Source organism: Hordeum vulgare, chromosome 2H (assembly GCF_904849725.1).
Source record: "Hordeum vulgare subsp. vulgare chromosome 2H, MorexV3_pseudomolecules_assembly, whole genome shotgun sequence".
NCBI classification, from domain to species: domain Eukaryota; kingdom Viridiplantae; phylum Streptophyta; class Magnoliopsida; order Poales; family Poaceae; genus Hordeum; species Hordeum vulgare.
This window is the reverse complement of record NC_058519.1, coordinates 13,570,835-13,642,923: the sequence shown is the minus strand read 5'-3', so window position 1 is coordinate 13,642,923 and position 72,089 is coordinate 13,570,835. Positions and strand designations below refer to the sequence as shown.

Here is a 72,089-nt window from a genome sequence, read left to right as displayed (position 1 = left end):
ACAATTATACTACTATTATGCAGCTAGATGGGCCATAACTCATGCATCTCGAAAATTATGAGCGGTCTGGAATCTATCGGTAGGTAGCATCACCGCCCAAAATGACTTTCGCTTTTCTTCTCCCGTACGTCTACCCAGCCCTATCCACCTGCATCCTCCTCGTATTTGGCGCACATCGCCTCGCCCTCCAGCTCCAGCTTGTACATAGCTCGGTCCCGTCGTCCCCTCCTTCGGGCTAGGATCAAAGGGGAAAAAACTAGTCATCAGTTCAAAAGAAAAGGTAGAATCCGTGGTACAAAGTTCATGTCAAGGGACGGCAAGTGGCCGACACCTTTGCCGCAAAGTATTGGAGCCAAGTTCCTGAACGCAGGCTGGCTGGTAGCCACTCGTTCGATATCTGGGCCGCTGGCGTCGCCGTCGCACGTCGGGGCGACGGGGACGGATTTGGCATATAGCGTCCCGGCCGGATTAGGCATACGGCATCCCTGTACAGGTGCACGCTCCAATTGGAAACCACACCCTTGCCCTCCGTGGCCCAGCCAAGCCAAGTTGCAGCCGCGCCTTCACGTGCGCACAGATGACGCGGAGCATTATTGCCTGCTTCACGGCTATATATTCTTCAATCACGCATGTGGGTAGACAGAGGCAAAGGAAGCAAGATCATCCAGATCCATGGCGGGGGGAGGCGTGTGGGTGTTCCGGAAGGACGGGGTGATGGAGCTGATGAGCGCCGGGGTGCAGCCGTCGGCGGCGGCGGCGCCGAGCAAGAAGGCGCTGGTGTACGTGCCGGCGAACGAGACGATGCGGTCACTGGAGGCGCTGGAGCAGCGGCTGGGGTCGCTGGGCTGGGAGCGCTACTACGAGAACCGAGACATCGTGCAGCTCCACCGGCGCGACGGCGGCGTCGACCTCATCGCGCTCCCGCGAGACTTTGCGAAGTTCCGGTCCACACACATGTACGACATCGTCGTCAAGAACAGGCACCACTTCAAGGTTGTCGACATCTAGACATGCATCATACATTTACCTAGTTATTACTTTCCCCGGCCAAGGTTGCAAGTATGTTTTGCAAATAAGCGCACGTGGACAATGGTGTGCGTGTCGTTCTATATGAGTGTATGTTTGTACTAGTACTACTAATAGTTTCTGTGTAACATATGATGATGTTTTTGTACGTTTGTGAATTTTTCCTGGTTAGCTAGTGTCGGCTGTAGTAGTATTTGATTGACTCTCGATTGTGTTTTGTCAGTTTTGTTGGGTATGGTTGTACATTTCGGTTAACTAAAAGCAGACAGCTTCATATTTTCTACCATCCTTGTATCTAAATAATTATAGTTGAAGAGAAAGAGAGATTAATTGTGCACGCATGTCTACGAGTAAGCGTACGTGGCCGACCTGCATCCACACATTGGTGCATGCAGCTGCGTGCAAATGCCTGAAACGAGCGAGGGTGTTTGGAGCAACGCAATTACGCAAAGCCCTTGTTCCTCGGCTCTCCGGCAGCGCAATCGAACCTAGACCCACCACGTCAGAAATCGGGGACGGAACCAGAGCGGCTAACACAGCATTGACCACAGGACACAGCCAGGTGCAGAAGGGGGACGGCCCACGGATGGCCGAATTAGGCCTATGCAGCTGTTGGTGAGGCCGGCCATCCATCGGTCTTGGACTGGGTTGCTGCGAGCGATGATGTGGTGAGGGGGCGACGCGGTGGCGGACGTGTCATCAGAGAAGAGCATCAGGTTTTTTTTTTTAAGATCGAGCAGCTGGCTGGCTTATATTGAACAAAGCAGGTAGAAATGCGGGCTACAACAAGGTGGGATTGATCCTAAGGATCAAGGAAAAAAAAAGAAGAAGAGAAAAAAAGGGAACAACATCCTAGAAAAGGCCTACGAACTTCTCCCGGTGATTCCCTGAATGGGTGCTCGAGCCAGGCCGCTCCCGCCTGCCTCCAGAACTCTATGGCAGGCAGCTCCGACTCTGAAGGAAAGATTCAAAGGAGAACTATGCCAGGCTGGCGCCGTGGAAGACCACCGAACGGACCAGCTGCTGCCTGTCATCGTTGCCACAGGGGCCCCGCCGCCGCAGCTCCGACTTCACCGCAACAAACAAAACCGAGGTAATCTCACGGACACGTCGGAGAAGAGCCGACTACCGCAACCACCGCAACGCCTCCGACTTCACTCGCGCCATCATCGTTGCCACAGCAGCCTCGACGCCACAACAACGCTTTCCATCACCTAACCTTCCAACACACCCCTTGGTCCCTCTAACCGGATTAACCTCCAAAATCAATGCCCTCAAGAGGGGAACGACGTCAAATGCCGCCAACGACCGACCCTCGGGTCTGGAGTTTCCTCCGGAGTTGTCCCTCGCAGAGGAAGAGAGAGCGTCCCGTCGACGCCTTCAGGAAGGTCACGGCGTCCACGGACGCCGCCGTCATAGGCTCCAGCCATGGCCAGAAACGGGTTTTCACCCAAACCCCCAAAATCTTCTGGTCGACAGCCAATCCGTCAGCCACCTTCGGACCTCCTCTACGCTGCATCTCCACGCATCAGCCACCCAGGCAGCCAAATCTTGCATCCCCATCGCCGCAGCACGATGGGATACTCTCTCTTGGCCCGCAACCAAACACCACCGCGCCGCCCAGCAGGAACGACGCCCGAGCTCCGGGGCCGCCCCGGTGTCCAGCCTCAGCCCCCCTGCAGCACCGCATCCGCACAGCCTCCAGCAGCCGCCGCCGCGTAGATCTGGCGCCGCCACAGCAGCCCCCTCACGCCCCGCCACCAGTTGTGCCGCCGAAGCCCGACCGGAGCACCGGATCCCAAAGCCCCAGGCACCGGAACCCTGACCTGGAAGGGAGAGGGGTCGGTCGGGGGCCTTCACTTGCCTATCCCTGTGAGGGGTCATCCGCCGCCGCGCAGATCTGGCGCCGCCACAGCAGCCCCCTCACGCCCAGCCACCAGCTGTGCCGCCAAAGCCCGATCGGAGCACCGGATCCCCAAGCCCCAGGCACCCCCGCGCCGCGACGCCCGGCGCCCGCGCCGTCCCCAGGGCGGAGGGGTCGCTCCGCGCCGCCCCCGACCACCATGAGAACGCGAAGGCCCCGCCGCCGCCGGCTCCGGTCGGGCTTTGCCCGACCGAGCCCTGGGGCGGCGGCAGGGGAGACAGGCGAGGGAGGGGAGGGGGCTGGGCGACGGATCTGGGATCCCCCCGGTCGCCGCGCGGGGCGACCTGGGAGGGAGAGCAAGTATACTGGAGCACATATTTGGAACAAGGTGAAGGACTTGGAGACGAGAAATCGTGTGTGTAGCCTTTGATTTAGCACCAGGATTTGATGAAGAGAGTGAGAGAGAGCGGTGGAAATGGAGAATGGAAGGTGATTGGAGAGAGGGAGGGGACGTGTCATCCATGTCATGCATAAAAAAGGTATCATGCGAGGGTCTGAAGGTTCTCGAATGTCATCTCCACTTGCCACATGGCTGGCCGGTGGTCAACTTCAATTCTGGCACATGCAATTGCCAGCACAACTACTTCTTCAACCACCTTGCCGTCTTCTTCCACAACCTAAGAATCTAGAAGATGAACCTGCTAGTGAAGCGGGTGAAATATGCGACGAGGATTTCCTCCTCGGATGACCGATAGGAGCATGGTTTTTTTCCTAGTGAGAAGCTCCATGAGGAGGACGCCGAAACTGTAAACGTCGCTCTTCTCGGTGAGCTATCCCGAGTAGAAGTACAAAGGGTACCCAGATGTCCCTTCGATGGCGGTTGTTGTCTCTGTTTGATCGACTGGAATGCACCTTGAAGCTCCAAAGTCTGATACCTTTGCTATGAGAGTGACATCCAACAGAATATTTTGGGACTTGATATCCCAGTGGACTATAGGAAACAACACCGCCGAGTGAAGGTAGGGAAGACATCTTGCATTTTCTGTTGCGATCCTTAGCCGATTTTCCAATGTTAGGGATACGGCATGGGTTCTTGGACATGAAGATGATGGAGAAGGATCCCGTTGGAGATGAACTCATACACCAACAGTGGCACCTCCGTCTCGAGGCAACACCCAAAGAGCTTCACTACATTAAGGTGGTTGATCTGTGAGGGGATGGCTACCTAATTTCTGAACCCGTCAATCCCCCTCAGGATTGCGATCTTGGACTTCTTGATCGCGACGACATGCAGGTCTGACATCATGCCTTTGTAAACCGTGCCATCCCTCCTACACCGATCTCACGAGCTTTGTCGAAATTCTTGGTGGCCTTTTCTAGCTCCACCAAGGTGAAGATCATCCTCTCGGCAATATCAGCTTTTTGAGACATCAATTACTGCAACAGATGCCCTGGATTTTGCTTGAAGAATCTCTTCTTGAGCATTTTTTTCCTCCATTGCTTCATCTTCCGGGGTCACCAAAATAGCACCAAGTACCATGAGTAGAAGGTCGGGTCCACTTCTAACGCCTATGCCGACGCTTAAACCTGAAAAATGTGCACAAATAATGCATCTCTGTTGTTAAGGAAGAATCTTTCAGACATACAAGTAAAACAGAGCATGAACTATTGCAATCTCTGATGTGTAATCCGCTTGATTTTGTGCTCACCTAGACAAGATTTGATGCAACCATTTCTTATGTGTGGGTCACCTTGGGCACCACGCGGGCACCGACATAAGTGCCCTCCCGCTGTGTTGGTGCACTCGTCGAATCAAATGCGGGGCCCCGCGCACTCGTTGATGTCCTGGCATCTGTTTGGTGTTTGCGATGTATGGGTTTCCCTCGTACCCGTCCAGGCACCGGCACACATAGCCACCACGGTAGTTGCCGGAGACGCTACGAGAGGAGGCATTGCTGCTCTGGCATGCGCTCCACCATGCATCAACGGGGCAGCCGGACGTCGCAACTCCCGGCAGTACCACTGGCTTGGAATCAATCGCGATGTCGAGGACGACGGGCATGGCCAGCCGGGCGCGTGGGCGAGTACCCAGTCGAGTCGTTGAGCAGCACGATGGAGGCCCCGTCAAACCACACTCTCTCAGCAATGCGCACGGTGATGGGCAGCCGGTCGGCGTACTCGTTGCTGGAGTCCAGCGACTTGATCTCCACACGGTAGGATGGCCGGCCGATGGGTATGAGCGTCTTGCAACAACCGACGCCGGAGCACCTGGCTGCTCCATCGTCGGTGGAACTCGAGTTGGTCACGTCACCCGTCCACTTGTCGTTGACGGAGAAGAAGGAGGAGCATCAGCTGATAACGTTGCCGCTGCTGCCGTCCCCGAGCAGTCCGACTTATTGCCAGGTCGGTGTATCATCGAGAATTTTGCACTGGCAGCCGAAAGGGTGCAACGTTACAGGCAAAGAAGAGGAAGACCCCCATGATAGCTCTAAAGCATGATTTTCACAAGGCCTTTGACAGTGTCAGTTGGGATACCCTACGGGATATTCTTTTGGCAAGAGGATTTGGCACAATGTGGGTGAGATGGATTTCTGATATTCTATCTACAAATTCCTCCAAGATTCTCATCATTGGTACGGTAGTAAAAGCAATTATTTCAAAATGCGGCTTGCGGCAAGGTGATGCTCTGCCCCCCTACCTTTTCATTCTAATAGCGGACACACTGAAGCAACTACAGTATGCAAACATGAGTACACTGTTGGGAATCTCAAACGTCTGCTAGGTACCGACAACAATTTCCCGGTCCTACAATATGCGGATGACGCGCTAATCCTGGTGCAAGGGAACTTGAAGCAAGTGGGGATAATCAAAATGATTTTAGATGGTTTCTCTGGTTACACTGGGTTAAAAATAAACTACCGTAAGAGTTCGTTTGTCCCCATTTTTCTAGATCAACAGACTTGCATGGATATTACAGACCTCCTACAATGCCAGATCACAGCTTTTCCATGTACATACTTGGGCTTACCCCCTTGCACTTCACAAGATTACACATGGTGTACTAATGCCCATGACTCCGTGAGTCAAAAGGTGGACAAGAGACTATCTTTCTGGATGGCTGCACTGACCCTGATTAGCGCAGTACTGGCATCTATTACGAGTTATTTCCTGGGATGCTTTATATGACCCAAGCAATCCATAGATAAGGTGAAGCAGATTCTAAGTGGTTTCTTATGACAGCGCAAGAACCAAGCTAAAGGGAGTCAATGCCTTGTGGCTTGGGAAGTGGTAAAACTACCAAGAGCAAATGGAGGACTGGGGGCAAGGGACCTCCGGGTACATAGCCTGGCCATGTTTTGCAAGTTCATGAGTAAGGTTCTCCAAACTAATGAGGTACCCTGTTACAGATGGTTCGCTCTGAACCACTGTCACAGGGAAATTTCATGGGTTGATTATGCGAGAGACACCGCCATTTAGCGTTGTTTTAAGTCCTCTTTGCAGTTAGTCGTGGAAACTACCAAATGCAAATTGGGAAACGGCCTTGGAATATCTTTCTGGTATGATAACTGGTTCGAATGCGGACGGCTAATGCTATCCTTCCACACGCTATTCTCTTTCTCCACATAAAATTCTGCACAGTGGCCTCTCAGTTTAGAGATGGTCAGTGGGAAGTACAACTACACCCCAATTTGTGACTAAGGGCATCACAAGAACTGAAAGCACTACAGGAAATTCTACATGCTGGGACGTCCTTACATGAGGATAGGCCAGATGCCAGGTCACGTATTGCCACGGATAAAAATCACCCTGCTGCATATTTCTAGAAGCTACTCACTTTGAAGGGAAGCAACCACAACCTTGCACTATATGGGACAAGATCATCCCGACCAAGCATCGTATCTTTCTATGGATTGCGTTCCGTGACAGACACAACACAAGAGATAATTATGGATAAGGAACAGTGGACCAAAATAGTGACCCACAATGGATGTGATCTCTATCCGGCTGCGGAAACTATGCATCACACCTTGCTACATTGCAAGCTTGCACAAGCAACATGGACATAATTGGGAATCAATGAGATAGCAACTTCCTCGTCGAGAACACAAGAATTCTTCAGTTCACCACAACCATGGGCCTTGCATTGAAAGATGTGGCATGTACTCTTTGCAACTTGTGCGGTTACTTTATGGAAGGCCCGGAACGCGCAAATGTTTCATGAGGAATACTGGCAGAACAGACGCGCTTACTTTAAGATTGCAGAACTGCTAAAGCTTTGGTCATTACAGGCCAAAGGAGACAACGCCTGGAAGGGGATGCTAACATGGGCTCATAACCTATCCCATGTTTAGCTAGGGAGACGACATTACAACCCTCCACCTCCAACCCCCCTACTATCCCATTATATCTATGTTCTATACTTTGGTTTGATGATGGCTTGCTGCACACGCCGTGCAGCGCTCACATCATCTTCATGTAAAATACTTCGGTCATCCAGGCAACTGCGTGTTTTGAATGCATAAGGTAGATAATGATCTACCTTTTTAGTAAAAAAAATGATGGATTTCACGCGAGGGATTGAATCAAATAACTGAAGATGCCAGTACTTGGTTCTTGATTGTAGTTACCTCGTGGTGAATTTACACGTGTACAAGTGATGAGCAATAAAGAGGGATGGTGTTTTTTTCCTTTCACATTTTTTATGTACATTCTCGCATTCCTTTTTCGATTAGATGAGTTTTATATGCGATTCAAAAATGTATCTGTATCTCTATCTCTACTGCTTTATATGTACTTATTATATAAAACTAAAAAAGAAGGGAAATGATTAATCCCGAACGTTCCGATTTCAAGCATGGCAACCTGAATATCTTTTATGGCAACTTTAGTTCAGCGAGGTTGGCAAACGTGACAAAAATAATTAGACAAAAAACAAACTGGTATAATGTTTTCATGTTTTAACAACTAAAGCTGTCACCCCGTGTCAACTAAAATTGTCATAAGATAGTTTGGGGTGACCTGCTTAAGATCCGAACAATGGGGATTTACCAGCGTCCAACAAGAATAACGTTCCTTTTTCTACCAGGCGGAGTGCTTCGTCCAAACTTCCATACTTTTGATAAGCATCATTTCATGAAAATTGTCTTAATTGTCCCACATTTAATTGACTTACTCCCTCCGTCACGGTTTAGAAGGCACAGTTAGACTTGCGTGCGTTTTCAAAATAGACAAAGATTAAGACACGTTGCATTTACTCCTAGCAGTTAATTAGTACTCCGTTGTACTACTTCTATATGCATGTGTAGTGTGAATGCTATTTTTAACTCATTTTACAGCCAATCAATAACCACCTAGGTCCTAGAGAATTTGCATGCACGCCTTCTAAACCGTGACGGAGGGAGTACCAAATAAACTTATATTTTATTGGAAGCCAGTAACTAATTGGAAAATAAAATTTTAAAATGTATTTAGATATGTATATCACGGCAGAATTTGGTAAATATTTATTTACAGGGTAACACACTGAAATATTTATATCCCATGGCAATGATGGGAAATTATCTAGTCAGATTAAAAAGGTCATCATATCATTGGGGCAAACAATGCAAAAGTTTGGATGACAGCAAAGCATAGAGCATCTCCAACAACCTTTATATATTTGCACTCATTTGCTATTTTACAAATCTTGGTCAAAAAACCTTCTCCAACAGCCTTTGTATAAGTGGTCCTACACCTTTTTTTTACAAAATTTGCTATATTTGCACCCACACTTTGCATATTTGCCAAGTCAAAGGCCACTTTATAAATTTTTAGCAAACCTCCTAAAGCCTCACTTTGTCTCAATGACAGACAGGCCTGATGACAGATGGGTCCATGTACTAGTGTGTGTATTGTGCGTGCGCTGTGTGTGTGTGTGTGTGTACGTGTATGTGTTTTTTGTGTACGTGTACGCGTGTGTGTTATATGTGTACGTGTGTGTATGTGTGTGTACGTGTGTGTGATGCATGTGTGTAAGTGTATGCGTGTGTGCATGTCTACGTGGACGCGAGTTGTGCTATTATACATATACATGTACATATGCTAGTGTGCAATGTGTCTATGACAAACTATTCCCACATGTCATTGTGTGTTTTGTGCAAATATAGCAATCCTATAAAGGCTACCAAAGCAAAAAAACATCTTGGCTTTGTAAACCTTCTTTCTTCTCTTGCTATAACAAGTTTTTAACAATCCAATATACAAAGGTTGTTGGAGATGCTCTAAAGTAGAGAAAAGCACTTCTACCGCGCCGTACATGGATCAACCGTTGATTCGGTTTGAGATTAGGATGCATGCAAATTTGCCAGTAGTATTTGTTATCATATAAGTAATATAGTCCTATATTCTGACAATCAATCAATCAACTTTATGTCTTCTCTCTCCTCATTTTCCTCTCAGGCTGCTTATAGTGGAGAGTAACATATAGTAATATCATGCATATGTTACTATAGTATGATACTACATTCATAGTGCATAGTATCATAGACTAGTATCATAGGTGATCTCATTTATTGACATGCATGACACATAGTAGCATAACATTTAACATGATACGGTATCTACTTATGTTACTCTAACTCTCTCTCTCTCTTATTTAATTACTTGCCACATCAGCATGTTTGCTAGTCCTAAGATTATGATACTAGCTATGATACCTCCACTATGGCCAGCCTTACACCACACGCACACACAGAGTGAGTTCTCTCTCCTACTCATAAGTATACATGCATTTATTTTTCCAATCTTAAAATGGAACAACTATATATGTTCAAACAAATTCCATAAATATATTCCGTTTGAACATGTGTTTTTCTTTTAGTTTTATCTTCAAAACAAGCCCAATATCAAATATGCTTTGACAGAGTTCAAATTTCAAATTTAAACTAAAACCATGACAAAACAGAATGGTACAAATGGAGGGTGTAAAATTTTGATCGACCACCTTAATAGGAGAGCTAACCTTTTATATTTTGTGGTAACATGAGAGGTATCCTTGCTCACAAGCATATCATCACCAATCCACAAATCCCAAGATGTAGGTGCAACCCGGAGGATGCCTCCCACCTCCCCATCTCATGCTCACAAACTAATGCTAGCCCCGTTCGGCCCTGAACCGGGGTTAATAGTCCTCCACGTGTCGAGGTTGGGGCGAGGGGTATTGTAGATATTTTTTTTAATTTTTTCAAATTTTATTTTTGAATATTTTTTGATTTCTTTTATATTTTATTCCAATTTTCAAATCTTTGAATTACTCATCCTCATCCTCACTGCTCCAGCGTGGATCACTCATTCTCATACTCATCCTCGTCCGTAAAGGGAGTATTTGACAATTTAATCTCTAATCACCCATCCTCACTGCTCCAGCGTCGGTCACCCATCCTGTCTCTGCTTTGGCCCGAGCACGCTTAACTTCCTGGTTCTATCGCCCATAGTTTCCAAGTCTCCACTTGTTGTTTTCCTGACAACAGTAAGCTATCAATCCTATTAACCCTTAGGTTTTGATGTCACATGATTTAATTTTTTGAAATCGAAATAATTATTAAAATAAACAAAATACGTAATAATAATATTGAATTTGAATGAAAATAAAATAAGTAATAATATTGTTTTATTCGTTTTGTTGCTATTTATTCATTTAATATGGCATAGTCAATATCTTTAAATATGTAAATCGAATTTCGACAAATAATTTATCCATTATTATCAGAAACTTGTGACGAATCCAAATATGATATATATTTTTTTAAATAAAACTATTTTTTATTTTTCTGAAAAAAATCTTCTTTCTGAAATAACTTTTTTTTATATTTGGAATTTTGAGCATGTGAGTAACCTTCACCGGGCAAGTATCTGTTAGCACCGTTTTTACCAACTAGGTGAAATTGAGTCCCAATTTTACTCTAGTTTTTTATATATTAAACTTTTTTCGACGTTGTATGCAAAAGTTATGGACGTTTTACATTTTTTTCCTTTTTTTTTTGCAAAAACGATCAAAATTCATAATTCAAAATATCTATACCAACTAGGCAATAAAACCTAACTACATCTCAAAGGATTTTATTTTTTGAAGATGTTATCATTTTTGTTTATTTTCTTAAAAAACTAGAAAAGGCGGTCCAGGGGGTAGAGTTTGAAAATTTCATAATCCCCCTTTAGCCAAGAGTCCAATCATACCGTTGACAACATCTGCTAGCACCGTCCCCGCCAGAGTCACAACTATGGTTAACCAAGCCAGACTAACCCTTTCTAACTTCATTTGCTATTTTTCATGCATTTGAAAGTACTAAACTTGGCATGGTATGGTATCATCATGAACTCTGAAAATGTTAAAACTTGGCATGGTATCATCATTTGACCCACATAGCTTGTGCTAAAAAGTCGAGAGGGCTACGACGAAAACTGGATGCACTTCGTGTACAAACTGGACCATCTCCTTCGAAGTATCAAGGTTTCAGACTTTTTGTGCATCTTGTGCATTCAATATGCACCATTCAGAACCACATCAACCCTATATAACTTCATTTGCCATTTTTCATGCAATTAATGATTTTTTGAGCTAAATGACCCTAAAATTGAAAGGCCCAACAAATGAACTAGAAAGGTTGAAACTTGGCATGGTATCATCATTTCACCTACATAGCATGTGCTACAAAGTTGAGAGGGTTACGTCAAAAATTGAATGCACTTCGTGTATAAACTGGACAATCTGTTTCGAAGTATCAGGGTTCCGGACGAATACTCATCTCTTAGAAAGGCATTTCATTTTTTAAATCTTACTTCAACTCTAGACTTTTTGTGCCCTCAATATGCATCATTCAAAGCAACCTCATAATTTTTCAACCCATTCTCACCTCATATTCTATTTTCCACGCATTTAATGATTTTTTGAGCTAAATGACCCTGAAATTCAAAAGTGCAACAAATTAACTCTAAAAAGGATGAAACTTGGCATGGTATCATCATTTCACCCACAAGGCATGTGCTAAAAAGTTGGGAGGGTTACGAAAAAAACAGGATGCACTTTGTGTACAAACTGGATCATCTCCTTCGAAGTATGAAGGTTTTGGTCGAAAACTCGTCTGTTACAAAGGCATTTTTGTTAAATTATTTCAACTCCAGACTTTTTGAGCATTCAATATGCACCATACTACAACATGTTAAAATCTACAGAAAGAACTAACTAAAAATAATAAAAAACAACAATTCAATGACTAAAATAACTATATAAGCAAAACAATATTGTTTTAATTAAAATCCTAATTGAAATTATTCTAAAAATAACCAAAAATAATTAAAATCCTAATTGACAACAATCTAACACATGACTAGGAGCAAAAAGAATTAAATTAAAGACTATTTGTAAATTCAAGTTATTCACAATCTCGGTTTGAAGCAAATTTGAACAAATTCATATGTAAACCTTTCAAATTTGAAAACTAATGGCACAAACAGAAACTAGAATTTTTTTTGAATCTAATGCAAAAAGAATCACTCAAAAACATCAAATATCCTAAAATATATAAGCAATTTAAAACAAAAACTACAAATAGAAAACAAATTTAAAAACAAAAAAAAACATTCAGAACCCCTTTAGTCCCGGTTCGAGACACGAACCGGGACTAAATCCTCCGAACCCTTTAGTACCGGTTCGAGAGACGAACCGAGACTAAAGGTCTCATTTGAACCGGGACTGATGTCCGACCGGCGCCCTTGCCGCTCGAACCGGGACTAACGTGTAAATCGAGCTGGGACGAAAGCCCTGTTTTCTACTAGTGAATGCAGTCAGGTTGGGAACTCCTAAAAAAACAAAGAGAAAAAAAGGGCTACAAAAAATTGTAAAGCTATGTGGTGGTTTTGCTACGGGAACAAGACTTCTTTTTGCATATATTTTTTGAAACAGAGGCTAAAAGTGTTGCCTCATTCACTAATTAAGGAAGAATTTAAAGTACATAGAACTAGCTCCACAACCTAGCCCGTTACTTAAAAAATAGATATAGGGATTACTCAAGTGCGCGTAGCCCCCGCGGTTACCTAAACTCTGTATCGTCATGGATAAGTCTGAGGATGTAGAAAGCTGGTGTCAATTTTTGTCATGAAAACTCTAGTGTTTCTCTCGTTCCAGATTACCAAGTAGACAAGACTACTCAGAGTAGCCATTGGCTTCTGATTTGAAGTATTGTGTTTTGAAATGTCAGTCCACCATCCTTGATGTTTTGCGTATTATTCTCCAAACATGTAAAGAACAGGTGTGAGGTTGTTCGTTGGCCCTCTTGCAAAAGAGGCGAATGCCGTAATTTTTTCATAATGTCTTTTGTAATCTATCTGTTGTTCAAAATATACTTTAAAGTGCCAACCCCCGAGAAGAACTTGAACTTGGGAGAGCCCAAAACTTTTCAAACATTTTTTTATGGTGGTTGACGTGGATCCCAAGAAACTGAATCATATAAGCCAAAGCCACAGTGTATCTCTATTTGTCTCAAGCTTGCAAAAGATGTTGATAATGTGATCAACCATGAGTTTGGAAAAAAGGTCAATCTTATAAACCCAAGCATTGTACCACATGGCGTCACCCACCACCCACTTTTTGCTCTTGGAGATCGCAAAGATTAGTGGAGGGATATGTCTTTCGTACTTTTACTTCGCAACCATGGTGTATCTAAAAAGGGCATCTTTCCACCGTTTCTGACGGTAATGCCCATCCGTTATTTTCCCAAATGAGAAGTGTTACAGGTGTGGTATGAAGTATTCTGGTTCTGATGTTTTTTACAATAAAGTTGTCATAAAAAAACAAAAGAAAAGAAAAGAAAACCGAAACTTGCCATCCCAAAAGAAGCTGTAATGCTTGTCATTCTCATGTCAATATTTTTTTCATAACCAAACATTATTCTTATCGAATTGTTGCGGCCGAACCTACAACAGGATGCCAGGATTCATGAGGTAGATAAGAATAAAGATCTGGTTGTCCACTTCACAGAACCTTCACAACCCATCTTGTGATGATACGATTGCACAAATTCTAAAGTTGGGACAGTCCAACGCGTGCCACTTATGTCGGAAATGAAGACAAGTTCCGTCGTCCGAGCAGAAGGCGACAACAGCGGCGGCCATGTCCTCCTCCTCGCCTTCCGAGGGGCGCAGGGCCACCTCAACCCCATGCCATGCTGCAGCTACGCCGCCGCCTTGCCTACCACGGCCGCCGCCCCATGCTCGTCACCACGCGTCACCTCTTCGCCATCATCCCGCCCCCTTTGCCCTGCGCGGTGGACGTCATCTATGGGGAGGTCTACGCCTGGAAGTGTTGGTCAGGCCACTTCTGTCAAATATCCTTTTGGTATTATATATAGCGTATTTTACTGTTACGAACCTTGTATTTGGAAAAAATGGCCAATTAATAGCTGGCAGATAAAATCAATTAATCGAACGATTTATGATTTATCTCTAATACCCAGCTGACCAACATGCTAACGATAAGCGATATTCTCAACATTGCTCTAGAGTTTGTAATAATTCGATCCTCGAAGAGCATAGTTCCATGACTCCTACTATCTAGTTCTGCACTACGTCATAGATTAACGGGAGTACTGTTTCCATAAGTTCAAAACTTATATTTATTGTCTTCCTTCAATGATCCTTTCTTAGGGCCAAAGCACTGATAATTATATTTTTGCTATTAATGGAATCACATTCTCAATGAATAAACTATAAAACAGGTGTTCATCCTGCATATTATATACTGTACATATTAAAAGGGTCCATTCCAAGTTTTTAAGCTGCTGGTAGATTCTAATATATCAATCGTTAATAGGTCGTTTGTTCACTCACTGTGGATGGAACTCGACAACAGAATCAATTGTTACATGCGTACCACTTTTGGCAATGCCTTAGTGGACAGATCAACCAACTACAACAAAATACATTGAGAGTGCATGGGGGCATCGGTGTGCGTGTGCATCATGATAAAGAAGGTATAGTGTGGAAGGAAGAGGTAGAGAAGTGCATTAGAGAAGTCTTAGATGGTGAGAGGAAGCAGGAGTACATAAAGAATTCTGATATGTGGATGAGAAAGGCTAAGGAGGCAATGCAGGAAGGAGGAAGCTTGGACAAGAATATTGGTGCCTTATCCATGACATGAGGAAATCGAGTGTATTATTAAGTGTCTAGGTTTGTCTGTGTATAATATACGTATCTTGGGAGTGAACATTTGTCGAATAGCATTATGTATGAGTAGCATGTATCGAAGTTGCACCTGTATACTGTCACAATAAATGCAAGTTTTCTACTTTATCACACCAGCGAGAAAACATATGAGTACATTGAAAGTACGCCATTCCATAGGATATAGACACAAATACAATGTCAGACATGGGCAGAAGAAAACTGTGCAGTGAAGCGCACAAAACACTTCTAGTTTCAATAAGATCTGGACTTCTTGTTCTTCATCTAGGATGCACTTATATTAGATATTTGCTTTTAGGATTATGCATCTATATTTGATGAACACATTGCAAGAGGTACCAGTAGGAACATACCCATTAGTCAATTCGAAATTAGAAGCTTCCAATGTCCTAGAATATAAATTTAAATTTCTCAAAATAGCAAGAATACTAATTGAAAATTCTTTTATCCTCACAGTTAATTGAAGTATTGAACGATGCCCTCAAGTAGAGTTTTCCTTTAATTATAAGCAACAAAAAAAGAGCGTGCTATCTAAAATAGCGCGGCCCTTCTCCAAATTCTATACAAGTTCAGCGTGCTATATTAAGGATTTCAACATCTATTTTTTTCCAGGAGCTATGAATGCATAAGTTGTTAAGATGAACAACAACAACAATAAAACATAGAAGTTTTCTAAAATGAACTAGATGGAGAAACATAGCAATACAATAGGCCATAGGGCCACATATATTAGTACTTGTACAAAAGTGAACAACAACAGCTATCAAGACAACAATAATACAACATAGCAGTTTGGTGATGAACTAGCCAACATGGCAACATGCCAACAGGTCAGCAGTACAACATAGAGGCAACATAGGAATCAGTCTGAATGACTCTCGTTGGATGAATCAGATGGTGAGTGCATGTCATCACCTTCCGATGAAGAAGAAGAAGAAACTGATTCCAACCCATCTTCAAGAAAAATAGGGAGCAATTTCTTCTTCTTCCTGGGGCGAGATTGGGATGCTCTCTTCTTTTTTGATGGGAAACTACACATATCATTATTAAACATCAATATAAAACTCTGAGAACACATATTATATAACTTTGCAACGGTCGTGCTTTTTAGTCATAAGGAGATTCCCAAACATGACAACAGAAAAAACAGGACTACAATGTCATTGCAACCTTAAATCGGGCCAACATATCTGTGTTGCCGTCTGATTGATAATTCATATGAAAACAATTGAAATATTCTATAAAGTTGAGTCGAAGGAAAGACGTCCTCGCCGGTGCCTTCGTCGACAAGTGTCGGACTTAACCCGACCGGTAGTAGGTAGCAACAGCGAAGGGAAGGGAGGATTGAGATATAGGAGACGATGGCTTAGATTTCTGTGGCGGCTGCTATTGGGAAGCTAAGATAAGGTTCTGGATGCCTTTGATAGTTGGTACTGGGATTGGGCCTCTTACAATAAAATGAGTTGGTACTTGGATTGGGCCTCTTACAATAAAATACATGTGATTTGCAACTCATCTTCACAGATACGTGAACCTATGCCCCCCGGGTCTATTCTTCTAGCTGATTGAGAAAAACTAAGGAGCAATACAGGCAAGACGAAGCTCGGACAAGAATATTGCTCAGTTTGAGGCCAAGAATTTTCCAACTACTAGTTGATATAAAAAAGAATAACTTATGTGTTATTTTTGAATATCATTGAGGAGAATGCCTGGTTTTCTTGTGTTTGGTGAAAACTAGGGTTTGTAGGCGAATATATTGTAAAATGTGACATGTTCTAATGTTCAGTGTGACTTTTGGCTTATCGTCAAAACTCTAGCATTGTCCTTTTGGTTTGTACTTTCAAAACCTCGGTGTATTATTTGTAAAAAGAAACATGTTGGATGTACCACCATCTATCTCCATTATCCAACTTAAATATGGATTTGCGCTACCTCACCATCCTCATTTCGTAGAAACTTCTCATTTTGTTTTGTCTCAAACAAGATAATATATAAACTTAAAAATTTGATTTCAACAAAACAATAGGACTACAATGTAATATATAAAATAACATTTCTCCGGATAACAAATATCATTTTTTGTATTTATTTTTCAACATTTTTTATTGACATATTGTAGTTTTCATGTATTTATGACTTGTTTAAAGTCAAAGTAATGTTTTATTTGCAAAATAAAAAAAGAAAGTTGTGCAAGATGGGGTGTAGGTACTCTCAGGTTCAGGTTCACCCACACCTTTTCCTATTCCGTAGCTTTGCATAATGCATGTATCTTTTCCTCGGCTTGGGTACTTGAGAATACTCCTAAACTTCATTCTTAGAACATTCTAAACATCTGGCGAATACATATAACAATATCAGAGTAACCGCCAAGAGACATAATTGGCAGTTCTCTTGGCTAGGACTATTTTGGATCACATTGCTTCTGTTCTTCGGATTGGAACAAAAATCCTTAAGTCCAACATCTTCACATTCATTTTTTTCCGCCACTGATTTGGATGAGGTTCTCACTTGAAAGTTAAAGAGGCCTACAAACGGGTTGCATATTTGTTCGAGAATTTTATCTCATATTATGTAACCATTCATGCTACAAATGTCTTAATATAATCTTTTCCTATGACATTCTAGAAGAACACAATCTTTTTCTATGGCACTCTGCAAGAATACATGCAACTCTTAATTTGATTGTAAATCCTAAGGTTACAAACATATTCTATGAGAAACAGTACATATATATGATTAATAAATATCCATTAAGCAGACATAATAGATAACTTTGTAAAGGTCTTGCCCTTTAGATATAGAGAGATACCCAAACCAATATACTCGTTTATCCAATGAAATTAATGCCACGTCAATTCCAATACATCTTTATGGCCGTTTCACTGATCATATGAAAATGATAGGAAGTACTATACTCCCTCCGTCCAAAAATAAGTATATACTAACACTTATTTCCAAAAAAAAGGAGTATGAAGTTGGATCAAATAAAATTTCTCATAAGAAGCAAAAAAAATCACATCGAGTGTGAATCCTACGTATAAAATGGGGCATTCCACACGCGGTATAATTAAATAATAAGGATTACTTATATTATGCTAAAAAAGGATTTAGTTGTCCATATTATCAATTTCTACCCAGTTAACATGGATTGCATTCCTGAAAAAATAACATGGATGACACGCTATCTAGGTTAAGAGTGGATAATATAATAGTTCATCCATCTGAAATCTTCTATTCGTACTAGCTCAGCGTGGTTGTAGATTCACGAAATCTTGAGAAATTGATAAATAAACTAAAAAATTTACACGGTTTGGAATCGAAAATGCTAAACATACGGACACTTACATGAGTTTTACGGAGACCTTCCCTCTAATACTCTCCACATCCCCCCTGATTTTCAGGTGGGTGGGCCCCTCCTTCACCTTAATACAGTGCTAATTTGACACGTCAAACCCAGTCCGTAAAACCCCGTATGGGTCCGTCGATGTAGCATTACTGGTTTGGAATAGCAACTGCCGAAACAAAATTGTTCAGCAGCAGGCGATAGCCATATCTATATGAGTAATGCTACATCTACAAAGACTTACTTAAAGATTTTACATACAAACTGATGTGTAGATTGTGATTGGTAATTGAGGGATGAGGGGCCCCACCCCCACTGAAAATCAGGGGGGGAGAAGAATTAGTTTGGAAGGTTAAGTAAACCTTTGTAAGTTTTTGTAGGTCTAGCATTATTGATATCTATATTCGTCAAAAACGAAGTATCATTGTCATGTGAGTACTCTTTAATTTCCCTTCACTGCATGCCCATTGTCAACCACCGGCGAAAAATGCTCCGATTGCCAATGTCCTTGTGGTCCTGCAGTAGGGTAAGGGTGCACCCTGTAGGTTCATCTGGAACACATGGGAAGTGGCTCGGAGCTAAGCACCAGCAGCATCACTACTGCGTCGACGAACGGCACCAGGTAGGAGGACCTCGGGCGTAACTGACTGCTTGCTCCTCCGTGTAAGCGCGAAAATGGAATCGCCGCGAGACAGCGATCACCGGATACAAGGTCGAAGGGGAGGAGGATGAACACAGAGAGTTTGCGTGCGCTCGAACACCCTGCCACGCTGCCACGCGCACGGCCTTTTTCTGTATTCCTTGAGAATGAACTGAAAATGCCTCGACCGGGGGTTCAGGGGTTTTATACACGCGCATAGATGCGCGCGCCGTGCTCCCGACACACCTTTCCTCCTACGAACTTCACGCCCCGCACTTTGCAGCTCGCGCGCCCGCCGCGCACGCACGCATCCGTCACGACTGGGTCCAGCACCCTTACGCGGTCACACCTGCGCCAATTGCGCCAACTAATTCATGCACGCACGCACGCACACCCCCTAGGACACGCACACACACCCTAGGACACACACACGCACCCTAGTTCGCCACGGGCCGGACCCGTCACTCTCCCGACGCGCGCGCACACACGCGCCCGTCACGACCAAAAGAGCGCACGCACGCCCGCTGCATCCAGCTGCGGCTTATTGACCCAACACTCCGCACCATGTGGCTAACTTGTGCGTGTCATCCATGTTATTTTTTCAAAGCTCGCACTCACGCCTTTTAGACATAGGGATATTCCTAATTCATGATAACATAGCACTACAATGTCATTGCTACTTTAAATCCAACAGATCTTTGTGGCGGCGTTCGAATGATAGTAACATGAAAATGAACGAAAATATTCTAGCTATGACGTTAGTTCTCATGAAATTTCTCATATGAAGTGAGGCGCAAAGGAAATCTTTGGAATCATATAAGATAGATTGCAAATTCTACAAACCAGACATTCCATACACATGATAAACCATAAGGATTACAAATCTTGCACTAAAAACAATGGATTTAGTCATTTAGTTGTACATATATTATCAATTTCTCCACGACCGCAAGATATATAAAATTATTGATATTGCATTCCTGCTGAGGAAATATCATGTGAATTGGACAAGCTATGTTATAGATAGGTGAAGACAAAATAGAATAGTCCATCCAGCAGAAATTCGAGGCACACTCAATAGCAGACCACAGACCACAGTACATATATAGCCAAAAATATTGTCCTCATCGGGGTTCACTTTTCGGTCCGCCGATCACAGCACTCTCTTCACTGCCCGCCGAGCGTCAACCACCGGTGGAAAATGCTTCCCTTGCCAATGTCCTTGTGGTCCTGCAGTAGGGTGAGGGTGCCCTCTGTGAGGTTGACCTGGAAAACATGGCACGCGGCTACGTCGCCGGCATGGTTGTCGAAGCTACGCACCAGCAGCATCCCTGCGTCGACGGACGGCAGCAGGTAGGAGGACCTCAGGCGTAACTGACTGCTTGCTACTTGGTACCTGTGGCTGGCTTGCTGCCTGGCCGCGTACACTAAGGTCACAAAGAGAGGATGCGGCTGGAGCTCCAGCTTGAGCACGTCCCCTGTGAGGGACGGGACGTAGAAGCGGCCGCCCAGGGAGAGGCCTCCCTCGCCGTCGAACAACGGAAAGTCTCCGTTCTCCTCGTTTGGTGCGAAGAATCGCCACTGCCACACCGTGTCGCCGGGCCTGGCGTACTTGACCATATCAATGGAAAACACCGCCACCAGGAGCACTACCGTGGGAGTGGGAACACCTTCGCCGTCGCCCTCGCCCTCACCGTCGTAGATGATTCCTGCGGCCTTGATATCCTGTGCTATGGTAATGTCGTTCGCCCTAATCCAGAAGGATGGAGTGGGCAAGTCGGCGGCGGCTCCGGTCACCGGGTTGAACAGACACAGCTTGTGCGTGTCCGAGGCTAAAAGCAGGCAGCCCTCGGCGCTGGCAATGACTTGGCCGTGCTCCTGAGGGATCAGGACCCTGATGGAGGCGCCTGTGAGGACGTTCATGAACCTGGTTTTCTCACCTTGGGCTTGGGCTTGGTCGAGCATCTTCCAATGGCGCGGGAAGAAACGCGGATTCATGCCCATGAGCTTCGGGTCCGTGACGGCGTCCCTCCATGGCTTGACGGTTCTCAGGCGGACGAAGTCCGTGACGTCGCAGCGCAGAAGCAACTCGGCCACCTTGGATACGAGCTCGTGCGGGAGCTCGTCCCAGTTCCCCTCACCAGTCATCGGGATGATACTGCAAATGGATTCGGCGGATCTACGCTTAGCTTAAATGAGTAATTTGAAACAAAACACGCATGCATACATATAAGAAACTGCAATCAGGCCAGGCGAATTATATATCAACAAGTCAACTAGAAAATAGATCCACAGGCAAGAACATCTAATTCAATAACGGACCTTTCATGGTCGCCATGGTCGGCGCCGGGAATGAAACCATAGAATGGCCGGCCAATCGCTGGTTCCATGGAGGAGGCGGCGGGAGCTTGTCGCTGAAGCCAATGGAGGAGGTGCCTTGGATGGTTGCGGCTAGGGTTTGGGGCTGGCGGCTTGGAGCGGAGCAGAGGTGGATTGGATCCTTTATACGGGTCGGCCATGAAGAAATGGAAAGGAGGAATGAGCTCGTCACCAGACGCGGAGGTATGACTACGAACAGCACACCGCCAGATGCGAGACTTAATTGCTCGTCATAATTGCTTCCTCGTCAACCGTTAGATTCCCATCCTATGGCCTGTCAAGTTTCTAGGGATGATTAGGTAGAGATTAGGAGTATTGTCTCACACGCCAAGGAAAACCGATCGAAGGAGAGACAGGTCGGAGCATGCTGTACAAGTGATAGGTGTTCGTTAGAAAAGATTCACACGAGAAACCTCAAGCGAAGGCTATTGGAAAAATCAGCACCTCCTGAAATCAGCACCTCAAGTGCAGGCACCCGTTCAATGAAAGTTGTAGTATCCCGCGACCGCTACTTCCACCGGAGTATTCGACCACACTCCTACGCAACCGACTTGTCGCATATCAAGCAACACCTTTAAAAAGGACTGCAATGACGATGATGCTGGTGCAAGGACGAGTCCTACGATTTTTCCCAGTATGCGGAGGGCAGTGGGGGAGAGGTATAACTAACACCTTTCAATAAGGGTGGTAGCGCCCACAGGCGTCACCGCGTGGGTGACGGTGAGACCCAGCAGAGATTTCTTCCCACCCCTCACACCCACAACCCAGGATCAACCGTCGGCTCCACCATGCCTATCTCCCACCAACATGTGCCACCACAGTCCCGAGGACACTATAGTCGTCAATCCGTAGCAAATGTCGTGAGGCCGGCCAGGCCAAAACAAAGCCACCGTAGACAGGGGCCGGTAGCACCATAGCCACCTGGGAGGGGACAACCTCCACACGCTCATTCGGTAGTAGATCGGACGCATGAGCAGGACCACGCACGCCCCGTGGGCATAGGAGACGCCGCCCCATGGCCGTAGCTCGCCAGTCCAGCCGCAGCGACGCGCCGAACTCAGTACCAGCCTGCCCTGACCATGATAGGCCCAAAGGGCCCAGATCTGTGCTCGCGGGGCGCCTCCGGCTAACCCCCGCCACTAGCCGCCACCACCTTCCAGGGGCAGTGCCATTGCCTCACAACCGCCGGATCTGCACCGGAGCGCCGCCCACCGAAGCTCACCGCTGCCGGAGAACGCCCGCCGGAGCTGGGTTCCGCAACGAGAAGAGGAATGCGGCCGCCACCGCGGGCCTCGCAATGACGCCGCATGGGCAACGCCTGGCCTCGCAATGACGCCGCACGTGCAACGCCTGGCCATGCAAACCAGCGCTAGACGGCGAGGGGAGGAAGGGCCGCACCGGTCGTCCCGCGGGTGGTAAGTGGGAGCGCTGGGGTGTTGGCACCTGTGGAACGGCAGCTAACCGTTGCTCCCTTTATTCCTTTTGCACGGCTCAAACTTCTGCAACTTTTTCTGTTTTCTTTCTTCTCCATTTATTTGTTTACAGAACAAAAATGTTGGCCCGTGGCGTGACCTGTGTGCTGCCATGATTCCCACCATTCGTGCCATCCCACAAACATATCAAGGAGGCGCGAGAGTTGTTCGAAGCAATTATATCTGCTAGATAAACCAGCACCCGCACACAACCGACACGTACGGTACTCAGTTGTCTAATTGGCATGACTAATATAACTGAACAAAGAACATTGCCGTCGATACAAGGGTTGTTGCTAACAATTATTTTCTTATAAAAAACATAAAATTCTTTTGGGTCCCTTGTATTTGCTACTGAATGTTCCAACTTGATCTAGTTTTTGGGTGCTAAATGTGATCAACAATTGTCTAGTTTTTTCAGATACGTATATGAACTCGAGTATATTATCAATCATGTTCTGGATACATAATAAGCACGATGCCCTCAATTTCCGGTAAAGGATGCTAGCATATTTTCTACTACGAACTAACAAAACCACATTATGAATTTAGACATTAAAGTCAGTCTCACGGTATCATACTTGCCTAGTTGTCTTGAAACCATTTACTTGTAATGAATGAGTTATCTTATACTTTTCCTAATGAAGCCTGCCATACAATAATATCTTTGGTACTCCCATGTGTTCGTCGTAGATCTAATACCTACGTACTCCTCATCAGCAGCGTAAAAAAATGTACTCATAACTGACTGGTGGTATTAGATCATTCAAAGTGAAGGTTGGTGCGGGTATACTATTGGACGTAGTAAGTATTGTTTAGATTACTCATAACTGGACATTGCTACATGTATGGAATAACAAGAATAACAATCTGCATGATTTCTTGGTTTGACTTTGTGTTATCAAAAATTTGGGGCTGCTTTTAGTTTGTTTGGTGTGCAAACTAACCTCTTAACTTGAGTTCGATGTTATTTTCTATTTTGTCGAGATGGAAAGCATGCTATTTGTGAAGGAATGAGCAGGTGGAACTATTGAATTTAAGCTCAGTTTAGGTAGTCGTGTGTGTGTGGGGGAACGTAAATGGTTTCGGGGGTCAAGGAAGAGGTATCACCAGGAGCAACAAGTTGTCCACGAGAAGAGATATGGTACATGGATCTGCCCATGACAATGTATGCTTGACATTCAACGTGAGATACATTCTTGCGTCGACAAAAAGCAAAGTTCTTCTAAATTAAGCTTACTGAGTGTGCTCTAGGATGTCGATCCGAATTTGTAGCAAGGGCAGATACTTATTTTTGTTTATATTGTAGTGGGTAAAGCATCGTTTGTAATGCAAAACAAATGATTGTAGTCATGCATTTATTCCTCATGCGTTATGCTGCCGAAATTGCTAGCAAGGATTCACAAGACTTGTCAAAAAAATGTCATTATTTGTAAGAAAAAATGGTGTTGACTGCAACATGCTAGGATCTTCGTTGCAAGATTATGTTATTTGTGGGGGTGGAAAAATAAAAAATTGAGTTGTTTGTTCTAAACATAGCTATGATTGCGGGCCTTTCAAGGATTACGTTCTGCCTCCTCCATGAGGTTCGTGCGATTCGGCTCCGTCCTCAAACCTCGTTGTCAATTTTCTTCCGCCTCAATGGCGTACCGGATCGTCGAGTTCGGTGAAGTTGCCCTTTGTTGAATTTCTTCGTTACAATGGAGATAATCCCAAGTTGTTCACTATGCCATTTCCCTCGTTGTTCACTATGCCAGTTTTCTTAATGTTCACTATGCCAATTGCCTCATTGTCAATTGTTCATGGCAGTTTGGGCAAGTTTCCCTTCATTATTTATCTTCATTCCAATGGATATAATCCCGAGTCGCCCTTTGTTTTGCATGGAACCAGAGAGTGGGGATTTGATGTTTTTTTGTGGCGATATCGATTCTCCATAATGTCGTGCCATTCTCATAATGGTAGTGGAATCCGATTCAATTTTGGATCGTATGGTAAAAAACAGCCCATTTATGAACACAATGTTGGATCCAATGGAAGGATGATGAAGTCCTCGCACTGGACACAATTCCGAGGAGATGGTGGTGACACAAACAAAGGAGGAGGACGCAAGAGGGACGACTGTAATTTTCTAGCCAATATCTCTATTTTCCTCTATATTTTTCTTTTAGTATATGATCGATGAGAGTGATGCGATATTAAAGCATGTAATTCTAACCATAAAAAAGAGAGGAAGAAATTCTAGCACCGGAAGATATGAGATTTATTTGACATTAAAGGATGTAACTAATGTGCCCGCCAACTTCACATGGTCAGCACTTACATATAATACACTACCCCTCAGGGGCCAACCATAGCTCGAGATATAATAGATTCATTAGCTGTTGTGTGTGCCTATCTAATTTCCTTGTTCCGAAGTTTATAAAAACGACTGGCTTTAGTGATTTGGTAGCAAGACAGAGTGACAACAATTAACAAATCTGATATATGCAACATGTTGTGACTGTGAGGAATCTGATTGCACATCCCCTATTACATGAGAGAACGCCGCTGCACAATCATGCCCTCTAGCTCAAGCCGTCGTCCATAGATTGTATCTCAACACCAAAGGCCGTTGGAGGAAATATGCACCCACCACTGCCTTCACTGACCATTGTTGGGACTTAACCCGACCACTAGTCTATAGCAGAAGCGAATGGAAGGGAGGATGGAGAGGTACTATATGATGTCTTAGGTTTGCGTGGTGGGTGCTATTAGGAGGAGAGGTTAAGGCTGTGGATGCCTTTCATAGTTGGTAGTGAGATTGAGCCTCTTACAGTAAAATACATGTGATGTGCAACTCACCTTCATAGAGATATGAACCTATGTCCCCCGGGTCTATTCTGCTAGGTGCATGAGAAAAAGTAAGGAGGCAATGCAGGCTCCTCGGACAAGAATATTGCTGAATTTGTGGTCAAGTATTCTCAACCTACTAGTTGATATATCTGAACTCAGGTGTTATGAAGGGGGGGGGGGCGCTGGGGTGTTGGCACCTATGGAACGGCACCTAACTACAGCCTTTATTCCTTTTGTGCCGCTCAAACTTCTGCAACTTTTTCTCTTTTCTCTCTTCCGCATTTATTTGTTTACAGTAGAAAAACGTTGGCCCGTGGTGTGACCTGTGTGCTGCCATGATACCCACTATTTGTGCCATCCCACAAACATATCAAGGAAGCGCGAGAATTGTTCGAAGCAATTCCATCTGCTAGATAAACCAGCACCTGCACGGAACTGACACCGTACTCAGTTGTCTAATTGGCATGACTAATATAAATATATAATTGAAGAAAGAACATTAGTCACGATACAAGGGTTGTTGCTAACAATTATTTTCTTCCTCGGAGATGGTCTAGTTTCTAGGCGATATTACATCATAACTTTTGCTTAACCTTTTAATTTATTTACCAGAACATGTAAGTGGCATCCGAGGGAACCTCACCATCATACATTTCATAGTTAGTTTAAGTTTTTCGGAATTTGTAAACTACATGTTTGGGTTCAAGTCTTGGCACCCTCATGTTTAGAGTTTTTCTTGTGGATGGCCTAAACATAGATTCAAGAACACAAATATGATTCTTCAAGCCATCCATGCAAGCTTTTCATTATATTCATCGAAGACTCCTTTTATTTTAACAATAATGTTTAATGACTAGAAAATTCACATAATGCTTATAAAATAAAATAGATTGACGGGGGAGGAAATTGATTTTTTTTAAATAAATGACGTACAAAAGAACAAAGCATAAAAGGGGAAGAGAAAACAAATATAATATACATTAGAACAGAAATAAAAGTAAGCAGAAGAAAACAACAAACAAAAACAATTGTGCTCCGTGTGCAATAAAAAAATACTTGGCAAATAGCATGGTCAAGAAAATGTAAACAGAAAAAAGAAATGCTTCCCTAGTGCAAAAGGAGGTAATCATCAAAGATTTTTTGCCCAGTGCAAAAGAAAAATCTCAACAAAGATTTGTTTGCCTAGTACAAAAAAAGGAAATCGACAAAGATTTATTTTCCTAGTTGCCCGAAAAAATGCACCTGGCAAACATTTGAAACTAGGCGAAATCCTAGATTCTAGTAGTGCTAGTGGAAACAACACATTACAAGTGTTCTAATTTTTTGCCACTCACTCAGTGTGACAGATTACTTGCAAGGTTGAACCTATCTATCATACACAACCCCCTCTTGAAGATTAGACTGAACTTGGCCACAGAAAACAGAATAGATCAAATAGCATATATGAATACGAATTATGCAACAAATAGACAAAATAGATCCAAAAAATGTTAATCGATAAATCTGATCATAAAGTGTCAATTTAGTATATCCCGACAAATAACACCATAATATTACAACAGTTGGATCACAATCATGGGGTAGCTCATATGATCTTTCTATTGAGAGGTTAGGGAGATAAAACAATCTAGCTACTGTTATGGATCCATAGTCCAAACAAACTTACTCACAGGTGATCATGGTGACCTTCAATTTGATGGAAATGGGCCACTTAGGAAACTTCCCTTCTGCAAGAAGTTTGAAAATGGCATCCAAACTGGATTATCACAAAACATATGTGTGCATGCAGCAGCAAAAAATAATTTTTTTTGAGGGTGCGGCAAAAAATAATTAGGGTGTAAAAATTCTTGAGGTTTTGAGAAGTATATGAAGGCACAAGGACCGAGAGGCGAGAAATAGAGCATGGGGGCCATGTGGCACCACCACAAGCCCCCTTATGGGTGGGGCATGTGGGTGTTACCCCAACCTATGTGGTTTCCCGTGGATGCTTGTGGATGCCAAACTTTTGCTGATTTTTTCATGGATTTTTTCGAGCCCGATAAAGCTGATTTTCTTGAAAATCCTAGAACATGCGAGACTAGGCATTAAGTTAACAGGTTAGTCTATAAATTGATGCAAGAATCATGTCAAAATGATAACATGACATAGGTACTAAAAAAATTATAGATACATTTGAGAAGTATCATACAAAGAAACGGCTGGCCAACTGCTTGTGCCAACCAGAAAACGACCAACATACTTGGCTCCCCGCAGCTAAGGATGGGATCCAGGAAAAGGTGCCTCGATGCCATTGTCCTTGGTGGACGTGAGGTCTTGCCCGAGGCAACCTTGGCTGCGGCAAGGAGGAGGACGGTTGGGGGCGGTGGGGAGCTCGTGGTTTGGGTTTCTCCATTGGGGGTTGCAGGTCAGGAGTCTAGACAAACCTTATGTCAACTCTAGTTCAACTTTTAGCCAGTTGGCCAAATAATGAGGACCCAAATGCTTAACCAGTATATTGGCTAGCCAGATATTTGGTAGGCCAAACTTGGCTCTAAACCAAATGTACCCAGCATGAAGAAACTGTACTAACAGATATTTCCAATCCTAGTGAATTTTATTATAGAAAATTATCATAAAGAATTAAAGAATATAAATAATATTCCAGGATTTTAGTGTACATTTCATTTCATGATGAACATGCATTCTCTATCATGATGTTGGCCATCCATCCATGCGAGGCCATTTTAGTGCCTCGAATTACTACTATAGTCTCAACATGATGAGGGCTTAACAAACTATCGACCTTTGTATCACTTGATCGGAATAGTGGCTTAGCCAAACGTCGTTACATACATACAACTGCAAACGTACTTCATCCAGCTGACAGGATGTCAAACGAGAATCAAATGTTTTGCCGCTGTTAAAAGCTTTAAAACTCTAAATCTTCAATTTTGTACCTTCTCACTTTTTGCGGGGAAACGAAAATTCTTCACGACTTGTTCATCAAGCAAAGTTGAAGTTATTTTTTTCATTTTTGTGAGTAAAACAAGATTTAACCTTGATGCCCCAGGAAATCGATTCAACATTTTAAACAGTTAGCTACATTTGGAGAGCAACTTTGAAATAAAATAGAAACTACATCCTGAGATTTCCTGAAGTTGGACTCTCTGGTAGAAATTCTTAAACATACAAACGCAGAAATCCAATTTGGCTCTGGGGTATAGGTGCTCTTATGCATGCTAATTATTTCTAAAATGTAAAAAAAAACTTAAAGAAATTATATGTGTTCATAGTCACGTCCAAATGCTATCTATAATATTTTAGCCAAAGATGTTAAGAATTTTTTCTTGTGCAAAAAAAAATTGAACACCAATACGGCACTAATACGAACATCTAGAAAAAAGTTAAGATTTTTTTGATTATATTTAGTATTTTTATGGTTACTGTTCACACGGCAGCATGTCCTCGTAGGAGCCGGAAACACCTCCCCCAATAATAGGGTCCTTTCAATGGGCTCGCTGCTTATACAAATGTGTCTGAAATCGTCCTAGAATTGATTTTGCGCGCCCAAAAGAGAGAATTAATGTATTTTTTGGGAGAAAGAAATAATGTATTTTTGAATGAAAAGAAGAAAGAAAACCTATAGATTGTTACTTTAGGAAAGTTTCTATCGCTTGCGCAGCATGCTCACACCTGTCTCGGGTTCGATCGGGTTTTCTGGCACGTGACACAATACTCCCAGTCTCTAGCTAATCTTCCATGGAACCTTGATAGGCCGTAGGATGGGCATCAAACGGTTGAGGCCGAAGCAGTTATGACGAGAAATTAAGTCCCATACCAGGTGGTGGTGTGCTGTTCGTACCACCTTCCTTTTTCGGCGTTTTGCCAGCCATTGCTCCTTTCCATTTCAACATGGCCGCCACCGTATAAGTTGATCCAATCCACCCCGGCCATCTCCAAGCCACCAGCCCAAAACCCTAGCCGCCACGCCATCCATGGGACTGGTTGATGAGAAGCCCCCTGTAGCCGCCGCAGCCTCCACCATGGAACCAGTCGTTCCCGGCGCCGCCGACGCCGGCGGCCATGAAAGGTCGGTAAACTAAATAGATGTTCTTGCCTGTGGATCTATTTTCTGGTTCCTTTGTTCATATATTCTCGCCTGATTCCATTTTGTTAGATCTCATCTCGCGAATATGTTGTAGTATGCACGCGTGTTTAGATCTCATCCGCTGAATCCATTTGCAGTATCGTCCCAATGGCCGATGAGCCGAACTGGGACGACCTCCCGCACGATCTCGTGTCCAAAGTGGCGGACATACTGCTGCGCTGCGACGTGACGGAGTACCTCCGCATGAGAGCCGTCAAGCCGTGGAAGGACGCCGTCATGGCCCCGGAGCTCATGGGCATGGATCCGCGCTTCTTCCCGCGCCATTGGAAGATGCTCGTCAAAGCCCAAGGTGAGGAGCAAGCCAGGTTCGTGAACGTCCTCACCGGCACCTCCATCCGGGTCAAGATCCCTCGGGTGTACGGGCAGATTCTTGCCTGCGCCGAGGGCTGCCTGCTCTTTTCCACACCGACAGAACGCGGCACGCGGAAGCTGCACCTGTTCAACCCGGTGACCGGAGCCGTCGCCGGCCTACCCACTCTCCTCACCGCACCTATTTCACAAGACTACAAGGCCGCGGGTATCATCTACGACGTTCACGACGGCGAGGCTCCCACGCCCACAGTTGTGGTCCTCGTGGCGGTGTGCTCCATTGACATGGTCCTCTACGCCAAGCCCGGCGACACCATGTGGCAGTGGAAATTCTTCGGCGAGCTTCCGTTGTCCGAAGCCGACGGCGGACTCTCCCTGGGCGGCAGCTTCTACGTCCCCACCCGCTCAGGGGACGTCCTCAAGTTGGAGCTCCAGCCGCAGGCTCACTTCGTGTACGCGGCCAGGCAGCAGGAGCCTGCTGATCCGGCTCGTCACCTGAACCTGAGCTCCTACCTGGTGCCGTCTACCGACGCAGGGATGCTGCTGGTGGTTCGTAGGTTCGAGAGCCATGCCGGCTATCTACCCATCCGCCATGCAGTCTTCCAGGTAAACCTCACAGAGGGCACCGTTACCATACTGCAGGACCACAAGGATATCGGCAAGCGGAGCATTTTTCTCCGCTGGTTGTCGGCCCGCGCAGTGAGTGAGTATCGTAGCTAATTAGCTGATCTCAAGGAAAGGTGTGCACAGACGACGAGATTTCGTCTGTTTATTTCTTTTGGCGAATGTATGGCTATCATCTGCTATTGAACAATTTTGTTTCATCAGTTGTTATTCCAGACCAGACCGTGTAAAACTTTCAGTTTATTTATATCAATTTCTTAATATTTCCTGAATGTGCAACCAGACCGCACTGAGCTAGTATCCATATAATATTTCACCTTGGATGAACTATTTTAGATATTTCCACTCTTAACCAAGATAGCGTGTCATCCATGTTATTTTTTCAGGAATGCAATCCATGTTAACACGGTAGAAATAGATAATATATATCTACAACTAAATCCACTATTTTAGTTTAAGATTTGCAATCCTTATTATTTAATTATCCCATGTGTGGAATGTCACGTTTAGTACGTAGAATTTGCAGTCCATCTGATTTTTTTTGCATCTTACGAGAAATACTATTTGATCGAACTTCATACTCCCTTTGTCCCAGCATAACTGCCTCCACTTTGTATTAACTGTAAATTTGTACTATCACTTATTTTGGGACGAAGGGCGTATAGTTCTTTCAATTATTTTCATATGATCAGTCAAACGGCCATAAAGAATGCAATTCATGTTATCTGGGTAGAAAATGATAGTATATGTACAACTAAATAAAAAAAGTATTTCAAGATTTGTAATCCTTATGAATTAATTATCCCGCGTGTGGAACTTCCCGTTTGGTACGTAGGATTAAGAGCTAGATATATTCTTCTAGAGTGCCATAGAAAAAGGTCGTGTTCTTCTAGTCTATCATAGCAAAAGATTAAGGCATTTGTAGCCTGAGTGGTTGCATAATATGGGACAATATTCTCGACCAAATATTCAGCGCTTTCTTAAGCCTCTTTAGCTTTCAACTGAAAACCTCTTCCAAATTAGGTGCGGAAATAAACAATCCTGAAGATGTGGGACTTAGTGATTTTTGTGACGATCTGAAGGACACAAGGAATCTGATCCAAAATAGTCCTAGCCAAGAGAACTGCCAGTTACGTCTCTTGGAGGTTATTCAGATATCGTTATATATATTCACCAGATGTTTAGAATGTGCTAAAATGAAGTTTAGGAGTATTCTCAAGTACCCAAGCAGAGGAAAAGATACATGCATTATGTAAAGCAAGTCGTCGCTTATGTGCATACAACCCTTAGGATGCTTCACAATGTATAGTATATGGTATATTTATATCTTGTTAAAATAGAGAGAAAATGATGTCCAAAATAAAACAAACAAGGCTGATTGATTGTTCCAACAACAATTCTCTCTAACTGTTTGGCTAACACTAAGGATTATTTGGCATGTACATGAACTATGACATTCTTCTTGGTATGATAACATTACTAGGAAAACAATGACATGAAATTACATGCAGTTCACTCATTAAGGCTGATGAATAAGAAAAGGTTAATTGGATTCATGCCACCGCAATTTTCATGAGTTGGACAAATGCCATTAGAAAAATCGAAGTTGCAAATATGCCACTATGACTTTCTCTCATACCTCTATATATGCCATTGTCTTCACTTAACAGAATAACGGATCTCTAAAAAGCCTTTTATTTCAATGTGTATTTCGTTACTGACGATACTACCCATGTGCCCACCGAACTATTGCATTGGAAAATACGATTTCTGTTGGCCCAGCTCCATGTCGTCGAGTACTTCCGAGGTACACAGCTAGCAAGCTGACCTTCTGCACCTGACCGAACCTGGACGCAGCTAGCACCACAGCAAGATGCGCACATACACAGATTGAGCTTTTCATTCATTGGCTCACACGCATGTACACAGGAACATTGGCTGATCGATTCTGCCGCCGGCTGGAAACAACACAGGCACGCAAGAGCTTCGACGGGCGGAGGTCGTAGGGGTGCGAAGAATGCACCGGAGCCGGGGATTTTGGTGCAGCCAAGAGGAAGATGCAGCATGATGAGAAAGCTCGTCCCAAGCGGCGGAGTGCAGCGTGGTGGCGAGCTCGTCATGGACTGCAAATGCGACGGGCAGAGGCGGCAACCTCGTCGCGTCATAGCATCGATGGGGCGGAGATGCGGCTGGAACTCGGGCAGGTCGGGGACACGATCAGAGAGCGCGAGGCCGACCATGGAGCGCGGATGGGCAGCGCCATGTCGAAAGCTCGTGGGATCAACTCGAGGTCCAGCCCCGCACGCGCGCTGCCGTATAAGAGCATCTCCAACAGCCGCGCTTCGCGCCGCGCCAAAAAAATATGTTTGCCGCGCGCGCTTCGGCTGGTTTAGCGCGGGGATAGCCGCTAGCTCCAACGGCCGCGCTATAATGCAGCGCGCGCGTCGCTCCAGCAGCACCCAAAAATTCTTCTTCGAAAAAATCATACGACGAACTCATCTACAATGTTCAATACTATACTATAAAAACTACAATTCAAAACATGCACCAAATTCATAAGTTTGAGCAATACATACATTGTAGGCGTTTTGTCGAACACCTTGCGGACGCGGCGCGGCAGCGAGCGCTTGGGCGCTGTTCCTCGGACGACGGAGGCGCACGAGGGCCGGCGGGACTAGGAGGGGGTTGGGGCGGAAGCGCGACGACGCGGGGAGGTCGGGGAAGCGCCTGAACGGTCGCCGGGGGTGCAGGCGGCGGCGGCAGCGGAGATAGGCCTGGGAAGCGCCTGAACAGTCGCCGGGGGGTGCGGGCGGCGACGGCGGCGTGGGGATAGGCCCGGGAAGCGCCTGAACGGTCGCCGGGGGGCGCGAGCGGCGGCGGTGGCGCAGACGGATGGGGGTGGAAGTGGGGAGCGAGCGCGCGAGAGTGGAGGAGCGAGCGTGGAAGAGTCCAGCGCGCGGGAGCTAGCGCAGCAAATAAGCGGCGCGCGATTACATTTCGGCCAGCGCGTTGAACTGCATATGCCGCGCGCGCCGTTTTTGCGCGCCCGCTGGAGCTACCCGTCGTGTTGCGCGCGCTAAAACGGGCTATTTTGCGGCGCGTCGCTAGTTTAGCGCGTCTGTTGGAGATGCTCTAAAGGTACTTACAAGTATACGAGGATAGTATATGGCTACGTATTGTTGAAAATGGCATATGTAGAGGTATGTGAAAGTTCTAGTGGTATATTTTCAACTTTGGTTTTTGTAATGGCATTTTTCCAACTCGCGAAAATTACAGTGGCATGAATCCAATTAACCTAATAAGAAAAGGTGTGGCTGAACCCGAGAGTACTTTCACCCCGTCTTGCACAACTTTGTTTTTTAATTTCTCAAATAAAACATTACTTCAACTTTTATGTTTGCAAGTAAAAAATGCAATGAAACTACAACATGTCAAAAATAGTTTTTTACTTGTAACATAAATACTCAAAATGATATTTGTCATCCGTATAAATGTTATTTTATATATTTTTGATGCACGAAAAAAATCCATAATATTTTCCCCACATTGTAGTCCTATTGTTTTGTTGAACTTCAAATTTTGAAGTTTATATATTATCTTATTTGAGACAGACAGAAATGGGAAGTTTCTATGTAGTTAGGGTAGTGAGGTAGCACAAATCTTGATTTGAAGCTGGATAATACAGATAGATTGTGGTACATACAACATGTTTCTTTTTTCAAATAATAAACCGGGGTTCTGAAAAGTGAAAACCAAAAGGGCAATACTAGAGGTTTTTGATGATAAGCCCAAAGTCACATAGAACAGTACAACATGTCAAATTTTAAAATATATTCTCCTGCAAACTCTAGTTTTGTCTAACACAAGAAAACCAGACATTCTTCTCAATGATATCCAAATATAACTCTTAAGTTCAGATTATTCTATATCAACTAGTAGTTTGAGAATACTTGGTCACAAATTCAGAAATATTGTTCTCCGAGCTTGCTCCTCCCTGCATTGCCTCCTTACTTTTTCTCATGCACCTAGCAGAATAGACCCAGGGGACATAGGTTCATGTCTCTATAAAGATGGGTTGCACATCAAATAGAGAGCAAATGATGTCCAAAAGAAAAATAAACAAGGCTGATTGATTGTTCCAACAACAATTCTCTCCAACTCTTTGGCTAATACTAAGGATTATTTGGTATGTAGATGAACTATGACATTCTTTTTGGTATGATAACATTACTAGCAAAACAACGACATGAAATTACATGCAGTTCACCCATTAAGGCTGATGAATAAGAAAATGTGTGGCTGAACCCGAGAGTACTTTCACCCCGTCTTGCACAACTTTGTTTTTTAATTTCTCAAATAAAACATTACTTCAACTTTTAACTTTGCAAGTAAAAAATGCAATCAAACTACAACATGTCAAAAATAGTTTTTTACTTGCAACATAAATACTCAAAATGATATTTGTTATCCGTATAAATATTATTTTATATATTTTTTATGCACCAAAAAATCCATAATATTTTCCGCACATTGTAGACCTATTGTTTCGTTGAACTTAAAATTTTGAAGTTTATATATTATCTTATTTGAGACAGACAGAAATGGGAGAAATGGGAAGTTTCTATGAAGTGAGGGTAGTGAGATAGCACAAATCTTGATTTGAACCTGGATAATACAGATAGATTGTGGTACATACAACATGTTCTTTTTCCAAATAATAAACCGGGGTTTTGAAAAGTCCAACCCCAAAGGGCAATACTAGAGATTTTTTATGATAAGCCCAAAGTCACACATAACAGTACAACATGTCAAACTTTACAATATATTCTCCTGCAAACTCTAGTTTTGTCTAACACAAGAAAACCAGCCATTCTAGCTTCCAAATGATATCCAAATATAACACTTAAGTTCATATTTTTCTATATCAACTAGTAGTTTGAGAATACTTGGTCACAAATTCAGCAACATTGTTCTTCGAGCGTGCTCCTGCCTGCATTGTCTCCTTACTTTTTCTCATCCACCTAGCAGGATAGACCCGGGGGACATAGGTTCATGTGTCTATAAAGATGGGTTGCACATCACATGTATTTTATTTTATTGTAGGAGGCTTAATCCCACTACCAAATATCAAAGGCATCCACAGCCTTATCCTCTCGTACTAAGAGCACCCGCCACACAAACCTAAGCATCATATCCAATGGACGAGTTACAGGGCATGATTGTGCAGCAGCGGTCTATCATGTACAAAGGGATGTGCTTTTGGATTTCTCTCATGTACAAGGGGATGTTTTTTTTTAGAAAAGGAGGATGACCCCCGGCCTCTGCATCTGGAAGATGCATGCAACCATTTTATTAATTATTTACGAAGATCTTACAAAGCAATACATCAATATATCTGAAGCTGCCCTCTTGACAATATCTGTCGCTACTCCTATCCAATGATGAAAGGGTGCAGAAAGTGTGAGCCACATACCCAGACCTCTCACGCAGCCTAACATCTAAAGCCGGAGGCCCCGACCAAGCCACATACCGGGTCAGGGGCACAAACCGGTCCAACGCACCCTCATAGGTCGTCGCCGCCGCTTTCCATCAATCCATCTTCAGAAGAGTTAATGACGCATCGACCTTGCAATGCCTGCCGTCGATGCCCCCACGGCGCCAGACAGCGTCTGCTTCCTACGCTCGCTCATCATCATGCATCCGTCGCCGAGACTTTGCTGCGCCTCGCCGCCGAGACTCCACGACGTCGATGTGTCACAAGGAACGCCGCTCCACCGTTGATGTCGACCAATGATCCCTCGAGCCCGTGTGTACCTCCACGAATGACGCCCCCAAGAGGGAAACGACACCAGAGCTTCGCCGTCATCCGATCTACTAATCTAGGGTTCCCCCCGGAGGTAGCAAAGAGTGGCCTTGAACATCTCCTCGGCGATGCCTTCAGGTAGGAAACGATGTAGACAACGCCGCCATCGCCGGCTTTGGCAGTAGCCGAAAGCAAGCTTTTATCCAGATCTGTTCGAAGAACCCATCTCTCCTGCACGGGCCACCACATCCCGCAACGTCCCCGGGAGCGGGATCCCAAGATCCGCCGCCACCGGCAACGCCACAAGGACCCACCACCTGACCGTCATCCCTGACGAAGGGGATGGCGCCACCACCTTGTTCAGATCCAGCATCATCCGAGAAGGAGAACCGATCTGGGGTTGTGAACCCCAGATCTGCCGGCAGTCCCCGCAGCGCCGCCAGGATCCCATCGGACCGCCGCCCGAGCGCGCCAACTCCGCCTCCATGCCGTACACCCAGGGACGCCGTCGCATCTCAGCCAGAGGATCCCCTCCGGCCACGGCGGGGAAGCAGGGGAGGAGGGAGGTCGAGGGCGGCGGCGGCTAGGGCGCCTGAGTCGCCCCCCCTGGAGGCGACGCGAGCGGTTCTGTTTAGTGCACTTTGTGTTGGTCAATCGTACAAGGGGATGTGCTTTCAGTTGCAATGTTTTGCATGTATCTGTGCTGCGTCTACGGCGGCTTTGCTGCGTATGCTGCAGCGGGGCAGCGAGAGTTTAGCGAGCCCGATCTGGGCCTGCGTGGGCAATTGGCATGGCATGCTTCTGCTCCTGCGTTTGGTTTACGACCGCATGAGCCGGTGAAGGTTAGACCCTCCCACTCGTCCGCAGTTCTGCTGGTCCCTATCTACGGCGACTTCATTTTGGTCTGCCGACGTCATTTACTACCGCATTGACACCTGTGAACGATGCCACCCTTCTTGAACGGCATTGGTTGTACCTCTCCCCCACTCCCATCCGAGTGCAAGGCGAACTCCTAGGACTCGTCCGGGGAGCAACGTCATCGTCGTCGCTGTCCTTTTTGAAGGTGTTGTTTGGTACGCGACAACTCGGTGGCATAGGAGTGTTGTCGGATTCTTCGGTGGGAGTAGTGGTCTCGGGATACTACAGCTCTCGGGATACTCCCATTTTTTCTCTTGTTTTCTCTTTTGGACGTGATTGTGTTGTTTGCCCGAACTTTATGTTATATCGGGTGGTTGTTAAATATAGCGGGGTGGAAACCTATTTCAAGAGGTGCTGATTTTTCCGATAGCCTTCGCTTGAGGTGCTGATTTTTCCAGTAGCCTTCGCTTGAGGTTTCTCGTGTGAATCTTGTGAAACGAACACCTATCACTTGTACAGCATGCTCCGACCTGTCCTGTCCTTAGATCGGTTTTCCTGGCGTGTGACACAATACTCCTAGTCTCTACCTAATCATCCGTAGAAGCTTGAGAGGCCATAGGATGGGAATCTAACGGTTGAGGAGGAAGCAATTATGACGGGCAATTAAGTCCCATATCTGGTGGTGTGCTGTTCGTAGTCGTACCTCCTTTCCATTTCTCCGCGTCTCGGCTCATTCCTCCTTTCCATTTCTTCATGCCCGCCCCCGTATAAGGATCCAATCCACCCTTGCTCTGCTCCAAGCCACCAGCCCCAAACCCTAGCCGCAACCATCCAAGGCACCTCCTCCATCAGCTTCAGCGACAAGCTCCCGCCGCCTCCTCCATGGAACCAGAGATTGGCCGGCCATTCTATGGTTTCATTCCCGGCGCCGACCATGGCGACCATGAAAGGTCCGTTATTTAATTAGATGTTCTTGCCTGTGGATCTATCATCTTGTTGCCTCGTTGATATATAATTCGCCTGATTGTAGTTTCTTATATCTCATCTCGTGAATATGTATGTCTGTATGCATGCGTGTTTTGTTTCAAATTACACTACAGTTAAGTGTAGATCCACTCCATCCATTTGCAGTATCATCTCGATGTCATCTCGTGAATACTACTGCATGTTGTATGCATGCGTGTTTTGTTTCAAATTATCCTCCAGTTAATCTAAGCGTAGATCCGCTGAATCCATTTGCAGTATCATCTCGATGACTGGTGAGGGGAACTGGGACGAGCTCCCGCACGAGCTCGTATCCAAGGTGGCGGAGTTGCTGTTGCGCTGCGACGTGACGGACTTCGTCCGCCTGAGAACCGTCAAGCCGTGGAGGGATGCCGTCACGGACCCGAAGCTCATGGGCATGAATCCGCGTTTCTTCCCGCGCCATTGGAAGATGCTCAACCAAGCCCAAGCCCAAGGTGAGAAAACCAGGTTCATGAACGTCCTCACAGGCGCCTCCATCAGGGTCCAGATCCCTCAGGAGCACGGCCAAGTCATTGCCAGCGCTGAGGGCTGCCTGCTTTTAGCCTCGGACACGCACAAGCTGTGCCTGTTCAACCCGGTGACCGGAGCCGCCGCCGACTTGCCCACTCCATCCTTCTGGATTAGGGCGAACGACATTACCATAGCACAGGATATCAAGGCCGCAGGAATCATCTACGACGGCGAGGGCGACGGCGACGGCGAAGGTGTTCCCACTCCCACGGTGGTGCTCCTGGTGGCGGTGTTTTCCATTGATATGGTCAAGTACGCCAGGCCCGGCGACACAGTGTGGCAGTGGCGATTCTTCACCCCAAACGAGGAGAACGGCGACTTTCCGTTGTTCGACGGCGAGGGCGGCCTCTCCCTGGGCGGCCGCTTCTACGTCCCGTCCCTAACAGGGGACGTGCTCAAGCTCGAGCTCCAGCCGCATCCTCTCTTTGTGACCCTAGTGTACGCGGCCAGGCAGCAAGCTAACAACAGGTACCAAGGAGCAAGCAGTCAGTTACGCCTGAGGTCCTCCTACCTGCTGCCGTCCGTCGACGCAGGGATGCTGCTGGTGCGTAGCTTCGACAACCATGCCGGTGACGTAGCAGCGTGCCATGTTTTCCAGGTCAACCTCATAGAGGGCACCCTTACCCTACTGCAGGACCACAAGGACATTGGCAAGGGAAGCATTTTCCACCGGTGGTTGACGCTCGGCACGCGGTGAAGAGAGTACGGTGATCGGACCGAAAAGTGCACCCGCCATGAGGTCAAGTTTTATGGCTATGATAGTGTGCTATTGTGTGTGCCTCGATTTTTTGTTGGATGAACTATTCTATATATTTTGTCTTACCTATCTATAGCCGTGGACAAATTGATAATATGTACAACTAAATCCATTTTTTTTTGTCCAAGATTTGTAATCCTTGTGATTTGTAGAATTTGCATTCTATATTATGTGATTTCTAAGAATTCCTTTGCACTTCACTTCATATGAGAAATTTCATGAGAAGAAACTTCATAGAATATTTTCTTTCATTTTTATATTATTATCAGTCAAACACCGCCACAAAGTTCTATTGGATTTAAAGTAGCAATGACATTGTACTTCTATGTTATTTTTTCTGTTATTATGAATTGGGAATATCCCTATGTGTAAAAGGCATGAGCTCGATCTTTGCAAAGTTATCTAATTTGTCTTCTCAATGATTTACATTGGATGTCTATTAATTATATGTAATTTCCTCCTAAAATATGTTTACAGTGTTTGGTTAGGTGAATTGAAGATTTATGTTGTACTTCAATTCATTCGAGAAATTTAATATAGGAACAAACTCTCATTAACATATAATCAGTCAAACCTGTGAGGCTCGGCCACGCACAAGATGTGTCTGTTCAACCCGGTGACCCGAGCCGCCACCAACCTGCCCAGTACATCCTTCTAGGTTATGCTAAACGATGTTAGAATAGCACAGGATATCAAGGCCACAGGAATCATCTACGACATTGTACTGTTCCCACTCCTACGATGGTGCTCCTCGTGGCGGTGTTCTCCATTGATATAGTCATGTACGCCAAGCCTGGGGACACCGTGTGGCAGTAGCGATTCTTTGCCCCAAACGAGGAGAACAGCGAGCATCCGTTGATCAATGGAGAGGCCAGGCGCAAGCTAGCCACAGATGCGGAGGAGCAAAGAGTCAGGTAAGCCTTAGGTTCAATTAGGATTCACAGTCAATCTGATTTGTTTACTTCTTAGAGAAATTTAATCTTATCCAACTTGTACTAACACTTACTTTGGGACGAAAGGAGTATAGTATTTTCTATAATTTTCATATGATCAGTGAAACGGCCATAAAGATCAATTGGATGTAAGGTGGCATTTCGAGTATTGTGATTTTATATTTTTTGTTATGCTGGTTTAGGAACCTCTATATATCTAAAGAGCATGACCTTTGCAAAGTTATCTAATATTTTTGCTCAATGGATATTTATTAATCATATGCACTGTTTCTCATAAAATATGTTTGTAACCTTAGGATTTACAGTCCAATTAAAAGTTGCATGTATTCTTCTAGAATGCCATAGAAAAAGATTGTGTTCCTCTAGACTGTTATGGCAAAAGATTAAGGCATTTTTAGCCTCAATGATTACATAATAGGAGTATGAGATAAAATTCTCGAACAATATTCAGCCTGTTTGTAAGCCTATGTAACTTTCAAGTGAGAACCTCATCCAAATCAGTGGCGGAAAAAAACAAACCTAAAGATGTTAGACTTAAGGATATTTTTTTTTCCAATCCAAAGGACAGAAGGAATGTGATCAAAAATAGTTCTAGCTAAGAGAACTGCCAATTATGTCTCTTGGCGGTTATTCTGATATTGTTATATATATTCGCAGATGTTTAAATGTGCTAAGAATGAAGTTTAGGAGTATTCTCAAGTACCCAAGCAGAGGAAAAGATACATCCATTATGTAAAGCTACTCATCCGACATGTGCACACCAACCTTAGGATGCTTCACAATGTATAGTTGTAGGTTAGAAAAGAAATATTTGAAATAGATATTAGTAGGCCATAACCTTAGTTTTATCCTTGTACACTTCGCAATAGATTTCTAAGATATATTTCCGAAAAAAGGAAATGTTTATAATATTGCTTGATGAAAATGTTAGAATAGAGAGCAAATGTCGTCTAAAAGATATAACTACAGATCCATGATGAACGTCTAAAACTGCTATATATATCATGTTAGAATAGAGAGCAAATGTCATCCAAAACAAAAAGAAACAAGGCTGATTAGATGTTTCATAGCAATTCTGTCTAACACAATGGCTGATCTTAAGGACTATTTGGCATGTACATGATAAAATTACTAGCAAAACACCCACATGGCATTACATGCAATTCACTCATTAAGGCTGACAAATAGGAAAAGGTGTGGATGAACCTGAACCTGAGATTACATACACCCCCGTCCTGTACAACTTTATTTTTTTATTTCACAAATAAAACATTGCTTTAACTTTAAAATTTGCAAGTCAAAAATACATTCAAACTACAGTATGTCAAAAAATTCTATTAATTATACATAATTTTCTCATAAAATATGTTTACAGTGTTTGCTTAGGTGAATTGAAAATTTATGTTGGTAACTGCAGGACCACAAGGATATTGGCAAGCGGAGCATTTTTCTCCGGTGGTTGACGCTCGGCATGCAGTGAGAGTGTCCTAGTTAGTTACCAGATCTCATCAGGGGAAATTAAAGTGTGCTCATATCACATGACGACGAGATTTTGTTTGTTTATTTCATTTTTGGCGACTGTATGGCTATCTTCGAGTACTACTGAACAATTTGGTCTCATCATTTGTTATTGAAGACCGTGTAGTACTTTTGGTTTATTTATCAATTTCTCAAGATTTCGTGAATGTAGAACCACTCAGCTAATATGCCTGGAAGATTTCAGTTGGATGAACTATTCTATTTCCATTATTAACCTATATAGCGTGTCATCCACACTGCTGGAATGCAATTCATGTTAACTGGGTAGAAATTGGTAATATCTACCACTAAATCCACCTCTTTTCTTTAAGATTTGTAATCCTTATTATTTAATTATCCCATGTGTGGCATGTCCCGTTTTGTAAGCAGGATTCACAATCCCTCTAATTTTTAAGCTTCTTACGAGAAATTTTATTTGATCCAACTTCATACTCCCTCGTTCCCAAAATAAACGGTAGTACTCCCTCCGTTCCAAAATATAAGACCTTTTAGATATTTCACTAGAAAACTACATACGGAGCAAAATGAGTGAATCTATACTCTAAAATATGTCTATGTACATCCGTATGTAGTTTATAGTACAATCTCTAAAAGGTCTTATATTTAGGAACGGAGGGAGTATTATTTTGAGATGGAGGGAGTGTAGTACATTCTATCATTTTCATATGATCTGTCAAACGGCCATACAGATCTATTAGATTTAAAGTGGCATTTCATTGGGTAAACGGGGCATTGTGATATTATATTTTATGTTATTTTGATTTGGAAATCTCTCCGTGTCTAAAGAGCATGGCCTTTGCAAAGTTATCTAATATGTCTGCTTAATGGATGTTTATTAATTATATTTACTATTTTGCATAAAATATGTTTGTAACCTTAGGATTTACAGCCCAGATGAATTGATTTCCAAAATATGTTTCTCAGTACGCTGCAGTGAGTAGAGTACTGAGTGGTTACCTGCCTTGACGAAAAGAAGAGCTAGCTGACATAATTAACGAAAATATTTGTATGGCTATAGTTGTCCCTGTAATTTCTGTTGGATGCACTATTCTATTTTGTCTTGGCCGAGTGTGTCCAATCAATTTTACTTATTCAGCAATGCAATCCATGTTATCTAGCAGGAAGAAATTGATAATATGTGCAGCTAAATCATTGTTTCTTAGTCCAAGATTTGTAATGATTTATTCCACGTGTTGAATGGCTCGTTTGTAGAAGTTGCAGTCCATCTGATTTTATTCCTATGTATGAATTGCTCGATCACTACATATGAAACTTCTTGGGTCCCACTTCATAGAATATCTTATATCTTTTTCTTATCAATTGTCAGTCAAACGGACACAAAAAGATCAGTTAGCCTGATTTAAGGTAGCAATGACATTGTAGTTCTTTTTTTTCTGTTATTAGGAATCTCCCTATGCAGAACCATTGCAAAGTAATCTAATATGTCTTCTCAAATATTTAAATTGGATGTTTACTAACCATATGTATAGTTTCTCATAAAAATACGTCCACTGTGTTTGTAACCATTAGAATCTTCAGTCCATATATATGAATTGATTCATAAGATTTCTTACGCACTTCATTTCATACAAGAATATTCCTTGGACCAAACTCCCTAGAATACTTTCAATTACTTTCATATGACGAGTCAAATGTCTATAGAAACATTTGGATTTAGTCTAGCATGGCAGTGTAGTCCTATATTTTTATCTATTCTTGTGGTATGCGAACTCGCCTAATCAAAGATTTGAAAAAAATGCATGTGGCGCCTTAGCAATCTCTCTTTGTCTAGAAAGCATGACCTTGAAAAGTAATACATTGAAAGTTGGAAAAACTTTGAGAATACACACATACACACATAACGTGAACTTGGAAGGAGATTCTGTTACACAACCCCTGGTCAGTTTAGGGTTCCGACAATGCCAAACAAAAGACCTAATACCACGGTATATTCAGGTTTTAGAACCGATTGCGAGAGTGAAGTATCCCAGTCTTCCACACAAAACCGATTTACAAAATCTACGCTACAATGTTTATTTACAATTTTTTACACTTAATTTTTACTGCTAATTTGCTTGCTTTATTCAGTGTATATTTGTAAATTTTGACACTGCTGAAAATTTACAAGTTTTACGCTGCAGTCAATTTTTCCCAGTGTGAAAGATGCTGTCAAGATAGCACACAGAAAATAGGGTGACAAGGGGGAAGCTGGAAAACGTGCGCCCAAATGCACTACACGTGCATGCCACTCATTGCCTAGACATAGCTTGGTGCAGCACCCATCTTCTATCCACTACCAGTCGGCGTACCAGATTAATGCAAGTCTTACAATTGTTCCAGATACTTCCGATAACCATGTCAGCTTGTCCTACCTATTGCAGAACCAGAAACATACTGCACGATGAACATCCAACGGCCTGTAGTGGGGGTACCACACCCGCTGGGCACCAAATCCCCACTTTGTGTGCGTTTTTATCATCTGCTATATGTATCACATGTAGAATAAAGAAACAACAGACTATCAAATAAAGAAAACAAAACGAAACAAGTGGCCGTATTATGATATCAACCCTCTCTAATCTGCGTTAGGGCTAACTCTCTTCTCCAAATCCATCTTCTGTAGCTAGTTGAAAGGTGAACTGGAGTTGAGAAATGGAGTAGATGGGCAGGATGAGACTGTGAAGTTCTTCCAAAATCATCGTATGTGCCTTCCGCATTTGGCAGATAAAATTTATCATCTACCACCACAGGTCTTCATGGTTTCTAGGGGACGTGCTTCCGGATGCCTCTCATTCCAATATCATATTTCTCCTTATTCTTGTCTCTCTGTCTTGCTACCAAATCTTGACAGAAGTCCGCCATTTGAGTAAGCTTGAGAATAGGAAGTAGGACAGTGATACGCGATAAGCTGAAGATAGTGTATTTGACATTGCTCTAGCTATTACTGGAGGTAGTATATTATATGTAAGTGATGGCTATGTGCAATTGGTGAGAAAATTAGCTACATCTTTTAAAGTAAAAGAAATCTCATATCTTCTTGTACTAAAATTACATCCAAAACTCTAAACGTCCATGTGCTGCAATTCATCCACATCTGCTATCAGAGGCGGACCCAGGCCCCAGGCAGCGAGGGATACCATATTGCCTGGGATGTGGGGTGGTTCTAGCTCCGCTACTGTCTGCTATTTATAAAACCACATAAGAGTTTTTTCATATGACTACTTTTGGAACAAACGTCTGTTGGAACTCAACCCTCAGGATCGATTACATGAAATCACTACTAACACGCACACACAAAATTATGTAGCCAAGGGCCCTTATCGTGCCTTAATTTTCCCTCTTTATTTTCTCTTTTTTCTCAAGTCACGGTATATCCTATGACGCACCCCTATGCCTGTATATATACACCTCCAGCAAAGAGTTAACACAACCAAGCACGACTTGGTTTACAACTCGACTCGAACTCTTGCATGGAAATTAGTCCTAAACCTAGACCTACACGGACACATGCAGCCTATCACGTACTGGCATACAAGCACCGTATACTACTCGAACTCACTAGTACTCATACATGGCTAAGAGCCAAGCCACGTACAGCCTGGACAAAAACTACAGAACCTTACAAAAACTAATTATCAAGATTACATCTAACAACGTCTACGCCACAACCCAAACTAGGGAACTCGAGAAAGACTAGATAATCAGAGAGTATTTATCGGCAAAGAGTAGCACACTGCACAGACATGCCATTGATGAGAGTTTGGTAAAAGGAACTCGACAAACAAAACAGACTCGGCTGAAAACACCTATGCCGAGAACTAAATGGTTGGCACCCGGGAAAATGAATTGAAGTGGCACTATTGGTCGATTGATTGTATGGATATTGATATGCATATATATGCAAGCATGGATTGTATGGATAATCGGATATATTATATGGATATTACTATGAATGTTTTACTGTTTTATTTTCTAGTTTATGTTTTATAAATTCAAAGTTGAGAGGATATAACATTTTAATTTGTATATATACATGTAGCTAGGTCAACTCATGAGTACTATAGTTTAGCAATATGGAAAGAGAAACAAAAACGAAAAAAAAAGATAGTTAGTAAAAATTGTTATCTTTTGTTGAAATTGGCTACCACATCAGAGAGAAGGTGTTCGATTTTTTTATGATGAAATAATAAACAGTAAATGCGCTTCCGAGGAAGGATCTAGTTTTGAGGAGGGAACATCCATTTTGTGAAGAAAGTGTGGGAGAGACGGACGCATAGTGCCTGCTCCCGAGCTCATTTGAGCTCAGTAAACAGTAAATAAAAAAAATGGGAAAACATTCAAAATATTCTGAATTTTTTTAAGCAACATTGACAAAATTTCTAAGTGCACGTAAAATTTAGCTTGAAATAATATTCCTATAAGGCGTGACAAAAAAACAAAATTGATACTCTGGAAATGCGCAGTATCGATTTTGTTATTTTTTTGTCAGGCCTTATAGGAAAGTTATTTGTGGCTAAATTTTTGCGTGCACTTAGAACTTTTGTCAATGTTTCTTACATAAAAAATTCAGAATATTTTGAATGTTTTTCGTTTTTTTCGGTTTTACTGTTCACCGAGCTCATTTGAGCTCGGAAGCAGAAAGGCACTTGTTTAATACAACAAAACCAAAAAATGATAATACACCAGGTAGAAAGTCCAGTCCAAAATGAATGTCAATCAGGAAGAAATGAGGTCTTGCGGAATAGCACGGTATAGCGGCTAGGTTTGTATACGTCCGAGCTAGCACTACGATGTGCGACAATCTATTGTTGTGGCTTAATGGCCAGCAGTGCGGTCACCAAACAAAAATGGCCGTATGTAAATTGTCCATTATACCCGAAAAATTCAAAGATTAGATTAAATGTACTACTGCTTTTCCCTCTACAGTAGTAAGATGTACCCTAAAAAATATGTTCTAATAATATTCTGGTGTATATTTGTGGGATGTTTGTGATATGTTAGGAGTATTTGAAGTACCCAAATGGAGAAAAGTTACATATACAGGTTGCTCCTTGCTCTCTGCAGATGTGTGTATACAATTTAGGATGTGCGTCGTGGCAGATGTGCATATCAAGCTTAGCATGGTTTATGTGTGTACATGTACGTTGGCAAAGACAGATTCGAACTCAATAGTACGGGTCATAATCTTTGTATTTTCCTTTTTCCTTTCATAATTTTTTTGAGATATGTATTTTGCTGTAAATATTAAAATGGAGAGCACCTAATGTCAATGAAATACAACTATGGACCCACGATGGACATAAACATCTACTATATATGACATGAAGCATAAAAAAATAGATTTTCAAAATTAAAATAGAATAAAGGGTGTTTTCATCATTTTTTATCAGTCCACTCTAACAATGGTCCGAGGTAACTCTCGCCTCCAAATTTGTATCTTTTGGGGCTAAAGTCGAGAGGTGGACTCGAGGGTAGACAAAAGTTGGAGTGGAGTGAAGTTCTTCCAAATGCAGCCCTGTGTCGTTTGCGTTTGGAAATTAAAATATATCATTTAGATCTACAACGCTACATGCACAAGTGGATGTGTTTGTATGTCTGTCATTCCAAGTGTGTCGAATGGAACATGTTTCTCTTAATCGTTGTTGATCCGTCTTGCTAGCGAATCTTTACTGAAGTCGTTCATGTGTAAGCATGAGAAAAAGGAAACAAGATAGGCAAACACAATATGCTAAAGATAATGAATTTCATATTTCTCGAGCTATGGCTAGGGGTATTATATTATATGTAAGTGATGACCATGTGATGTTGGCGGGCTTTTATTGTCAAATCAATTTCATATCCACAAGTACTAGAATTACTTTGAATCTGAATGTCCATGTGCAACATTTCATCTACATCTGCTTCTTACAAAAGCAGAGAAGAGAAAAAAAATTCTATAATAAGATTGTACCATATATGTGTTGAAATATATTGCATATCTTTCTTACCAATTCAGGATTTTTGGTAAATTACTAAAGTGTATGCTATTTATTATGCTATTAGAGGCTGGATTTTTATAAACTAGATAGTTCAATGCAAGTGAACAATCTGATCTACTTTCTTATCTATGAAGACATGCAACTCTCTTACATGGTTTGAAATAAGAACTAGAGTTGACATAGATTCATGGCCAAGCCAATATATTGCAACCTTTCAAACAAGCACCAAAATTTATGTGATTACGAAATAATGGGTCGAGTAGGTGTTGACAACCATCCAAGTACACCCATCAAACCTCCAACTTGGTATGTTAATTTCAAGATAATCCATAATTACTGAAACTGAATTTTCTAGATCATTAATACAACTACTTGTAGATAGTTTTATAATAGGTTGGAGGGACGATCGTTTTATTACCTGCGACGATGATTCCGGCAGTCGCCGTAGCCAGTGGAGCTCGTCACGGCGCTCGTCCTACGGCGTGGAGATCAAGTCGTTGGATTCCAGCAACGAGTACGCCGACCGGCTGCCCATTGCGGTGCGCATTGCCGAGAGGGGTTGGTTCGATGGGGCCTCCGTCGCGCTCCTCAACGACTCGACCGGGTACTCGCCCATGCGTCGGCCAGCCGTGCCCGTCGTCCTTGATTTCGCAATAGATTCCATGCCGGTGGTGGCGACGTCGGGCTGCCCCGTGGACAGAAGGAGGAGCGCGTGCCGGAGCAGTCATGCCTCCTGCCGCAACGTCTCCGGCATCTACCGCAGCGGCTACGTTTGCCGGTGCTTGGACGGGTACCAGGGCAACCCATACCTCTCCGGCGGATGCCAGGACATTGTCGAGTACAAGCTGCCGGGCATGTGCTTTAGCCAGTGCACCAAAACGGGCGGATGGCACCTATGCTGGTGCCCGCATGGCGCCCAAGGCGACCGCGCATAAGAAATGGCTGCATCAAATCTTCTCTAGGTGAGCAACAATAGAAGCGGATTGCACATCAGATATTGCATATGTTCATGCTCTGTTTCAGAGATTCTTCCTTATTTCACAACAAAGATGCATTATTTGTGCATATTCTTCAGGTTTAATTGTCAGCATTGGAGTTGCCTGTGGAGCGGGGCTTCTAATCAAGTTATTTGGTGTCATTTTGGTGACGCGAAAGATGAAGCAACGGAGGGAAAAATGCTTAAGAAGAGATTCTTCAAACAAAATCGAGGGCATCTGTTGCAACAATTGGTGTCTCGGAAGGCGGACATCGCTGAGAGGATGATCATCCCCTTGGTGGAGCTACAAAAGGCGACGAATAATTTCGAAAAAGCTCGCGAGATTGGTGGAGGACGGCATGGCACGGTGTACAAAGGAATCATGTCGGACCTTCATGTAGTGGCGATCAAGAAGTCCAAGGTCGCGATCTAGAGGGAGATTGACGAATTCATAAATGAGGTAGCCATCCTCTCGCAGGTCAACCATCGGAATGTGGTGAAGCTCTTTGGGTGCTGCGTGGAGACGGAGGTGCCATTGCTAGTGTACGAGTTCATTTCCTATGGGACCCTTTACCACTTCATGTCCAAGAACCCGCGCCATCCCTTACATGGGAAGATCAGCTAAGGATCGCAACTGAAACTGCAAGAGCTCTCGCCTACCTTCACTCAGTCGTTTTGTTCCCTGTAGTCCATAGGGATATCAAATCCCAAAACATTTTGTTAGACGGAAGTCTCGTAGCAAAGGTGTCAGATTTTGGAGCTTCTAGGTGCATTCCAGTCGAGAAAAAAGGGCCCACAACTACTATCCAAGGGACATTTGGGTACCTAGACCCCATGTACTACTACTCGGGAGCGACGTCTACAGTTTCGGCGTCCTCCTCATGGAGCTTCTTACTAGGAAAAAACCATGCTCATATAGGTCATCCCAGGAGGAAACTCTTGTCGCATATTTCACCGCTTCGCTAGCAGCAGGCAAGCTGGTTTGAGTGCTAGATCCTCAGGTCATCGAAGAAAGTGGCAAGGAGGTTGAAGAGGTGGCTAGGTTGGCAGTGGCATGCGTCAGGATTGAAGGAGACTACCGGCCAACCATGAGGCAAGTGGAGATGAAACTCGAGAGCCTTGGGGCCTCTCATGATAGCTTTGTTATGCATGACATGGACGTGGGGAAGTATCCAGTGATTGTGGGTACGAACTTGGAGGAAACAAGCCGGAAGTATAGCTTGGAAGCAGAGTATTTGTTATCATCAAGGTACCCCCGGTAGTTAATATATTTCTTGTGTGGCCAGTTTAATTTGCCAATTATTGATACCATCTATAATTGGATATAAACAAGGTTGTAATTAATGGTTTGTGTGGTTATGTAATATTTTCTGAAGGAAACAACGAGACTTAATATATGTGTCTATACCATGTGGAGTTGTGCAATAGTGCAACAGAAATGCAAGTGTTATTAAAAACAAAGATTGAATGATACTTTCAGAAATGTATACCCCCAGAGATAATATGCTTCTAAATTATAATTTCTATTAACACAACAATAGTAGACATTCTCCCTCGATAACATTATCAAATTACGATTTAGAAATGACCACAATTTCAATTATAACACATTTCTATCGCGTTAGGAACCTTCCAAGAACACTTGAAGCATACTTGGACTAAATTCACCATCTAATACTTCTCTTATGCACCTCTCTACGTATTCGCTTCCTCACTAGACCTTTGCCATTATGCACCCGCACACCAATATTCCTTTCTCACCACAACAATGTCCATTTATTGTAGTTGGTTATTCATCTACTAAGGCATTGCCATCAGTGGTACACTAGTAGTAATAGCTTCTACTGCAGAGTTCCATCCACACGGAGTTAGGAAACAACATGTCGATGGGTTCAAAAGTAAAACATTATTTTTTCTAGGAAAAAGTCCAAAACAAACCTTGAAGTGGTAGACCAAAGCTAAATCAAACCGTGAACTTTAAATCCCGAAAAATGGCACTCTGAATTTACAGTCCAGGTCTATTTTAGACCCTAGATCTGTTTGGTATACTGGGAATACAACAATCCCGACAGGGATTGCGTGCTACTCTCAATTTGGGCCGGCCCGCTTTACCAAAACCAGATCTCATGAAATTTAAAAAATGTTGACGCATTTCACATGCTACAAAAATGATACGGATTTTCCAAAATTGTATTACATTTTTTAAATATTTTTTTACAATTTCGTAAATTGTTTGTGTTTTGGAAAATGATGAAGCAACAAACTTCGAATTTATTTTTTGGGCAAACAAATATTAGAAATATAAACTATTTTGGAATGTCTGAACATTTTATAGAGTGTGAGAACTTTTTGAAAATTCTGAATACGTTAAAAAACAACTATATTTTTCAAAAAATAATCAATTTCGGAAAAGCAAACACTTTCTTAAATATATTTTTTTGAATCCAGAAATTTTTTTGGAAGTGCAAACACTTTTTCTAAACTTTAAAAATGGGAACAAAGTTAAAAAGCTGAACAAATGTGTAAAGAAATGTTTGTGACATCTGAAAAATATCACGAGTTTAGAAAAAAGTACGTAGCATTTCAAAAAATATGTAACATTTCAAGACTGTTCACGAGTTTACATAAATGTGCTTGTGATATTTTCAGAAAGAAATCTATACAATGTAAAAAAAATTGTGTCATACCCTTAAAACAATATACATGACATGTGTTTGAAAAAGTTTATATAATTTTAAAGTGTCTAACAATTTTAAAAAAACATGTAGTTTTAAAAAAAATCGTGTAGTTTTATTGTCATTAAGAAATGTGACGCATGTATATGAAAAATATTAGCGTGTATTAAATATTTTGGAAAACAAGTATCCAAAAATATGTAAATACAGTGTATTAAAATATATTTCTGCTAAAAATATACTATGGGTGTTGAGAATAATTAGACATGTGTAAAAAAGAAAACCGGTTACTGGTAAAGAAACCAAACAAAAGTAAAAAATATATGAAGAATATCAAGAAAGAAACAAACATTAGTAGAAAACGGGGTTACAGTTCCGGTTCTCCAACCGGGAATATTAACTTGGGACTAAAGACCCCCCCCCCCCCCCCGGTTTAGTCCCGGTTTGCCACGAACACGGACTAAAGACCCTCCATGTGGTTGCTGGGGCTCGAGGACAAAAAGATTTTTGTTTGATTTTTTTCATAAATAAATTCAAATTTTTTCGATTTTTTTAAATAATTTCATTTTTTAACTTTCTAACATTTTCAAATATTTGAATTATTTGACAATTTGATCTCTAATCGCCCGTATTGACTGCTCCATGTGGAGCACTGATTTCAAATCGTCTAACTTCCGGCTAGTCACTCACTGCACTCATTTCAAATAATCTAACTTCCCGGTCGGTCACCCATCCTCTCACTAATCTAATCCAACCACGCTTGACATTACGGTCCTATCTCTACTAGTTTTCAAGTCCCCACTTGTTGTTTTCTTAACAACAATAAGATATCAATCCTATTAACCCTTAGGTCTTGATGTCACATGGTTTAATTTTTTTAATTCCTAGAAATTATTAAAATAACCGACAATGATTAAACTTAAAAAACTTCAGAAAAGGAAAAAATTTCAAAAAAAAACTCAAATATTTCTTAAAAAGCATAAAAAACAAAAAAATCCCAAATAACTAAAAAGTTCAAAAAAATAAGTAATAATAATATTGAATTTCAATGAAAATCAACTAAGTAATAATACTACTATATTCTTTTTTTGTCATTTATTCATTTAATATGGCATAATTAATATCTTTATATCTATAAATAAAAATTCGACAAATAATATATCTATTATTATCAGAAAAAATGTGAGGAATCCAAATATGACACCCTTTTTTAAAGAAAATTTGAAACAACTAACATAGCAATAAAGTAATATTAACTAACTAAAAAACAAAAATATTGTCAAACAACATAAACTAAAGTTAATTATATTAAAGTGGCAAAAATATTTAATTTTTAAAGTGGCTCCAACTGGGACTAAAGGTCAATTTTCTCTTTTTTTTATTTTGTTTTTCTAAACAGGATAGTTTCTTTTTTTAAATTTGAAATAACTGATAGACTATTTATATTTTTTGAATGAAACTTTTTGGTTTATGTCAATAAAACTATAACATTTCTATTAGTGCTAGTAATTTTCAAATTTACATAGTTTAGGTAAATCAGTACTTTGTAAATAAATTTACTTTAACAATAGATTTTTTAGTCATTCTTTCTTCTAATGTTTAATATTAGTCTGTTTTATCATTATATTAAAATTTAAATGCTTTGTAAAAGATGAGTATTCGTCCGGAACCATGATACTTCGGAAGAGATAGTCCAGTTTGTACGCGAAGTGTATCCTGTTTTTGCCGTCACCCTCCCAACTTTTTAGCACAAGCCATGTGGGTGAAATGATAATACTATCCCAAGTTTCCGCCTTTTCAGAGAACATTTGTAGCGCTTTTCAGTTTAAGGGTCATTTACTTCAAGTAAATCATTTAATGCATGAAAAATAAAAATAAAATGAGGTGAGAAAGGGTTGAAAATTTATAAGGTGACTTTTTTGCATGCATTTAATGATTTTCATATATTTAAAAAAAAATAGGTAAATGACCCTGAGATTAAAAATCACTACAAATAAACTCTAAAAAGGTTGAAACTTGGCATTGCATCATCATTTTACACACATAGCATGTGCTAAAAAGTAGAGAGGTAATTTTCATGCATTTAATGATTTTTTAAGGTAAATGACCATGAAATTAAAAAGCACTACAAATGAACTCTAAAAAGATTGAAACTTGACATGGTATCATAAATCAAAATGCTCTTGAAATCTTGCTCATATCATATTTAAACAGGCGTAAATAAAAATACTCGTCCAAGCTGGAGATCTCCAAACAGTACATAATATATAATAGCTAGAAATAGAAGTGTTCGCCGTTGCGAACACTACTCGTCTGAATCAGAATATCCCCAAATTTGTGGTGATGGTGGTGCTTGATGTACGAGGTGATGCTGACCATAGTTCATGATTTGAATCCTGCGATACAACTTGTATGCAACGTACGCATCTTTTGCTGCATACTCAATGTTGATACCATCAAGTGGACTCGTCTCCCACTCTTTGTGCTGATCCGAGGGGAATTTAGTCTTCATATCAGCGTACTTCTCCGAATGCCATATGAGCCATGGAAGTCCTCATATGTTCAAGCCTGAATATGTCTTGGATATCAATGTGGAAGTCAGCTGGTATCTTAATACCGAAGTTGTGCCTCATCTTGAGCTTGTCATTCCTTATATCAACGCTAGCAAAACGTATGCCGCTACGAAGGAAGTCCATGAGTACTGGACAGCGCTTGTCACTACTGCAACAACAATAAATTCAAATGAAACAAATGTTACATATTGCTGCAAAACAAGTATATATCGGCAGAAGTATAATAATTAAGAATCATAACAAGTATATTTTGGCACAAGTATAATATGCAACTATAAAGAAAAATTTGTTCACTGCAACAAAAGAGGAATCAAAAGAAGCCCTAGATGTTGCTATCCTATGCAATTTTCATATATGAAACAAAAGAATAAATATATGCAACAAGGAATCATCTACGAGGGCGAGGGCGAGGGCGAGGGCGAGGGCGAGGGCGAGGGCGAAGGTGTTCCCACTCCCACGGTGGTGCTCCTAGTGGCGGTGTTTTCCATTGATATGGTCAAGTACGCCAGGCCCGGCGACACAGTGTGGCAATGGCGATTCTTCGCCCCAAACGAGGGGAACGGCGACTTTCCGTTGTTCGACGGCGAGGGCGGCTGCTTCTACGTCCTGTCCCTCACAGGGGACGTGCTCAAGCTGGAGCTCCAGCCGCATCCTCTCTTTGTGTCCTTTGTGTACGCGGCCAGGCAGCAAGCTAGCCACAGGTTTGTTTTTGAAAAAGAAGGTTAAAACCCCCGGCCTCTGCATGAGTCGATGCATACATCCATAGCTAGCCACAGGTACCAAGGAGCAAGCAGTCAGTTACACCTGAGGTCCTCCTACCTGCTGCCATGTTTTCCAGGTCAGCCTCACAGAGGGCACCCTTACCCTACTGCAGGACCACAAGGACATTGGCAAGGGAAGCATTTTCCACCGGTGGTTGACGCTCGGCGCCCACTGAAGAGAGTACTGTGATCGAAACGAAAAGTGCACCCCCCACGAGGACAATATTTATGGCTATAATAGTCTGCTATTGAGTGTGCCTCGAAATTCTGCTAGATGGACTATTCTATTTTGTCTTCACCTATATATAGCATAGCTTGGCCGATTCACATGATATTTCCTCGGCAGGAATACAATCCATAATTTTATATATCTTGCTGCCGTGGACAAAATTATAAATGTACAACTAAATGACTAAATCCTTATGATATTGCTTTTAGTCCAAGTTTTGTAATCCTTATGATTTATCATGTCTGTGGAATGTCTGGTTTGTTTCTCAAAAATAAAAATGTCTGGTTTGTAGAATTTGCAATCTATCTTATGTGATTCCAAAGATCTCCTTTGCGCCTCACTTCATATGAGAAATTTCATCAGAACCAACTTCATGGAATATTTTATTTCATTTCCATATTACTATCATTCAAACACGGCCACAAAGATCTGTTGGATTTAAAGTAGCAATGAAAATTTAATGAGAAATGGATTTTCGTGTAGTGCTATGTTATTTTTCCTGTTATCATGAATTAGGAATCTCCCTATGTCTAAAAGGCATGAGGTCGAGCTTTGCAAAGTTATCTAATTTGTCTTCTCAAAGATTTACAATGGATATCTATTAATCATATGTATCTTTCTCGTAAAATAAGTTTGCAGTTTCTCTGACCGTTACGTGAATTGAAGATTTATGTTGTAGTCCCTCCGTAAACTAATATAAGAGTGTTTAGATCACTAAAGTAATCATCTAAACACTCTTATATTAGTTTACAGAAGGAGTACTTCATTTCATTCGAGAAATTTCATATTGGATCAAACTCTCATTATCATACGATCAGTCAAACGTGTGCACAGATCTGCTAGATTTAAGCTGGCAGTGCTTTATAGTACTATTTTTCCTATTATTGTGATATGATAACTCGCCTAATCAAAGAGAATAAAAAAGTGCATTGTAGTACTATTTTCTTTGTTCTTGTGGTGTGATAACTCGCCTAATCATAGAGAAGAAAAAAGTTCATGTCCCACCCTTGGCAAACTCTATGTCCGAAAAGCATGACCTTGCAAAGTTATCTTATAAAAAAATCAAAATTGTTAGTATACATTACAACCTCCATCTAGGTTTACTGGGCCTCTTCATATTTTGGATCATACGTTGACCATCTATGTGACTAAGAAATACTATGTGTATGATATAAACACTATACTGTTGTATTTGTATTCGGAAGAGGTTTCACATGGTATAATGTTTCTGGCATATAGGTCATATGTGCTAGTTGAATTTATAGTACATAACAGGGCTTTAGAAGGTTTTTTACACGACCATTGGTCGGCTTGACAATGCCAAGCTAGAGCTGATACTCCATCTTATTGTAGGCGGCTGTGTAAGTACTTCAGAAAATCTCCACCTTAGTTTATTCAGCCCTTAGAACCAATTGGAAGAACTAGGATCTGTGACAGTTTCTTGACCGTCATGACTTGCACTTAACTCACATGCTCATAATGGCGTTAACTCATCTACCACGTCATCGTTTGACGTGGATCTGACGTGGCGGCCCATGAAGTAAGCAACCCAATTAAAATTTCAGCCCATTATTGTTCATCTCAATGCAAGACCTACAACCCATGTAGTAGTCGGCCCAATTGGAATTTTAGGCCATTACATTTCAGATTGGTGCAAGGCCACATAATTTCAGCCCTAAAGATTAGCCCATCTCGCATTTCTCTGGTCCATGCTTTTTCTATTTTAAGCCAATAAACATTTTTCAAAAATACAAGGAAGTCTTGAGAAAATAACATTACATGCAAAATAAAATAAAAGGAAGTCTTGAGAAAATAACATTACATGCAAAATAAAAAAAGACCACAAAAGTAAAATTACAGACATTTCCACACGATACGCATGTGGAGGAGCAAAACACAAGAAACTTCATTCTACAAACAAGTGTTCGAGACCACCCAATGCTACTTTGCAGCCACCACTGCCCAGCGCTCAACAGAAATCAATGAGGGGCCATTTCCACGCCTTCCTGGACGCATATCCAACCACCCCCACCACCATCATCAAAGGAAGCCACCATATTGCCTCAACCCATGCTCCTGAGGACCAGCATGGATTTGCCTGCAGATGTACAAACTGTAAGACTGACTAAAAAATTAAAAGTATGGATTTAAGCATGGGTTTTCATCCATACATAAAACTGTACATAAAGTAAAGTGAACCACGCATGTCGACTTCAAATAAACCCTAAAAAAGCTTCAAATAATGGTATTTTTACTGTGACGCCGATGCAACACCAATGCAGCACAATCTAGCAACCAACAACATTCAGGATAACATAACATCATGTATGAAATATCAAACGGGAAAAGAAACGAAACCACGATAATGGATGATAAAGATCCTGGCCCATATATTCTTTCCCTTTCTTAATTTTCATAATACACACATTCCGTCACAATAAAGATCAAATCAGTTTCATGGTTTGGTTCTATAGGTTGGTAAAAAAAAGGCCACTTAATGCAAAATGGATGGAAGTAAAAAATAGTCAATGTATCATGTGTGTCAAGTTGAAAGAAAATATAAGACATAAATTGCAGTATTTGTTTCTCAACCAAAAAAACAACAAGACGAGGTATCTAGTGACCTGTGAGCTAGATGAGGTACAAAGTGAGAAATATGAATATTTTGTGTAAGGGGGAAACATAAAAGCTTGTTCTTTTGCAGGACTAAAGAGCTCTTGAATGTTCTGAAGATATGCAAGGAATTTGCTATACTACCTAGTAGGACTAGCATCCAACAAGCATTGACAGTATGCATATGTCCTTCCGGATGCCTGAGTTCCTACCTGGTGTTGTCTGTCGACACAGGGATGCTACTGGTGATTCGTAGGTTCTAGACACATGCCGCCTATGTAACTGTATCCCATGATGCAAAGGGGTAGCTGGAAAATGCGCCCAAATGCAATACACATGCATGCCACTCATTGCCTAGACATAGCTTGGTGCAGCACGGAGATTTGGATTTCGTCTGAAAAAACCAGTTTCGTCCGAAATTTTCCAATCTCGTTTGGGCCCGGTAATAGTACAAACCGGTCATTGGAATTTTCCGACCGGCCCATGGTCCAAAAAGGCTCGCATGTATCCCCCAGTCGTATAAATGCTGCAACCGAGCATCCTTAACCCTAACTTCAGTTCTTTTCTCCACTCCCGTTCGTCTTTGCGGTGGCTGCATCCCTGCTCGTCCAGCGCTCAACCTCCTTTAGCGATTCACCTCCTTCTTCTCCAGCGCTGCACTTCCTCATGCTCTACTCCCCGTTCTTTTTTCCCATGGAGGGTAAAGCTGCGGCCGTGACAAGGGGTTCTTCTTTGGCTGGCTCATGAATTGTTAATGTAATGTTCAAGTCCAGTCTATAATGTTTTGATGCATGGATCGTATGATTTTTTGCACTGTTTTTTTTATTTGGACAAATTTTTGTTAAGATTTGTTCAAAATTTAAATTTTGATTAGTCATTTTCGTCCGAAAATACGAAAAACCGAATTTCGCCCATTTCGCCCAGCACCGGTAAATTTTGCAAAGCGAAATCCGAAACCTCGGTGCAACACCCATCTTCTATCTGCTACCAGTCGGCATACCAAATCCATGCAAGTCCTAAAATTGTTCCACATACTTACGATAACCATGTCAGCTTTTCCTTCCTATTGCAGAACCAGAAACATATTGCACGATCAACATCGAACGGCCTGTAGTTCGGGTACCACACCCGCTGGACACCAAAGCCCACTTTGTGTGCATTTTTATCATCTTCTATGTATCACATGTAGCATAAAGAAACATCAGATTATCAAATAAAGAAAACAAAACGAAACATGTGGTCGTCTGTATTTTGATATCAACCCTCCGCGTTTGGGCTAACTCTCTCCTCCAAATCCATCTTTTGTAGCTAGTTGAAAGGTGAACTGGACTTGAGAGGTGGAGTGGATAGGCAAGATGATACAGTGAAGTTCTTCCAAACTAATCTTATGTTCCTTCCGCATTTGGGAGATAAAATTTATCAACTACCACCACAGGTCTTCATGGCCTAGGGGATGTGCTTCCGGATGCGTCTCATTCCAATATCACGTGCTACCGAATCTTGACAGAAGTCCGCCATTTGAGTAAGCTTGAGAATAGGAAATAGGACAGTGATACGCGATAAGCTGAAGATAGTGTACTTGACATTGCTCTAGCTATGACTGGAGGTAGTATATTATATGTAAGTGATGGCTATATGAAATTGGTGGGAAAATTAGCTACATCTTTTAATGTCACAGAAGTATCATATCTTCTTGTACTAAAATTACTACCAAAACTCTAAACGTGCATGTGCTGCAATTCATCCACATCTGCTATCACAGGTGGACCCAGGACCAGGCAGCGAGGGCATCGGCCTGGGCCGTGGTGATGGGATTCTTCGGCCACTGTAGCAAAACTATGTACTGTACGCATACCATATTGTACTGTAGCATACAACTTGCCTGGGACGTGGGGTGGTTCTAGCTCCGCTACTGTCTGCTATTTATAAAACGACATAAGAGTTTTGGAACAAACGTCTACGCCACAACCAAACTAGGGAACTCGAGAAAGACTAGATAATCAGAGAGTACTTATCGGCAAAGAGTAGCACACTGCACAGACATGCCATTGACGAGGAGTCTAGTAAAAGGAACTCGACAAACAAAACAGACTCGGCTTAAAACACCTATGACGAGAACTAAATGGTTGGCACCTGGGAAAATGAATTGAAGTGGCACTATCGGTCGCTTGATTGTATGGATATTGATATGCATGTATATGCAAGCATGGATTGTATGGATAATCGGATATATTATATGGATATTTCTGTGAATGTTTTAAATTTATTAGTTTTTAGTTTATGTTTTATAAATTCAAAGTTCAGAGGATATAACATTTTAATTTGTATATATACATGTAGCTAGATCAACTCATGTGTACTATAGTTTAGCAATATGGAAAGAGAAACAAAAACGAAAAAAAAAAGATAGTTAGTAAAAATTGTTATCTTTTGTTGAAATTGGCTACCCCATGAGAGAGAAGGTGTTCGATTTTTTTATGAGAAATTATAAAAAGTAAATCCGCTTCCGAGGAAGGATGTAGTTTTCAAGAGGGAACATCCATTTTGTGAAGAAAGTGTGGGTGAGACGGACGCAGACTTTCTGCTCCCGAGCTCATTTGAGCTTGGTAAACAGTAAACTAAAAAAAATGGAAAAACATTCAAAATATTCTGAATTTTTTTTGTAAGCAACATTGACAAAATTTCTAAGTGCACATAAAAATTTAGCCTGAAATACCTATAAGGCGTGACAAAAAAACAAAATCGACAATGTGAAAATGCGCAGTATCGATTTTGTTTTTTTTGTCACGCTTTATAGGAAAGTTATTTGTGGCTAAATTTTTACGTGCACTTACAACTTTTGTCAATGTTTCTTGAATAAAAAATTAGAATATTTTGAATGTTTTTCGTTTTTATTTCGTTTTTACTGTTCACCGAGTTCATTTGAGCTCGGGAGCAGAAAGACACTTGTTTAATACAACTAAACCAAAAACTTATAATACATCAGGTAGAAAGTCCAGTCCAAAATGAATGTCAATCACGAAGAAATGAGGTCTTGCAGAATAGCATGGTATAGCAACTAGGTTGGAAAAAAAAACCTTGCCCCCGCGTCGCTCCCCCGTGGGCGACCCGCGCGGCGACGCCAAATCCGCCCTCCCGCGCCCTTCGGTGCCCTCCCCGGCCGCCGCCGACGGCCGGAGCCGCCGGGGCAAAGCCCCTCGCGGTGGCTGGCGGCGGGGCGCTTTCTCCCTTCTCCCCTCGGTGGTGGTTGGCGGTGTGGTGGCAGGTGTTGTGCCGAGGAGGTGGGGCGTCGGCTCGCGGCGCGGTGGCCCGTCGTGGTGCCGAGTGTGGGGCTCCTTTGCGGTGGCATGGGCGTGGATCCGGCCCGGATCTGGCCATGCAAGCGCGGCCCTGGCCCCCTGTGCGGCCGGCGGTGAGGCAACGGGTTGCTGCCTATGGGTCGTGGTGGTTGCCCTGGTGGCCTCTGTTGCAGATCCGCCGGTGGCGCGGCGGCGTCCATGGTGGGGCGTGCGTAGGCGGGTTCTAGTGGCCTCTTGACGGCGGAACTGCCTAGGCGGCGCGGGCCGCGGTCGGCGTGGGTGGTGGTTGGGGTCCGGCTTTGGGCTCTTAGCGACGACGGTTGGTCCCCTCCATCGCGGGCGCACGGCGGTGGTGCAGCCAGGCCGATGGCGGTCCGGCACCCTGGGGAAGGTGGCCGGCGGTGAGCATGGTGGTGGTGCTTCCACTCGGCGGCGGGGCAGACTGGTCATGTTGCCGCGGCCATGATTCTTTCTGTGCGGAGGTGAGGAGGAGCGGCATGGACTGGGGGCCGCGTCACAAACAGCGTGCTTTCTGCAGCGCGAAGGTGGGAGCTTTACGGGCATATGCAGTCCCGACCAGGCCTGTTGCCACGGGCCTGGTTTGCTCCTGCTATTGCGTCCGGTCGGTTACAGTCGTTGACGGTAGAGGTTGGGACCTCCCGCGTGCGGACGGTGGTGTTGGCCCTAGTCCCAGCTCGTCTTCTCTGTCGTGTAGGCCTATCCTCGCGTTGCTGTGGTGAGACGGCGTGGGAAGCTTCAAGTTCATGTTGGCGCGGGGTGGTGGTCGGTTTGGTGGCGGGCTCCGTTGCGCCTGAGGTGGAGGTTGGGATAAGGAGAAATCCTTGTCGGCCCGGTCGACACCGTCGTGGTGGCGCCTGCGGGTGTCGCCAGACCTCCCTGGAGGGCGTCGGGGCTACCCTTCCCTTCCCCTCGTCGTATACCGGGGGAAACCCTTAGCAGCAACATCGTCATCGTCGCGTCCCTTCTTCAAGGTGTTGCTTGGTACCGGCGTCTCGGAGTCTAGGAGCTTGGTGGGTGTTTATCGGGGGGTGCAGCGATTGCGAGGCTTCTCCGTTTTCGTTGATCCGTCGTTGTCGGTATTTGTTTCTGTTACGCTTTCTGGGTTGTTTCTTTTGGGCGAGCATGTGCTGTTTCCAACCCAACACCTATCATTGGATGTTTCGGAGTTGGTCGCTTTATAACACAAAGTGGGGAAAACCCTTTTTCGATAATAGAAGCTAGGTTTCCATACGTCCAAGCTAGGACTACGATGTGCGACAATCTATTGTTGTGGCTTAATGGCCAGCAGTGCGGTCACCAAACAAAAATGGCCGTATGTAAATTGTCCATTATACCTGAAAAAATCAAAGATTAGATTAAATGTACTACTGCTTTTCCCTCTACAGTAGTAGGCTGTACCCTAGAAAATATGTTCTAATAATATTCTGGTGTATATTTGTGGGATGTTTGTGATATGTTAGGAGTATTTGAAGTACCCAAATGGAGAAAAGTTACATATACAGGTTGCTCCTTGCTCTCTGCAGATGTGTGTATACAATTTAGGATGTGTGTCGTGGCAAATGTGTATATCAAGCTTAGCATGGTTTATGTGTGTACATGTACGTTGGCAAAGACAGATTCGAACTCAATAGTACTGATCATAAACTTTGTATTTTCCTTTTTCCTTTCATAATTTTTTTTGAGATATATATTTTTCTGTAAATATTAAAATAGAGAGCACATGATGTCAATAAAATACAAGTATGGACCCACGATGAACATGAACATCTGCTATATATGACATGAAGCATAAAAAAATAGATTATCATAAATAAAATAAAATATGTATCTTTTTGGGCTAAAATCGAGAGGTGGACTCGAGGGTAGACAAAAGTTGGAGTGGAGTGAAGTTCTTCCAAATGCAGCCCTGTGTCATTTGTGTTTGGAAAATAAAATCTATCGTTTAGATCTACGACACTACATGCACAAGTGGATGTGTTTGTATGTCTGTCATTCCAAGTGTGTCGTATGGAACATGTTTCTCTTAATCGTTGTTGATCCGTCTTGCTAGCAAATCTTTCCTGAAGTCGTTCATTTCTAAGAATGAGAAAAAGGAAACAAGATAGGCAAACACAATATGCTAAAGATAATGAATTTGATATTTCTCAAGCTATGGCTAGGGGTATTATATTATATGTAAGTGATGACCATGTGATGTTGGCGGGCTTTTATTGCCAAATCAATTTCATATCCACAAGTACTAGAATTACTTTGAATCTGAATGTCTATGTGCTACATTTCATCTACATCTGCTTCTTACAAAAGCAGAGAAGAGAATTATTTTTTCTATAATGAGATTGTACCATATATGTGTTGAAATATATTGCATATCTTTCTCACCAATTCAAGATTTTTGGTAAATTACTAAGGTGTATGCTATTTATTTTGCTATTAGAGGCTGGATTTTTATAAACTAGTTAGTTCAATGCAATTGAACAATCTGATCTCCTTTCTTATCTATGAAGACATGGAACTCTCCTACATGGTTTGGAATAAGAACTAGAGTTGACATGGAGTCATGGGCAAGCCAATATATTGGCAACCTTTCAAACAAGCACCAAAATTTATATGATTATGAAATAATTGGTCGGGTAGGTGTTGACAACCATCCAAATACACCCATCAAACCTCCAACTTGGTATGTTAATTTAAAGATAAACCATAATTACTAAAACTGAATTTTCTAGATCATTAATACAACTACTTAATATACAAACATCAATAGGAATGCTTGGATACTAATAATACCATATCTAAAAGATAGACTTTGTTCCATGTTTATAACTATTTATTATACCAAGCCACAAAGAAATTTGAATATCTATTTTGATATGCATAAATACATTTGGGTGCATGCTTGAGAAACGAGACATAGCAAAAGTGAGGATGATGGAGAACAAATGAAAAATGTATTGTATTTGTATCCATATCCTATGAAAGGACATACTTTCATCATATGTCTTAATCTTATTTATTTTCCCACCAACCGACAAAAAATTGAATTTAGTGCAACATATACATACGCAATTTTGATACATTCTACTCAACAAATGTTCACCCCATAGATTCACATATTAGACTGAATACATCATGTCAAAATTTAAAATATATTCACCTGCAAACTGCAGTTTTCACTGACAAAAGAAAACCATGCGTTATGCTCAATGACATCCAAATTTAACAAATAAGTTCAACTTTTTTAACATCAACTTGTCGTTCAGGAATACTTGGCCGCAAACTCGGCAATATTTTTGTCCAAGCTTCCTCCTTCGTGCATTGCATCCTTAGCTTCTCTCATCCAACTAGCAGAATTCTTCGTGTACTCATGCTTCCTCTCACCATCTAAGACTTCTCTAATGGACCTCTCTACTTCTTCCTGTCGCACTATACCTTCTTGTTTATCACGATGCACACGCACACCAATCCCCCATGCACTCTCAATGTACTTTGATGTAGTTGGTTGATCTGTCCACTAGGCAGATAAAATCAGTCGTTTACAGCTAGAACATTCCATATAGTAGGGGATGTGTTTTCGGATACCCCTCATTCACAGCATGTTGCATGTATCCGATTTCTCTTAATTGTTGTCCCTCTGTATTGCTACTAAATCACTAAAGCCAGTCATTCGTGCAAGCACGAGAACATGGAAATAAGATAGACATACACAACACACTGAAGATAATGAATTTCGATATAGAGCTATGGTTAGGACCTTTGGAGGTGGTATATTATATTTAAGTGATGACCATGTGAAGTTGGCGGGCACATTAGTTACATACTTTAATCTCGAATCAACCTCATATCTTATAGTACTAGAAATACATCCTCTCTCTTTTATGGTTACAATTACATCCTTTATTTTTTGCGGGGAGACTTACATCCCTTGATGTCACATCAATCTCATTTATTTTAATATAAAAGTTATTTTTAAATATATTTTAATAGAAAAGTTGATTGGTTGCGCTACATTGGAAACACAAGACCGTAATAAGTGAATGATTGTGCATGTGCTGGCTTTCGATGCCATATCTAGGAAGGAGAACTTTCATGAGGATAGACTTCATGATACATAGACCTTGAAATAGCAAAACTAGTTTATAAGGTGTTCATATTAGTTTTTAAATCCTACAAATGAAGCAAAGTCTATAATTAGATTTCTTGTAGAAGACAAAATTACATAAAATTCTATGGAATTTATTTCAGTCAAAGTGGACATAAAGTCGGACATTCCTTACCAGCCTTAGACCAGGTCAGTCAACGCACGTATTTGGTCAAGCGAGGGAGCAGTCACCATCATTCTATGGCTTCTATAATGGGTTGGAGGTATACCGTCCAACTTGCTCAACTTGTAGCTCTATCCAAAATTCTGGAAAATGAGACTAGGGTTTTGAAAATACTCACTTGCAATAGCTCTGTCGTTGCCGAGAAAGGGGATCCACCATCGCGGAGAAGAACCCGCATGCCTATGCCGGAGAAGATGCTCACGGCGGCGCCGCTCGCCCAGTCCAGCACGGTCACACAGTCACCAGTCAAGTAATGGACGGTTGACTCTTGACGACGTGGCCCTGGGTGGACCCCACCAGTCAGAGCACATAACCCCAAATGTCCTAACCAAATCTCAGCCTAACTAACAGCCAGCTAGCCCCATAAACGGGTTGTCTTGCTTGAGCTATTTCTGCGTCGCATGAGAGTCATTACAACCAACGACGTCGTATGAGAGACAATTCAACTCAAAGACGTTCGCATGGAAACGATTCGCCGATTTATTTAAGTCAAAGTGGACATAAAGTTGGACATTCCTTACATGCATGCAGCCTTAGACCAGGTCAGTCCACGCAGGTGTTTGGTGAAGCGAGGGAGCAGTCACCATAGCGTCCAACTTGCTCAACTTGTAGATAGTTTTATAATGGGTTGGAGGGACGATCCTCGAACAACCGGCCGGTACCATTTTATTACCCGCGACGATGATTCCGGCAGCCGCGTTGACGGTGTTGCTGCTGCAGCTCGGCCTCTCGACGGCGGCGGCTCAGGTTACGCCAAGTGCAGGGCCACCGCCACCGCGCTGCCCGACCAGCTGCGGCGGCGTGACCGTGCCATACCCGTTCGGCATCGGCGACGGCTGCCACCGGCCGGGGTTCAACCTCACCTGCGACCAGACGCGCGGCGGAGAGCCGCGGCTGCTCGTTGGTGGCGACCTCCAGGTCCTGGAGATCTCCCTGGCCAAATCAACGGTGCGGGTCGTGGACGCCGCGGGTCAGGTCAAGCTCACCTTCTCCGGGGGGCTCGACGGCACCGGCACGTGGGGCGGGCTCGACGCCGGCGGCCCGTACGTGTTGTCGGAGACGCGCAACCAGTTCGTCGTGACGGGGTGCAACGTGCAGGCCACGCTGCTCGGGGACGGCGGCAGCGGCAGCGGCGGCAACGTCGTCAGCTGCTGCTCCTCCTTCTGCTCCATCAACGACAAGTGGACGGGCGCCGTGACGAGCTCCACTGGCTACGGCGGCGGCGCATGCTCCGGCATCGGCTGCTGCGACACACCCATCCCCATCGGCCGTCCGTCCTACGGCGTGGAGATCAAGTCGCTGGATTCCAGCAACGAGTACGCCGACCGGCTGCCCATCGCGGTGCGCATCGCCGAGAGGGGTTGGTTCGATGGGGCCTCCGTCGCGCTCCTCAACGACTCAACCGGGTACTCGCCCACGCGCCGGCCGGCCGTGCCCGTCGTCCTTGATTTCGCAATAGATTCCATGCCGGTGGTGGTGCCAGGGGTGGCGACGTCGGGCTGCCCCGTGGACACACGGAGGAGCGCGTGCCGAAGCAGTCATGCCTCCTGCCGCAACGTCTCCGGCATCTACCGCAGCGGCTATGTTTGCCGGTGCCTGGACGGGTACCAGGGCAACCCATACCTCTCCGGCGGATGCCAGGACATCGACGAGTGCAAGCTGCCGGGCATGTGCTTCGGCCAGTGCACCAACACCGGCGGAGGGCACCTATGCCGGTGCCCGCATGGCGCCCAAGGCGACCCGCGCATAAGAAATGGCTGCATCAAATCTTCTCTAGGTGAGCAACAATACAAGCTGATTGCACATCCGATCTTGCATGTGTTCATGCTCTGTTTCAGAGATTCTTATTTATTTCACAACAAAGATGCATTATTTGTGCACATTGTCCAGGTTTAAGTGTCGGCGTTGGAGTTGCCAGTGGAGTGGGGCTTCTAATCATGGCATTTGGTGTCATTTTGGTGACGCGAAAGATGAAGCAACGGAGGACAAAAATGCTCAAGAAGAGATTCTTCAAACAAAATCGAGGGCATCTGTTGCAACAATTGGTGTCTCAGAAGGCTGACATTGCTGAGAGGATGATCATCCCCTTGGCGGAGCTACAAAAGGCCACGAATGATTTCGAAAAAGCTCGCGAGATTGGTGGAGGAGGGCATGGCACGGTGTACAAAGGGATCATGTCGGACCTTCATGTCGTGGCGATCAAGAAGTCCAAGGTCGCGATTCAGAGGGAGATTGATGAATTCATAAATGAGGTAGCCATCCTCTCGCAGGTCAACCATCGGAATGTGGTGAAGCTCTTTGGGTGCTGCCTAGAGACGGAGGTGCCATTGCTAGTGTACGAGTTCATTTCCAATGGGACCCTTTACCATCATCTTCATGTCCAAGAACCCATGCCATCCCTTACATGGGAAGATCGGCTAAGGATCGCAACTGAAACTGCAAGAGCTCTCGCCTACCTTCACTCGGCCGTTTTGTTCCCTATAGTCCACAGGGATATCAAATCACAAAACATTTTGTTAGACGGAAGTCTCATAGCAAAGGTGTCGGACTTTGGAGCTTCTAGGTGCATTCCGGTCGAGCAAAAAGGGCCCACAACTGCTATCCAAGGGACAATTGGGTACCTAGACCCCATGTACTACTACTCGGGACAGCTGACCGAAAGGAGCGACGTCTACAGTTTCGGCGTCCTCCTCATGGAGCTTCTTACTAGGAAAAAACCGTGCTCATATAGGTCATCCCAGGAGGAAACTCTTGTCGCATATTTCACCGCTTCGCTAGCAGCAGGCAAGCTGGTTCGAGTGCTAGATCCTCAGGTCATCAAAGAAAGTGGCAAGGAGGTTGAAGAGGTGGCTATGTTGGCAGTGGCATGCGTCAGGATTGAAGGAGACTACCGACCAACCATGAGGCAAGTGGAGATGACACTCGAGAGCCTTGGGGTCTCTCATGATAGCTTTGTCATGCATGACATGGATGTGGTGAAGTATCCAGTGATTAAGGGTACAAACTTGGAGGAAACAAGCCGGCAGTATAGCTTGGAAGCAGAGTATTTGTTATCATCAAGGTACCCCCGGTAGTTAATCTATTTCTTGTGTGGCTAGTTTAATTTGCCAATTAATGATACCTTCTATAATTGGATATAAACAAGGTTGTAATTAATGGTTTGTGTGGTAATGTAATATTTTATGAAGGAAACAACGAGACTCAATATATGTGTCTATACCATGTGGAGTTGTGCAGTAGTGCAACAGAAATGCAAGTGTTATTAAAAAACAAAGATTGAATGATACTTTAAGAAATGTATACCCCCAGAGATAATATGCTTGTAAATGATAATTTCTATTAACACAACAATAGTAGACATTCTCCCTCGATAACATTATAAAATTACCATTTAGAGATGACCAGAATTTCAATTATAACACATTTCTATCGCGATAGGAACCTTCCAAGAACACTTGAAGCATACTTGGAGTAAATTCACCATCTAATACTTCTCTTATGCACCTCTCTACATATTCTCTTCCTCACTACACCTTTACCATGATGCACCCGCACACCAATATCCCTTTCTCACCACACCAATGTCCATTTATTGTAGTTGGTTATTTATCTACTAAGGCATTGCCATCAGTGGTACACCAGTAGTAATTGCTTCTACTGCAGAGTTCCATCCACACGGAGTTAGGAAACAACATGTCGATGAGTTCAAAAGTAAAACATTATTTTTTTCTAGGAAAAAGTCGAAAACAAACCTTAAAGTGGTAGAAGAAAGCTAAATCAGACCGTGAACTTTGAATTCCGAAAATTGGCACTCAAAATTTATAATCCTGGTCTATTTTAGACCCTAGATCTGTTTGGCACGCTGGGAATATAACAATCCCGACAGGGATTGCGTGCTACTCTAAATTTGGGCCGGCCCACTTTACCAGAACCAGGATTCATGAAGTTTAAAAAATGTTGACGCATTTCACATGCTACGAAAAATGATACAGATTTTCCAAAATTGTATCACATTTTTTAAATAACTTTTTGCAATTTCGTAAATTGTTTGTGTTTTGGAAAACCCTGAAGCAACAAACTTCGAATTTATTTTTGGGCAAACAAATATTGAAAATGTAAAATATTTTGGAGTGTCTGAAGATTTTATAGAGTGAGAGAACTTTTTTGAAAAATCTGAATATGTTACAAAAAACAACTATATTCTTCAAAAATAATCAATTTCGAAAAAGCAAACACTTTCTAAAATATATTTATTTTGAATCCAGATTTTTTTTTTTGAAGTGCAGACACTTTTCCAAACCTTAAAAAATGGGAACAAAGTTTAAAACCTGAACAAATGTGTAAAGACATGTTTGTGACATCTAAAAAATATCACGAGTTTAGAAAATAGTACGTGGCATTTAAAAAAAATGTAACATTTCAGCACTGTTCATGAGTTTACATAAATGTGCTTGTGACATTTTTAGAAAGAAGTCTATACAATGTAAAAAAAATTGCATGACGAAAAAAAATTGTGTCATGCCCTTAAAACAATATACGTGACATGTGTCTGAAAAAGTTAATATAATTTTAAAGTGTCTAACAATTTTAAAAAAATCATGTAGTTTTACAAAAAAATCATTTAGTTTTATTGTCATTCAGAAATGTAAAGCATGTATTTGAAAATTATTAGCGTGTATGAATTTTTTTGGAAAACAAGTATCCAAAAAATGTAAATGCAGTGTATTAAATATATTTCTGCTAAAAATATACTATGGATGTTGAGAATAATTAGACATGTGTAATAAAGAAAATCGGTTACTGGTGAAGAAACAAAACAAAAGTAAAAATAATGAAGAATACCAAGAAAGAAACAAACATTAGTAAAAAACGGGGATATAGTCCTGGGACTATTAACTTGGGCCTAAAGATCCCCTCTGTTTAGTCTCGGTTTGTCACGAACCGGGACTAAAGGCCCTCCACGTGGCTGCTGGGGCTCGAGGACTAAAAGTTTTTTTTTAAATCAAATTTTTTCAAAAAAAAAATTAAATCAATTTTTTTTACTTTTTTCAATTTTCAAATATTTGAATTATTTGACAATTTAATCTCTAATCACCCCTACTCACTGCTCCACCGTGGACCACTCATTTCAAATTGTCTAACTTCCGGCTAGTTACTCACTCCACTCATTTCAAATAATCTAACTTCCCAGCCGGTCATCCATCCTCTCACTAATCCAATCCAAGCACACTTAACTTTCCGCTTCTATCTCCACTAGTTTTCAAGTCTCCACTCGTAGTTTTCTTGACAAAGGTAAGATCAATCATATTAACCCTTAGGTCTTGATGTCACATGGTTTAATTTTTTAAATTTCAAACAATTATTATAATAAACGACAATGATTAATAAAAAAATAAAAAACTTAAAAAAACATAAAAGGCAAAAAATTCAAAAAAAACTCAAATAATTCTGAAAAAACATAAAAACAAAAAATCCAAAATAATTAAAAGTTCAAAATAAAATAAGTAATAATAATAATATTGAATTTCAATGAGAATTAAATAAGTAATCATATTGCTTTATTCATTTTTAATATGTCATAATTAATATCTTTAAATCAATAAATCAAAATTCGACAAATAATATATCCATTATTATCAGAAAAATGTGAGGAATCCAAATATGACACCTTTTTAAAATAAAATTAGAAAAAACTGACACAGCAATAGAGTAATATTAACTAATTACAAAAACACAATTATTTTCAAACAATAAAAACTAAAGTTAATTATATTAAAGTGGGAAAAAGATTTAATTTTTAAAGTGGCTCCAACTGGAACTAAAGGTTAGTTTTCTCTTTTTTATTGTTTAGTTTTTCTAAACAAGACAACTTCTGTTTTTGAATTTGAAATAACTATTACACTATTTATATTTTTTTGAATGAATCTTTTTGGTTTAGGTCAATAAAACTACAAAAAATATATCAGTGCTAGTAATTTTCAAAATGACATAGTTTAAATTTAATTTTTTTTAAATTTGTGTGAATCACTAGTTTGTGAATAAATTACTTTAAAAATTGATTTTTTAGTCATTCTTTATTTTGATGTTTAATATTAGTGTGTTTTATCATTATATTAAAAATTAAATGCCTTTGTAAGAGATGAGTATTCGTCCGGAACCGTGATACTTCGGAAGAGATAGTCCAGTTTGTACGCGAAGTGCATCCCGTTTTTGTCGTAACCCTCCCAACTTATTAGCACATGCCATGTGGGTGAAATGATGATATTATCCCAAGTTCCAGTCTTTTTAGATTTCATTTGTAGTGTTTTTTAATTTAAGGATTATTTAGCTCAAATAAATCATTT

The 72,089-nt window shown here is 42.5% G+C and overlaps 2 protein-coding genes and 2 pseudogenes across 2 annotated transcripts; 3 read left to right on the top strand and 1 right to left on the bottom strand.

Moving 5' to 3' along the window:
- Positions 1–637: 637 nt before the first annotated feature.
- LOC123429177 (flowering-promoting factor 1-like protein 5) lies at positions 638–1,174 on the top strand. Its single transcript, XM_045113236.1, has one exon. It carries the CDS (start codon positions 673–675, stop codon positions 1,006–1,008), a length of 336 nt encoding a protein of 111 aa, XP_044969171.1. The 5' UTR covers positions 638–672; the 3' UTR covers positions 1,009–1,174.
- Positions 1,175–2,949: 1,775 nt separating this feature from the next.
- Positions 2,950–5,371, bottom strand: LOC123424972 (annotated as a pseudogene).
- A 35,327-nt stretch (positions 5,372–40,698) lies between these two features.
- Positions 40,699–50,514, top strand: LOC123424968 (annotated as a pseudogene).
- Positions 50,515–66,365: 15,851 nt separating this feature from the next.
- On the top strand, positions 66,366–68,963 carry LOC123429176 (wall-associated receptor kinase 2-like). The gene is made up of 2 exons (XM_045113235.1): positions 66,366–67,522; positions 67,636–68,963. The coding sequence occupies exons 1-2, from the start codon at positions 66,427–66,429 to the stop codon at positions 68,817–68,819; spliced, it is 2,280 nt and encodes a 759-aa protein (XP_044969170.1). The 5' UTR covers positions 66,366–66,426; the 3' UTR covers positions 68,820–68,963.
- The last annotated feature ends 3,126 nt before the right edge of the window (positions 68,964–72,089 follow it).

Bases quoted from the DNA above. Each gene is read 5' to 3' on its own strand.
- LOC123429177 (XM_045113236.1), top strand. From the start codon at position 673: ATGGCGGGGGGAGGCGTGTGGGTGTTCCGGAAGGACGGGGTGATGGAG.
- LOC123429176 (XM_045113235.1), top strand. From the start codon at position 66,427: ATGATTCCGGCAGCCGCGTTGACGGTGTTGCTGCTGCAGCTCGGCCTC. The intron at 67,523-67,635 runs GTGAGCAACAAT...CACATTGTCCAG, and splicing joins CTGCATCAAATCTTCTCTAG to GTTTAAGTGTCGGCGTTGGA.